The sequence below is a fragment of the Ailuropoda melanoleuca genome, chromosome 11 (assembly GCF_002007445.2).
Source record: "Ailuropoda melanoleuca isolate Jingjing chromosome 11, ASM200744v2, whole genome shotgun sequence".
Taxonomy (NCBI): domain Eukaryota; kingdom Metazoa; phylum Chordata; class Mammalia; order Carnivora; family Ursidae; genus Ailuropoda; species Ailuropoda melanoleuca.
Genome location: NC_048228.1, coordinates 110,346,802 through 110,408,479, shown reverse-complemented (window position 1 = coordinate 110,408,479; position 61,678 = coordinate 110,346,802). Strand labels below are relative to the sequence as shown.

The following is a 61,678-nucleotide window of genomic DNA, read 5'->3' as shown; positions in this document are numbered from 1 at the left end:
TCGGCAGGCTCCGGGCGCGGGCCGGACCCACGGGGCCGGGACCCCGGGACAGGTCACGGGAAAGGGCCGGACGCCGGGACGGGTCATCGGGGAGGGACCAGGGAGGACTGGACCCCGGGACGGGCCAGCGGGGAAGGCCAGACCTTGAAACGGTTCACGGAGGAGGGCTAGACCCCAGACCCACCAGACAGGGACCAGGAAGCGCCGGACCCGGGGATAGGTCACCCAGGAGAGTCCAACCCTGGATGGGTCATCCAGGAGGGTCCGCCCCAGCACGGGTCACCAAGGAGGATTGGGACCCTGAGACCGGACAGGAGCCAGAGAGGGCTGGACTCTGAGACAGGTCACGGAGGAGGGCCAGACCCCGACCTGGCAGGACCCAGGGAGGGCTGGAACACTGGGCTGGGTCATTAAGGAGGGCCAGCACACCAAGACTGGCCCCATAGGGGACTGGGATCCTGGAACAGTCCTGGGAGCACTTCTGAGACCCTGAGACAGCCCCTTCTGAGTGGGAGGCCAAGACCTTGGGACCGTGCCATGAGGAGGGTTCATCCCATGCGACAGGCTCCAGGGATGACCAGGGCCCCAGGTAGGTCATTTGGAAGCATCTGGATGCTGGGGCAGGACCATGAAGAAGCTAGGCTCTCAGGAAGGAGAGCTGGAACTTGGAGACAAGTCCCTCAGAAGGCCAGAACTCCTGAACAAGTGGATGGAATCACCCAGACCACAAGTGTGTACTATAAGGAATGCTGGAACCCCAAGCCAGCCCTCCAGGGGTTTGGACCCCTCAGGCAGGATCCAGAGGTGCCCTTAATGTGTCCAGTTTACTCATCTGGATCCACCTGCTGTGAAGGCTTGGGCGCATCAGGGACCCTGGTCACCTGAGCCCCACAGTGCAAATCCCGCTGAGGCCCTGAGCACCCTGATGTTATGAGCACCTGGGCCAGCCCTACAGACCTTCTGACCTTCAGCAGATGCTGCCTGGCTGGGCCCCAGGGGCACATGCGAGGCAGGCTTGGGACCCATCCTCATGCCTCTAGGTAGATTCAAGTGGAGCTCCTAGTCCACACTGGCTCCATGCCTCAAGTCAGCGCTGTGTTCACTCCCCAGACCCAGAAAGCTATCCCCTACCCTTCTCTTCCAGCCCCCACTCCAGGGCTACTGTCTTTTGCCTTGGCTTGTGGTTAGTGTTCATCACCTTCAACCACTCGTGCTCTCCTCTCCCTCCATTGGTGGAGGTCATGTGGTTGTGCGGGTGTACCCTCCAGCCTGAGACTGGAGGTGTTTTCAGTGTCCAGGACGTTCCAGGAGGGGTGGGGTCCAATCAGGAGTGTCGGAAGCCTAGGGAAGTGTTTTGGGGGTGCTGGCCCAGTGCAGGAAAGTTGGAGCAATGGGGTTTTTTGCTTCTCTGAAACCTTCGAATCAGACTTTCATCTACAACTGGCCCGTATTCTCCTTTAATTTGAAAGTGCTGATGAAAAAGGAAGGTGTGGTATGTGCTGCTCTTTGACTGGGGGATGGCTCCAGAGTGTGTCCAGTAAGATAATGCTGGAAGAGTTTGAGAGAATGAAAAGCCCAGGAGGGCAAGGGCCTTGTCCAGCTCAGCTCCCAGAACTGGCTGCCTGGCGTGGGGTCAGCAGGCAGCACACAACTATTAAATGAAGCGAGTACGTGAATGAGTGAGTGAAAGGCAGGAGTACTCTCAGAAAAATCAACGTGTGTTAGGCTTGCACACTTACCTAGAGATTGGGCGGTAGGGTGAGATACAAATCTAAAACTCTGAGCTATGTGGACTCCCGAGAAAGACACTTGAACTGGTCAGTTCAGTATTTCACTTTGTGCCACAGCTTCACTGCTTGGTTACTTAGGAGAAAACCCTTTAGATTTTCAGATCGACATTTCATAGGACCGAATCTTAACCAAATGGAGTCCCCAGATCGTCCAGCTTAGGAACTTTTATTTGCGAAATGTAACCACACCTGGGACCTACTTACTAAACACTTACTTCTGCTTTTTTTTTTTTTTTTTTTGTACTTTTGCACCTTTCTTAAAACTTAGTTTGTTTTGTGAAGTTTTGGAAGACTTGCCAAATGGGGCATTCAGGTTTGGTTGGGCTCTTTATTTTACTATTTTTGGATTTTTAAAGGTCTGATAGTGCTGCATGGTTGCATTATTTATATATTGCTGTCCAACAAATTACCCCAAAACTTGGTGCCTTAAAACATCAGTTATTATTTTGCAGTTTCTGTGGGTCAGGAATCCAGGCACAGCTTGGCTGAGTCGTCTGGCTCAGAGTCTCACAAGGCTGCCTCAGTGGTGGCTGGAGCTGTGGTCTCAGCTGGAGGTTTGACTGTGTGTTCGACTGTGTGTCCAGGCCAGCTCACTCAGCCACTGGGGCTCTTCACAGGGCAAGTCAGAGGGAGCCAGTGATGGAACAGGAGAGCACGCAAGAAGGCCACAGTCTTCATGACCTGATCTTGGCAGGGACATCCCATCCCTTTTGCCATATTCTCTTTGTTAGAACCTAGTCACTGGGCCCAGCCCTCACTTGAGAGGAGGGGTGTGTGTACTGGGAGTGGGGGTGATGGTCATTGTGCCCATCTAAACGCCTGTCGTTTATCAGGTTTCAGCTAATGTAGGGCCTATACCTGAGAAATACCCTGTAAGTAAATTAGCAGAATTGTATATACAACAGTTTGTTAAATATAAGGTTGCAACAACTCAGCTGTCTCTTTAATTGTATAGGTTCCTCTGATGTCACCATAATGACTGAAACCACTGGAAGTTACACATGAGGGAAGATATTATAAATAGGGAAGATCCTTGGGAATTACACCTGTAGCGAACCATAAGCAACTCCCCCCCCCAACCCTGCAAATTAAACTGAACGCTGTAGAATTCTTTGATAGATTCAAGTTCAATGGTTTCAGTGTTTACAGGGCATCATTTTATTCCTGCCCAAGATTTTGCTCCAGGAATTATAAACCGACCTTCGTAAGAAGTTTTCCAGAAGTAAGATCCTGAGACATTTTGGATATTTGACCCTTGTAAGGAAGTCATGCTCCAGGAACCAGAATGTAAGAGCCTCAGTGCTTAGGGCCTGTGGCTCCCTGGAGTGCCTGGACTCCAGTGCCATGCCTCTCTCTGGTACTCCGGGCTGGAGCTGGGGCTGTAGCATGGGGCTGTCAAGCGCACCCATCCAGGGGAGCTTGTCCCAGGAGCCCTCTATGGAAGGAAGTGTCCCCTCTCTGGACCTGCCAGGGTTCCACCCGGCTAGTGTGAGGCAGGGACCTTTGCCATTGATTAGAATTACTTATTTGAGTTGTTAGATTTGAATTATAAAGCAAGGTTTATTTTGGTTTGTACTGTTACCCTTTATTAAATGCCAGGCTTTGTTATTTCATTTGAAGCTCTTTGTTTAGTGGTCAGATTCGAATTTGAAATTGAAAATGTAATTTTACTATTGAAATATATTGAAGTTTGGGGACAGTTCTACCCTTCTGATATTTGGCGTTAATAGTGCAGAAATGCTGCCCAATTCATTGTGCTTCAAAAAATGGAACTATACTGTTGTACGAGTTGATGATTTTATCGTTAAATTTTAAGGAGTAAGACCTCTAAAGATAATAAGACTATCTTTTCTGACCTGCCATGTTCCTTCCTACAGAACTGAGTTCTCTGAAGGTCAGATGACAATAATGAAACACTTAACACATGATGAGAGAGTTAAGATGTGAGCCTTGCTTAGATGCATTTTCAGAATTGTCTGGAATTAAGCCAAACTCATCAATAAGAAATAAAACTCGCTAGAAAATATAGTCCTTAAAAACTGATTGTTGGGTTGATTGCTTTTTTGAAGAGAACTTCTGATATTTAGGTGAATTTGGAGAGTGGAAGTTAACTGGATTATTTTCCAAATGAATCAATATTCGCTGGACTTGGCTACATGAACAGCAAATTCCAGATGTTTAGCAAGAAATATGCAAACAGTAGAAAGCTGTCTGTATTCTTTGCAGCCCCTGCAAACTGTGGGTTTTATGGAGGCAGAAAGTGTGGTGCTCAGCAGGGCCTGGCCCGTGTCAGATGCTTCACAAAGAACTAAAGCTGATCTTCATTCACACCTTGTGTGGCCCTGTCCTGGAGGTACTGTGTGTATCAACTTGTCTGGTTCTTAACGCCACCCCAGATCTGCTCTCTGATCGCCCACGTGTGCCTGGGAGGAAATTGACGCAGGCCACAGCTGGAACGTGAAGAGCAGAAAAGGGTCAGCCTTTCCCGTTTTTATTTCAGAAAAAAACACAATGGAGAAAAACTGAAAGAATTCTACACCCCCCCATCCTGATCTAGCGATTATTTATGCTTTGCCATATTTGCTTCATCTCTTTTTTCTAAATGCGTACTTATTGGCATTGAATCATCTGAAAGTAGCTACAGACGACCTACCACGTTCCTTAAGTAATTCAGGGCACACAGGTGACAGGACTAGGATGGTCTCCACACAGCCACAGTGCCATTATCGCACCTGAGAAGGGGCACTGGGTTCACATACTAGTTAATAGTTAACTGTTCATTTTCAAACCTCCCCCACTTGTCTCAAGAATGTCTTTTTTTTTTTTTTTAAAGATTTTATTTATTTATTTGACAGAGACAGCCAATGAGAGAGGGAACACAAGCATGGGGAGTGGGAGAGGAAGAAGCAGGCTCCCAGCAGAGCAGGGAGCCCGATGCGCTGCTCGATCTCAAGAATGTCTTTTATGGCATTTTTCCCTTAACCAGATCCAGGCAGATTCCTGGCATGGCATAGGGGTCATGCGTCTCCTGAACCAGACACACCTGGGTTCCCAGAGTTGCACAGGGGGTCATGTCCTTTCTGAACCAGACACAGGTGCGTTCCCAGAGTAGCACTGGGGGGTCATGGCCCCTTAGCGCCTTTTCAGGTTCCCCCTTGCCCTCCACAGGGTTAACTTTTTTAAGCTCATATCACACCTGGATTTTTCTGATTCTTCACTTACGGTGTCGTCCACCTTTGTCTGTTGTCCCCGTGTACTCTATAAACTGAAGGAATGAGGGCGAGCCGGAGTCAGGCTTGAGATTTGGGAGATCCCTCCACAGGAGCCAGTGAGTGCTTCATATCGCGCCTTCGGGGACGCACGGTCAAGTTGCTGTGTTACTCGGGTCAGTCCTGCTGACTGTACTTCCGGTAGTGCAGTTCCCAGTGTCCTGCTAAGGGGCAGGTCAGTCCAGCCCTCCCTGTTCCGTTGCTGATGGGGAGGCATCCTCGGGCCATTTCATCCTTCCTCACAGGCACATGGGTGAGCCCTACTCATCAGTTTTCGAGGCTTTTAGCAGACTTTATAGAAGGTTCAGTAGGTGGAAAGGGTTTGAAATTGTTAATGGAAATAGGACTTTTGCTGACAAATAACATTTCTTTTCATAAAGTAAGTGCCTTTCTTACTGTAGAGACAGGAATGGCTAGAGGCAGTTGGTTTTCCCCAGCCTTTCATTAAAGGCAGCCTGGTGAAGAAGACAGACATCAGAGATCACAAGAGGGGTGTCTTAGCCACCACAACAGAATGTCGTAGATGGAGTGGTTTAAACAGGCATTTATTTCTCAGTGTCCTGGGGGCTGAAGTCCAAGATCAAGGTGCCAGTTGACGTGGCTCGTGGTGCAGACCGGCTGCCTCCTGGCTGTGGAAGCCCTCTGCTGTCTCTTCTTGCCAGGACACTAATCTCATCTGGGCCCAGCCTTATGCATCTAGCCCTGTCACCCCCAGAGGCTCCATCTTTGGAGATGGGTTAGGGCTCCAGCACAGGAATTTGAGGGAGGCGCAGTTCCATCAGGACCAAGCAAGGGTCTGTGGTTTCTGCTGCTTGTTTACTAACCTGTTCCTTGTCTCCAGAATTGGGAGAAGAGTTTCCTAATGAAAATGTTCCCGGGGCTGGTGGTCACTCCATTTTACATGCTTGGGAAACTGGCCCTTTCTTCTTCTATTAGCTCCATTTCTTTAAATACCATTACTTTAATTTTCTAATGCTGCATAACAAGTTGCCACAAAATTAGTGTCTTAAAAGGACACCGACTTATTACTCCCAGTTCCATGGGTTGGAAATCTAGCACAGCGTGGCTGCTCTTCTGCTCAGGACCTCAGAAGCTGAAATCCACGTGCTGGGCTGAGGCTCTCATCTGGGACTAGGGTCATCTTCGGAGCTCACTAGCCCATCTCTTGTGGTTGTTGCACTGGGGTCCTGCTTTCTTGCTGGCTGACTGTTGGAGGCTGCCCTCAGCTCCTAGAAGTCCCACAGTTCCTTGTCCCAGGACCATGGGTAGTTGACAGCAAGTTGCTTTCTGCCAGGCCAGTGGGACTCACCCCTCTGACCTGCTCTTCTGGCACCAGCTGGAGAAAACTCTGCTTGGAAAGACCATGCTATTTGGCTTGCCCTATATCAGGGTCAGCTGATTTGGGACCGTAATTACATCCTCAAAAATCCCTTTGCAGCAGTACCTGGGCTAATAAGGTGGGAGATATGTGTATGCCAGGGCGCAGAATCTCATGGCCATCTCAGGATTCTGCCTGCCACAGTCCTGGCACCCCAAAATTCATATCCTCCCAAATGCCAAATACACCTGTCCCTCTTCTGAGGCTCCCCAGGGTCTCGTCCCACTGTAGCACCAGCTCAAAGTCCCAGACCTTGCCTGAACCACAGAGCTCTGGAGTCTGATCTTCCGGATCATCTGCTTAGTGTGATCCACGGGGGCTGCTCCGGGACACTTGGGAGCCAAGTGAGACAGATCGCCTTCCCAGCACCCCCCCCAGCAGGACAGGTATAGGTTTACCAGTTGAGAATGGGGAAGTGGACATAGCAGGAGTCACAGGCCCAACACAGTTCTGAAACCCAGTGGGGATCCCCAGTTGGGATTCTTGATTGGGTTTTAAGCTCAGGATGACCCCGCTGGTTCTCTGCTTCGCCCTCTGGGCTCTTGTTTCTACCCTGAGTCAGCCTTTTTCACGAAGGGGGTGCATGTCTGTACCTGAGTGGCCTCATCAGCTGGCCCCTGCAGGAAGAATCCTGGGGTCCAACAGCCCCTTTTCACAGCATGTTTTTCGTCTTCTCCAGGGGTTGGATCTGGGAGTTAAAATGGGTGTGATTATATAATGATCTGTTAATACGGTTGACTTCTAATCTCACCTTTCCTTTTTCCTGACATTGTCTGACATTACTGTCTCCTGTTCCAAATTCTCAAGGATCGTGTCTGAGCCCGTGCCCTCCTTGGCCCTCTGTCCTCGTCCCCCTGTCCCGTGCGGATGCCTCGTCCTCCAGGCCAGCCGGCCGCACAGTGGTCCTCTTGCGCTTCGGGGGTCCCTTGCCCCATCGGTGGGGTGCCTGCTGCTCTGGCCCCTCCCTCCAGGTCCAAGGTCAGACGTCCCTCCGCACCGGCTCTCCTCTGGCCACTGTCTAAAGCAGCCCCCCCACCTGTTTCCTCTGCTAAGCTGCCTTCGTCTACTTTCTTCATGGTGCTTATCCCTCTTTGCTGATGAGTTTGTCACGTCTCGTCACCAGCTGGAACGGGAGCTCCCTGAGCGCAAGGCCTGTGGTAACATGTGAGCACACTTGTTGTCTCCGTAGGCATGCCTTGGATGAGTATTTGAGCACCTTTCCTGAGACGTCTGCAAACGCCATGGCTTCCATCCATACTTGGCTAATAGTTTGACTGGATGTAGAATTCCACATTAAAGTCTCTTTTCCTCAGAACTTTGAAAGAATTGCTCCTTTTACTGGTAGGATTCACTGTTGCTGATGAAAAGTCTGGTGCTATCTGATTCCCACTCCATTGTGAACTCCTTTCCTCCGAGAACCGGTAGGACCCTTTCTTGTACCCTTGACGTCTTCAGATTCCAGGACTTGGTTAGATGGGGGCATTTTCACTCACTGTGCCAGGCACTCGGGCCTATGTGGTCTGATGGTTTTTCCAGCTGGGGAAATACTTGAATAATTTTTTCCAAATCATGAAATACTGCCTATAAATGAGCATAGAGAAAGATATAATGAACACCTGTGTACTCATTACCCAGCTTAAGAAATAAAATATTAAAGTATATTTGAAAGCTCCTTATCTCAGTTTTCTGTTTTTTCTAAAACACCTGTTGGTTGGATGTTGGATCTTTTCTATGTCCTATTTTTATCTATTCTTTGAGAAGATTTTCTCAACTTCATCATATAACTCTTTTATTGAATTTTTAATACCTCCAGTCACATGGCTGGCATTGCAGTATAGGGAGGTGGGTAGTAACAAAATAAATAGGTAAATTGTAAGTTCGAGGGTAATGTCTTGGATTCGTGGTGTGTGTGCATGTTGGTGCACACAGGACATGTAATTGTCAACAAGATGGTCCCTAAAGATGTTGCTAGGGAAATGACATTTGAGAAAAGGCTTGATGGAGGTGAGGTAGGCCCCATGTATCTACATGAGAGAGAATGTTCCAGCTACAGTAGGTGCAAGGGCCATGGGGTGGGAGTACACCTAGAATGTTCTAGAACTAGCAGGGAGTCCACTATGGCCAGAGGGGAGTGAGCAAGGTGGCTTGGGGCCTCAGTGGCCGCTGGAAGGCTTTGGCTTTCCCTGAGCCGTTGGAGAGTTTCATGCCACAGGGATTCCTCGGAGCTGTGTTGGGGGTGAGTGTAGCCTAACAGCACATCAGGTGGGGTAAGTGTGAGGGGCATAGTTGCTTCCATCTCTTGTACATGGGTGCAAGGTAAGTGAGAAGCTGCACATGGGCGGGAAATCGAGATTACACTTGGAGGTGCCGGTCTTCCAAGTGGAGCACAGGTAGCTGACGTCTGAATTTGGGGTCAGGGAGTGTTGAATGGCGTAAACGTGAAGGGGGGCGGCCAGTGGGATGTGACTGGAAGTGAGTGGGCTGGGCCGCAGGGACGGGTGCCTGGGAGCCTTTCAGTCTGGTGATGGTGGACGTCGCTGATGTGGGTGGACCTCAGTGCTGCTCAAGACATGTGCCTGGGATCCTGCCCTGGGGACTGTATCTCAGGTCAGTATGTTACACCCAGATGTACATAAACCCTTAATTTAAGAAGTAAAAATAGGGAGTAGACTCAGCAATGGACGTGCTCGTCAGTCTGCCGTATCAGTGAGTTGGTAGTCACTCATTTAACACATGTTGGGTGTCCTACTGTGTGCTCTTCAGAACCCCCAGTAATGTAGGAAGAATAGCTGTGGGTGGTGGCCTGTGGCGTCCCTGAGTGGGGAAGCAAGGACAAGGCCTGGGGAGGCAGTCCTTTGCAGCTTTCTGCAGGGCTGAGACTATGGTGATCTGGGGGTGCGGGTGGGAGAAGCAGGGGTGCAGCCAGGCCCATGGGCTGGGGGTGGAGGTGGGGTGTCATGTCCGAGTTAGGGGAAAAGTTAGAACAGGGACTTCATTGTTCTTTGAGTCACGATCCCTTTTGAGAGTCTAAATTCAAAGCGCTTTTATGTTATTTCATTATTTTTTTTTTAAAGATTTTTATTTATTTATTTGACAGAGATAGAGACAGCCAGCGAGAGAGGGAACACAAGCAGGGGGAGTGGGAGAGGAAGAAGCAGGCTCATAGCAGAGGAGCCCGATGTGGGGCTTGATCCCATAACGCCGGCATCGCGCCCTGAGCCGAAGGCAGACACTTAACCGCTGTGCCACCCAGGCGCCCCAATTATTTCATTATTTTTTTAAAAAAGCTTTCATGGCAGTGTGTAGCCACATAAAAAATACACTTAAAGTTTCCCTTTTTCTCGTAATCTTGACCGGATTTCAGTGTCCCAGCAAGGAACGTTCATCATACGGTTCTGTTCATCTTGAGATGGCGATAAATTCTTGGTGTTTGGCCCATTCTTCCAGGCCTTGCCTGAGGACCTAGTGATGCCGTCATGGAGTGCGCGAGCCCAGCTGTCTGTTGAGCCCACGTGTACCAGGCACTGTTGTGGGTGCCAGGGCCCCACTGGGGAGCAGGACCACACAGGGAACAGGTTAGTTGGGTGCCACGGGGAGACGAGTGAGGAGCCGGGGGTCTGGGAGGCAGGGTCGTGGGGTCAGATAGACCGTAGAGAAGAGGCTACAGTGGACCAGTAGGGCTCTCTCTTAAGCACCTGCTGTGTGCCGGCACAGGTCCTCCAGTTCGGGGGAGAGAGAGGCCCATCAGATCGAGCAGCAGGTGTGGGTATGTAAGAGTCCAAAATCATAACAGAGCGCTTTGGAAGGAGAGGGCATTGGGCACGGGGCAGAGTTCAGCAGTTTGCTGATTTTCGTGTGGAAATAAGAGTAGGTCTTCTTGAGTACTGAGATGAAGACAGAAATATCTCTGGTTGATTGGGCAGCCCTGGGGTGGGTGCTCTGGCGGACATGATGTCCAACAGTGAGAATGCAGCCTCAGCCCTGCAGTGGGGGTTCATGGCGCTGTTGGAGAACAGGCTGGGCACAGCACCCTGAAGATGCTGACCGTGTAGGGGACGGGACAGCGGCCGGCATTAGACCTGGGGCCACGGTAGCCTGACCAGGAGGCTCAGGGAACCAGCCTGCTGCCGTGAGGATGGAGGGCCAGGCTGGTGGGGAGTGATGCGCACAGCTCAGAGGTAGGCGAGGCCAGGGGGCGCGGAGCTGGCAGGGATGCGCCCTGACGTGGAGAGACACTGATCATGGGTAGAGCCCTGATGTGGATGGGGCTGATGGGGCTGCAGCATGGCAGGAGGGCACGGCTCATCAGGAGCCTGGATCCTTTCGGGGGTTTCATGCGGGAAGGACACGTCCGATTTGCTTTTCTACGTGTTGCTCAGACTTGTGCGCGAGATTGAATTAGTGGTGAGAGTGGGCAGAGGGAGGCCTGTCCTGCGTGCATCTGCCGTCCAGATGGAAGCCATGGTGTGTCCAGTGGGCACGGAAGGCTGGCAGAGGTCATGGCGTTCAGGGAAGAACGAGCGGGACTGGGGTGAGGGAGCAGCTGGTGCTTGGACATGGTGGGGGGAGGGGAGCAGTGGGGAGCAGGTTGGCAGTTTCTTAAAAAGTTGTCAAGCAACTACATTGGCCCCTGGTCGGCATTCACTCCAGAGCATCTGTCCCCACGAAGATGTGGCCGTGAGCTCCTACCAGCCCCATAGGAAACAGCCCAGATATCCACCTGCTGGTGAGCGGGCCAACAACACTGCAGTGGATGCTGCTCGGAAGGAGAATGGGCCGTTTGTGCCACCACGTGAGCAAGCCTCAAAACAGGATGAATGAGAGGAGCCTTGCTGTGTGATGCCGCAAACACGACTCCCAGACACGCCCCCTCAGTGCATTTACCGGCCTGATCAGGGGTCTCTGGGGGGAGGGCCGCATCTCCACTGTGGTGGTCCTTTCCCAGGCGAATGTCAAAACTTAACTGAGTTGTCTCTTTAAAATACGCGCAGTGTATGTTTTGTCAAGTGTTCTCAGTAAAGCTGTTTGATAAAGGTTATGGGATAATATCAACTTGTGCTGGTGATATAGATGAAGGGTTTCCTAGAAACATATCACTTAGCAAAACTAGTTAAAAGGTAAGTGGAAAACTGGGAAGTCCTTGTAAGATGTGGTTAACGAGAGGAGGCACAACCCCTGGGTGTGGATTTGCCTGCGGAGACAGGTGCAGGTTCTTCCTGCTGGGGGTCCCCGAGCAGGCGGGCCTAAGGAGGGTCCAGGATGGCCCTGGAACTGAGGGGAGGGCAGATGGGTCTGGCCCTGAGCAGGCTGCGTCCAGGAGGGGCCCACTGGAGGTGGGACCGCCCTCACACGCTGCGTCTCTGGGTCAGGGTGCACCGCGGCGGCTGTGACGGCTTTGCCCGGGGGGCATGAGCTCTGTGTGCTGACGTGGGAAGACACCCGGGGCAGCTGATTAGTTATAGAAGCCCCGTCATATCGCATCATATGTGGTCTGAGGGTGGCTTTCTAGTAAACATGAGGGTGTGTGCGTACATGTTCCCAGTATTTCAGGTTTACCCACAGAGGGAAATACCCATCACCCTAAGGACAGCAATTAGTCTGAGGGGACTGGGGTTGTAGGGTTTTTTTCCTTAGTGTTATTCTTTACTTTCCACATCATGTTTAATAAAGGTGCTTTTTACGTCCACACTGCAAAACAAACCCGGTGTACTTACCTGAAGGACAGTCAGGGATGATGGACGTGCAACACGGGAATGGAGGGGTGGGGAAGCATCCCCTGAACGGCGCTCGCGGGAGTCGGAGGGAGGGCGTGACCCAGACGGTGCGGTGTGCGGCGAGGGGCCGGGGTGGAGGCGCGGGCGCACGCCTGTTGGTGGTGGAGGAGGCCAGGTGGAGGGGGGCTCCACGGTGAGCGGACAGGGAGGCTGGGCCTCTTCACACAGGATGACGGCCTGGGACGGGCCTGAAGGTTGCGCTGGAGAGACACGCCACCCATGCCCTTCTGGAAGGCTCCGGCGCCTGTGCGGAGTGCGTGATAGCGCCAGGCTCCGTGAACCACGGCAGGGAGCCACGTGGGAGAGATTCGGGTTCAGACGTGGAGGGGTCGGGGTGGTGACCTGGAATCTTGGAGATAGGTTGTGTTGGTAATATCCCCGTCACCGGGATCTCGTCGAGAGCAGCCTGACGGGATTGGGGGCCAGCAGACACTGGGGAGAAGGTGTTCACCAGCATGGCGACCTGCAGCAGACCCGCGTGGGGACGCGTTCCCGGGGTTGCTGAATGTTTGAAAAGAGGCTTATTTGTATTTTCTCTTTTGTGAAGTGCCCGTGGTCCCTCTTATTGTCTGGAGCAGGGGTTGGCAAGTGTTTTTTAGCAAATAACTTAGCTTTTGGGGCCATGTGGTGTCGAAAGTCCTCCCTTCCAGAGCAGGGACTGACAGGACACAGTGGGTGTGGTGGGTCCCCCTCAAGCTTTGTTTACGGAGCAGCCCTGCGGAGCCCTGTCTGGACTGTAGTCTTAGGTGTGGGGGTTCTCGGCCACTCTGGCTGTTCCCACTCGTGTTTTTTGATTACCTGATATACTTTTTTTTTTTTTAAATTATTTATTTATTTGACAGAGAGACAGCCAGCGAGAGAGGGAACACAAGCAGGGGGAGTGGAGAGGAAGAAGCAGGCTCCTGGCGGAGAAGCCTGATGTGGGGCTCGATCCCAGAACGCCGGGATCACGCCCTGAGCCGAAGGCAGACGCTTATAATACTGCACCACCCAGGCACCCCGATATACTTTTTTTTAACGAAGTTGATTTTATTAGTCATTCCCTTTGTGGTTAGTGCTTTTTGATTCTGTTTTTTAGTCTTTTCCTCACCTGAGGGCGGGAGGATGCTCTCCCTAGTATCTTCCAAAGGATTAAAATTGTGCTTTCACATTTGGTCTTCATCCACCTGGAACTGATTATTTGGGGATGAGGGTGGGGGAGACGCCTAGTATAAAGTAGGAGTTTGTTTTTGTTTTGTTTTTCCAATTTCACCACCAGGATGATGTTTGTTGTGGTTTTTTAAAATTTTAAAATGCGCTCTTAATGGAGGTACAGTTTACACCGCAGCTTTCTGGTGTGATTGGTGCTTTGGGCGCATCTGTGACCACACCCCAGTCCTGACCCAGAACCCTGCCATCTCCTCAGACTTCCAGCTGCCAGTCCCTGCCCCTGGCCGGCCCACAGACACCCAGATCTGCCTTTTCTAGAACCGTGTTTCCGGTGGGACATGCACTGCAAGATCCTTGTGTCTGGCTTCTTTCCTGCAGTACAGAGTTCTGTCTTTTGTTCATTTCGGCTGCTGAGCAGTACCCGCCATGTGGATGGACCACTTTCTGTTCCCCACCACCCGTCGATGAGCACTGTGGCTCTTTCCATTGTGGGACTACTATGAAGAAGGCTGCCTTGAACGTTCAGGCGTAAACCTTTGAATGGATATTTGTGTTTGTGTCTCTTTTGTTTATTTATTTTTAGGGTGGGGGAAGGGCAGAGGCAGAGGGAGAGAGAGAATCCTGATGTGGGGCTCGATCTCACAACCCTGAGATCACGACCTGAGCCAATATCAAGAGTCAGACGCATAATTGACGGAGCCACCCAGGCACTTCATGTCTCTTTAAACAGAGAACTTTTATTACCTTCTAAATTTGCTAAGAGTTTTTTTAAAATCATGAATGGATAATGAATTTAATCAAATGATTTCTGTGCATCTTTGGAAAGATCTTACCATTTTTCTCCTTTTGTCTTTTGTCGGATTACTTTTTCCCCTCATAGCAAGGCCCCTGTATTATAGGGATAGACCTGGTTTGTCAAGCGTACCCCTCCTGCTCAGACACTCCTAGGTCAGTGACTCCGTGTGCTGACATTTTTGGCACTGATGGCCACCAGTGAGTTCAGTCTGTGATTTTCCTCCAGTTCTGGTCTGATGTGTGTGTGTGTTACCTTCATAAAACGAGTCGGAAAATACCATCTTTTTGCTTCTCTGAGTGGATTTGTTTGAGTAGGTTTGTATGGCTCCTTGCACACTTGGTAGAACTGCCCTTGAGATGGTAAGGCCTGGGGTTTCCTGACACCGAAGTCCAGGTCCTTAATAGTTACAGAACTTCTGCGTTTTCTTTTTCTACTTGCCTCAATTCTGGGGAGTTATTTTTCTGGGAGTTTATCAATTTCACATAAATTTTCAATTTTATCAGCATAAAGTTGTTCATAATTCATACTAATAGCATAATTCTATTATTGCTTGAATGTAACTTTCTCAGTGAGAGACTCACTGACACCCCGTCCCCCACCAGTGCCCTGACTCTCCTTCCCTGTTCTTATTGGTAGCATTTATCACCTTTTAACATACTAAGTAATTTACCCATGTACTGCATTTGTTACTTATTGTCTGTCTTCCTCCAGTGGGATGTGGGCTCTAGGGAGCTGTTGTCTTTTTCGTTCACTGAGGTCTAAGACCTTATGTCAAGAGTCGGTAACCGTGTTTCTAGCCACAATACAACGTCAATAAAATCAAACACACTGAAAGGTTCCTCACTCACACAAGCACATTTCAGTGGCTCAGCAGCCACCCTGTTGGGCAGAGGGCTTTCATACGAGTACCATCATCCCAGAGCGTCTGGTCAGCCCCGGTCTAGAGCCAGGCCCCGTGTTTCCTCGTCTCTGTTCTCTTGTCAGTGCCTTAGACACACCTGTTAATCTTCCTAGCCAGCCAGCTAACTCTCTTCCTCCTTCCCTACCTCCCTCTCTTCCTTTTTCTGCAAGAATTGAGCTTCAAAGATAAATGAATACAAAACGCAGTGTGGGAAGCTTGAAGAGTGAAAATAACATAAACTGGATATAATGTGAATGGCATTTAAGTATGTATTAGGCCCACCGTTCCAAGGTTGTATTTAACCACGACCGTTAAACCGCCAGAGCCCTGGTGCTTTCTCAAGTGTGTCCCTACTTCAGAAGGGAGCAGGCACAGCACCTCCAGCCCTGTCTGTCCACCTTCCTGCCTGCAGGGTGGGGAGACCTCAGGGCTTCACACAAAGGAGGGAGAGCATGGGCAGGCAGGAGGGAAAGTTCCACGGAGGTTCTGGAGGCGTCTCAGACTGAGCCCCCACATGGCACCGTGGCCACCAGCCTGACCACCCCGGGGCCTGCAGGCTGGAATGCAGACCCCCTGCAGCTTTGAGAGCGACCTGTTGGCTCCCTGTCACCCAGAGTGGGAGCCCGGGTCTTCCCAGAGGCCTCACGCGTGCCCTCTCCCCTCACCTGTGCTCACCCAGCTCCAGGCAGTGAGGCCCCTAACACGGCTCTCCCTGGGCCCCGATCTCAGCCCTGTGCTGGTTGGTGTCTGTGCCTGTCTCCCCCCGGAACTCCGTGACCCCTACTTTGGCCCAGAACCCAGCTTGGAGCCTGCACGCTCACCTTAGGGGATGTGAGGAGGGTGTGAGGGTGCAGAACACACAGAAATCACAGAAGTTAAATAGCACTGCGCTATTCCCTGTCCCTCCCAGAGGCCCGAGCCTCCCGTCGGGTCACCCCTGAGATCTACCCCCTCTTCTGGAGCTGTCCCCATGGCCTCACGGCATGTGACAGAACCCCTGCCTGCCTACACACCGCCCATATGCCCTCCCAGCCCAACATCCCCTGGGCTTTGGTGACACCAGTCTGCCACTGAGATCTGCCCATGTCTCTGTGGGCGGTTCTGGTTTCACTGTCATTAATTCTCGTTTTCCTCGGTGGTTTTAAGCAAGTAAATGGGCAAAGCCAAGGCTGCTGGTCTGGCAGGGGACGTGGACAGCGTGTGTGGTTGATGCCCCTATGTTGTGTGTCTCTACAGGCTTCAAAATGTAGCAGAGGGTTCCAGGCTGCCATGTACAGGTAAATGTGGTTTGAACTTTGATTTTTCTCTTCTTTCAATGCATGTGAATTGCTTCAATTTACCTTGGGTTATGCTGTGCGAGTGTACTTGAGCCATAGAAAAAGTCAGTTGCTTATAACTGCTTTAAAATGTAGTTTCTGATAGCTCCAGGGGAGATTAGGGTACAACCACTTACATATATCCAAGTTTTCTCTTAATTAACACTTCTGGTTGACTCAGTTCTGTTGTTTACGACGTGGGACTCACCTAAGAATTCTAGAAAGAACTTCATTACAGGACCGTGTGCATCCTACATGAGCTGACATGAAGTAACAGAGCTGTTTCTGTGCCAGAAAATGGACAGAGGGCAAGGGACAGAAGGGAGGCGCAGACGTGAAGACCGACAGGGCAGAGTGAAGCTGCTGGCAAGGACTCACAGCATCAGAACAGCAGCCTGAGTGCCCCATGCAAAGGCAGGAGGAGGGGACCGAAGACATCTAGAAGAGGTGAGGCAGTCTCCTCCGGCCTCCAGGCCGGCCTTTCAGCAGCCTGCGTGGGGAGGGATCAACAGCTGTGAAAAGCCCGCTGTCCACGTTCACGCTGACCTTTCCTGACATCCATGGGGTCTGCCTGCCTCCCTCCTGCGAGAGGCTCTAAGACACACCGGGCAAGGTGTCTTGGGGTCTGCTGACAGGTGTGGTGTGCACAGGTTACAGGGCTGAAGGCCTTGTACCATTTTCCTCCTCTGGCTCGTGCCCCCCGGTGTCCAGTGTCTAGAGCTGCACAGGGGCCAAGCGGGGAAGCCCAGGGGCGGGACTTCTGCATGGTGGTGACAGTGGACATTTCCCTTCTGAGTGCAGCTCCTCATGGGCCTGGGGAGAGGAGGGAGGCGGGCCTTGGGGCCCAGCTTGGGCAGAGCCGGCAGTCTGGGCCAGGGGACTCTCAGGGCCACTCTTGTCTCCTAATGTGGGTGGTCAGCGAGTAGAGGGTCCCTTTTCCAAGCTGTTAGGGCCATCCCCTCAGCCGGGCGCTGTGCTCAGGCAGCCTGCCCCCACCATCTTCCCTTGTCTCTTGCGACCTCCCTCCTTTGGGGTTTCCTGTAGGTGAGACTCGTGTGTGCTCTTTTAGCAGGAGTCTCGAGAGGGGTGCCACGTCCTTCGTGGCATGACTCCAGGAGGCACAGCTGTCTGTCACCCATCTGGTGCCCACCTAGTGTCACCTGGTCACTCAGTAAGTGATGGCTGCATAGTGTTTCTACCTTGAGGCCCCGCTCTCACTCTGTGCCTGAGAAGTGTTTGGTGGGAGGGGTCTCTGAGACTTTTTGAATCTTCTCTTCCTCAACAAAGCCTCCACTGGTGATTCCTGAGGAAACTGTCGCTGCGGTTTCTGTGGTGGCTGGTGACTCCTACTTCCGCAAGATCGGCTCACCCTCTTCTGGAAGGAAGCACGTCCCTTGCTTATTCGTCTGTCTCAGTGTGGACGTGTGAACTTCTGTGTTATTCTGTTGATTATAATCTGATTCATTCTGTTCACCTGATGATAGTCACGCTTTATCTTGAAGCTCCAGTTGTCCCCAGTGTGGCCAGTGGAGCCCTTGGAGCTGGGCCCAGGTCTTCTCTGCCTTGCGTGAGCCGTGTGCTTGTGCACCCGTGAACTTCATGGAGGACAGTGGTGTGTCCGCCCTGGGACCTAGGCCGCCGAGGAGCGCTTTCTCCCAGGCCCTCCCGGTGGACAGAGCTGGGAAGTAGGTGTGGGAGCCCACACTCACATGTAGACACAGGTCTTCATCTATTTACCCACCTGCTCACTAAGCACGAACTCACACTGACCCTGGCCCCACAAAGGGGCCAAAGGCCCCGTCTGTGCCAGCATGACCCGGGACTTGGTTTTGGCTTTACGAATTTCTGTGTCATCCTTGAGCTGCGGCCATGCTAATCTTCTCTGTATCGTTCTGAGTTTAGTACACTGCGGCCAAAGCAAGCCCTGTTTTGTCTTTAGTTTGGCAGCTGGGTTACTTGGTGGTTGGGAAGATACTTTGTTGCTGCGCATCTATACTACTGCGTGATAGGGATATTTGCACGTCCTCGTGTCCTTAGTGGCCGCCATATAAACAGCTGCGGAATAGAAGAGGTGAGAACAGTACTCAGCTGGGGCCAGCGTGGGGCCTTATGTGAGATTTCCATGTCGGTAGGCCCCTGTTTTCTGCTCTGGTTTCCCTTCCCTCCTTTTATTTCCTGCTCCATGAGGTGGTGCTGGGTTCCCCGAAGGCCAGCCACCTGGCTGGGTTCCGTGCACACACTTGCTGAGAACAGAGTGCAAACCCACACTGGCTCGGAACAGGACCGTCCTCACCAGATGCGGCTGGTTGGCCCATAGGAACCCCTGTGAGAATGTTCCACCAAGCTTCATTTCATCTGTCCTAGATTTTTAGTAATGTCAACGAACCCCGACCCACAGACACACCTGGCCGCAAGGGAGGTGGGAAGGGCCCTCTCCAGTGGGGACCGCGTGTCTGCTGCAGCCTGATGTTGAAGGGAGGAGAGATGTGGGTGAACAGCCAGAAGCATCTGCTTTCATCTCACATTCCACACAAGTCCTAGAGCAGGACCGCAATGTAGAGACATGCTCCGTTCTGTAAGTGGTGCTAGTCTGGCAGTCCTCCCGATGGCATTCACTCACTCTGATAGTTTGTTGATTCTGACAATTCGCCTCCAGGTTGCGGCTCCCTCCAGGCCCTTCGCCTCCTCATCCAGCCACAAAGCCCTGGCCAGGCCCTCGGGCCGCACTGTACCGTGGCAAACACAGCCAGCACTTGGCCTCGGACCTCACACAGATGGAAGTGGGTCTCAAGTCCTCCAAGTGGTTTGCTTTCTTTTCCCTTTTTCTGAAACAGCATTGAGCAGTGAGTGTCCTCGCCCGGCGGCCTGGGATCTATATGCACTGTGCAGCCAGCCGCCCTCAGTGATGCCCTTGACACTGACGTGTCTGTTTCTGTCTTTGTGCAGAATTCTGTTAGTGATGCTTACTTTGAGAACGTTCATTCTGTAAGCATTCATTGGAGCAGCGTTTTGTATTGGTTTTGGTTTCCTACTGCTGCTATAACAAAGGACCAGCAGCACAAATGTGTCATCTGACAGTTCCAAGGGTCAGAGGTCAAGGTGCCCACAGGGCTCTCTCCTTGTGGCTCCGGGGGAGAATTGGTCTTTGTCTTTTCCAGCTTCTGGGGCACCCGCACCTTGGCTCGTGGCCCACCTTCAAGCCAACAGCCTAATATCTCCCGGTCTCTCTGACTCTGACCCTCCCACCTCCCCTTTGAAGGACCCCGTGATGACATGGGGTCTGTGGGGTCATCTGGGACCGTCTCCCGTGTGAGGTGACATACAGGTTTTGGGGTAGGGCTTGGCCATCCCCAAGAGCTGCTGTAACTCCTGGCACATCCCCACCCCCAAGACAGAGACAGCATGTCAGCACTTCAGCGCACAGATGTTTGGACTTTGATGATGCCACGGTGTGTGCAACCCGGATGTCCTGTGGAATAGTGATGGGGATCGGCAGGTAGCTTTGGGAACCCCCAGTTCTGGGACTGGGCTGTGCTGGGCCAAGAGGCTACTGAGGCCCAGGAAGGGTGAGGTCCTGGGGGCTGGTTGGATTTCCCTTGGACAGGGCAGAGAGTAGGGGAGAAGGGTCTGGAGCCCCTGCTGGCTAAATGAAATTGCTTTCTTAGCCAGTCTTCAGTGGCAGTTTTCTGTGATTTGCCATTTTAAACAATTGCAGTAAACATCTTTTGAACTTGTCCCATTATTGAGATAAATTTTTAGAAATGGAACAAGCCCTGTTCTATTTGGGTACATCTGGATGGCAGCCCCTTTGACTGTCCACTTCCCCGGGACTTGTCAGGACTGCACGTCGACTGTCCTGAGCGTTCTGATATTGGAATGCCATGTGGTGTGACCTGTGTGTGTGGACGTATCCAAGGGCTGAGCACCTTTGCATGTGCTTACCGGCCGTGTCTCTGCGTCCACACGGAGGCCTCATCCAGGGGCTTTGCCTCTCGTTCAGGGTGGGCCAGCATCACCCTCACCAGTGTCCCTCAGGGTCATTCATCCCCAAGCTTTCCAGAGGAGCCAGTAGCTCCAGCACTGACCCCCGCAGCCCCCCATCCCAGATCCGGCGCAGCCTGCCTGCTCCCCAGCCTCTCTTCCTGCAGCTGCATGAACTTCCTTACTTGCCCACCCACCTCACCAGCTGGCCTCAGTGCAGTCCTGAGCAGGAGAGGGTTGGGGGATCCCAGACGGGGTAGTGTCGTGGGTGGTTAAGGGGAAGCGGTAACTGCCCATCGGGTGTTTGGCGGGACGGCCCTGGTCCTCTGTGAGAAGACCTACAGTACTCTGTCGTACAGACGGAAATCAGGCCACAGTATCTTTGCAGCTTGGACCTGGCCCTGGGAGACGGCAGCCTCCATCACACCGAGCCCTTCCGGGGGGAGGTGCTGTAACTTGGTTTACGTTGAGCCCGAACCTTTGGTGGGACACATGGGAGTATTTCAGGGGTGTCCAACTCTTGGTTTCGGCCCAGGTTGTGATCTCAGTGTCGTGAGACTGAGCCCTGCATCAGGCTTTGCACTCCACGGGGAGTGGGCTGAAGATTTTCTCTCTCCCTCTGCCGCTCTCCCTGCTCATGCTCTCTCCCTCTCTCTCTCTAAAAATAAATAAGTCTTAAAAAAAAAAAAAAAAGAAAAAAACATGGGAGTATTTCAGATATTAGTTAATAAGTGGTTTTCTCTTGCAGAAGCCAAAGATGTTGACCAGAAAGATTAAACTCTGGGACATAAACGCCCACATCACCTGCCGCCTGTGCAGCGGATATCTCATCGATGCAACCACCGTGACCGAGTGTCTGCACACGTGTATGTGGGGAGTATTCTAGAACGTGGTCTTTGACAGCCGTGGGATGGATGTGACCGAGTGTCTGCGTATGTGTGTGGTGGAATGTCCCAGAATAGGGCCTTTGACGGCTTCTAGCCTTGCGGTTCCTTGATACTTGGGCCTTCTTTTCTCTTCTCTTTTCTTTCTTCCTTTCTTCCTTCCTTCCTTTCTTCTTTCTTTCTTTCTTTCTTTCTTTCTTTCTTTCTTTCTTTCTTTCTTTCTCTCTTTCTCTCTTTCTCTCTTCCAAAAGCTTTTAGCTCAAACACAAAGCAAGACACAGAAGCAGGAATAAAGAAGATTTTAAATCAGAAAAATTATTTCAAATTAAAAATATTATGGGTAATTTTGATAGAGATATCATTTAAGAAAGCTAAATATAGGAAACATTTATTTATTTCTATGTAACGGCAAAACCAGCATAACTGTGTTATGACAGAATATTCATTTCTAGTGGACAGAAATGCTTACTTTGAGAATTTCCAGATGAATTCCTTAAACTTTTTAAGCAGGGAGATGTGTTTCGGCTCTTTAAGGCTAATGAGCCTGTGTTTTGGTGTTTAGAAGACTCTTAGCTTGTGCTGAACTTGGGTGTTTTAAGCCCCGTCTTGGGTGAACAGAAGGTGAGGCTCACCTGAAGCTCGTCGTGGTGACGGTGGCCGAGGGTGCCAGGCAGGGGCCCTCTGTGGAGACAGGGTCTTTGCAGTAAAACCAGTGCCTGGAACGAAGATGACTTCTGATCCCGTATTTTCCACTTTAGAAATAAAATGTTTGCCAATTTTGATAGAACTTTTATTTTAAAGGTAATTATAGCTTTAAATGGTTGTTCTCATTGAACTTTCTCGAATTTTGTTGTACACAGAAAATCCTGTGATTTTTTTTTTTTTTTTTTGACAAACATGAGTATTGTAACTGTTAGCCCTGTGGTGAGAATATTCGGATGAGGCCCTGCAGCGCATTCTTGCGCATTTCCCAGCTCTCGACCTCTGGGCACCTCCCCCTCACTTAGGTTCCTCGTCCCTCTTATCCCTACACCTCAGACGTGTTGAGTGAGGTGGCTGATTGAGCACTTGGGGCTTCTCCGTTGTTGGTGAGACCTGAGAGGCAGGTGTCCCCTCGAAGCAGCCGCGTGCCGGTCTGTCTGCACGGTGGCCGGAGCGTGTGCCCTGCCCGAGGAGGCGTCGGCATCTGCATCCTGGTTTCACTGTCTGACGTGCCTGTGCTTTTGCAAACAGTCTGTCGGAGTTGCCTGGTCAAGTACTTGGAAGAGAACAACACCTGCCCCACGTGTCGGATCGTGATCCACCAGAGTCACCCGCTGCAGTACATCGGGTAAGCGCCCCCAGGCCCCCCACTCACAGCTTCTGGCATCGTTCTGTGTCGGGGACTCACCCTGCGCCGGGCGCCCGTGACCACACATGGCGGCAAGCCTCCGGCTCCGCACGCCTGGCCTCCCTGCCGGCCAGGTCAGACCGCTGAGCGCTGGGGCCGTTCCCACCAGTTTCCAGGAGTATTCACTCAAATCGAAGAATTTGGGGAACCTCAGGACCCACGTGGATTTCACTGGTTTTACACTAAGCTGGCTGAATCTGAAGCAGGTGGCAGCCCTTGGTCCACCTTCTATTTGGAATGAGTGGTCCTAGGCCCTTGTGTGTGGCCTGCATCTCACTCCTTGCGGCTGGCGGCCCTCCTGGCCACGGCCACCTCCTTGGATTTTGGGGAGATTGGACCATTTGTGAAGGAGGCGTCAGGGGGTCGGCTTATGGATTTTATGCAGAGTTTTAAGTGGCTTCCAGATTTGGGGAGCTGCTCTAAAGCGCCCCCACACCACATGGGAGCAGCAGAGGTAGGTCTGTAGGTCTGTTCTGAACCACTCCCAAGGATTGTGAAGTATCTAGTGTCCACAGAAGACTTTAAAAACATGAACAGCTGGTGTCGGCACAGCGAGAAACCACTGTCAGATCAAGAGGTAGAAATCGTCAGGCCCAGAAGCCCCCGCGCAATAGCCCACCGTCCCCAGGCAACAGAGCTTAGTCCCCTTTGTCCAGCTCACTACAAGGGGGACTGGCGGTGTGTTTGCGTGCTTTGCCCTTGACCCGAACTGTTCTCCAGACTCGTCTCTGTTAGTGTGGAGCCCTGTGGCCGGGGGACATCGGGGTGTCCGTGGCGGGCACTCAGTGCTGTTCTGGGCATTGCCATGCACTTGTCTCCTCTCTTCCATCCCTCAGAGCAGGGTGTTGGGGCGTAGTGCTCTTGTGCCTTCCCGTGGTCTCCTGGACTGTTGTGCAGTGCACGACCTTACCAGTGTGTCTTGTGGGCACCCATGGACTGTATTCTTGCCACGTGGTGGCTCTGTATGGTATCTCTTGCCCTGATTATCAGTGAGCACCAGCCTCTTCCCAAATGTTACCTGGCCATTCGGGCTTCTGGGAGGTGTCTGGTCACATCCCATGTCATTTTTCTGTTGGGTTCTTTGTTTTTGTTCTGCTTAAAAGAAATGCTAGATGTACTCTGGGCACTAACTGTTGGCAGTGTGTATGCACATGTCTCCTGTTGGGTGTAGTTTTGTAGAGCACGGGGGGGCTTTCCTTATGTGGACGGTAGAAGGCAGGAGGTGGTAGGGGCTTCATGCTGGTGGGAAACTGTGGAGACTCTGGCCCTCCCTCTCAGAGCGCCAGGGCCGCTCTCCTGTGCTCTGGGTTAGGCAGGGCTTCCTGGAGAGCTGAAACCCTTTAGCAATCTGGGATGCTGGTGTTCCAAGCATAGCCTAACCTGCTAACACACAGAAGGGGGCCAGTGGAGCAAAGCTAGCCAGGTGCGTTGGCTAGGCCCTGTCTCTTCCCTGTGCAGTGACCGTGTGGTGACCAGGGCCGGGGAGGTCGAGTTGCAGAGCTGGGGGGAGATGCTCAGCCCCGAGGTCTGCTGTGGGCTCTGGGCTCCAGAGTGGCTCTTCCCTGCTAACCCTGTGCCTTACTCCTTGCCCTCTGTGCTCCGCCTGGAACTGCAGTGTTTTCCCCATCCTGATGCCGGCTCTGTAGTTGGCTCAGAGCCTTGTTCCTGACACAGCTTCCCCTCCACACTTGGCCCAGCCTTCTGCTCTGATTCTGCTCTACCCTACTGTGGGGTTGCCCCAAAGGAAGGGCCTTTAGCCTTGAGCTGGGGCAGGGTGGGGAGAAGACACTTAGGGTGGGACCCGGTGGCACCATCCAGGGCCCTGGGCAGTGGCTCGGGCCTTAGGAGGTAGGAGGATGCCGCGAGGCGCTGGCCGCAGGCAGGTGCTAAGCCTGAGCTCCTAGGGTCTGGTGGATCTGTGAGGCAGCTCTGCCCTTCCAGGCTTCATCTTCCAGCCAAGGACTTTGGCCGTGTGGGCCGTGTGAAGAGAAGAGCTAAGAGAGGGTGTGTAGCCCATAGCATGTGTAAACATGAACGCTTCAAGGAAGTGGCCTGTGTTTCAAGGGGCTGCCACACCAAGAGCCTGGATGTGGCCGACACCGGGAAAAGTGCCCTGTGCTGTTCTGTCCTGCTGCCTGGCACCCTCCCTGAGGAGAGCCCCCCAAGCCCTCCTCTCAGCCCTGTGGGTCCTCGGCCAGGCAGGCAGGGCCTAGCACGGTCATTTGGAGGACCCAGGGTCGAGCTCTGGGGCAGCATTCGGTCCTGCGTACTTCTCTTGTGGATGGGGTGAGCTTTCCGTGAAGCTGGTGGGGGTAGAGTCAGAGATACCAAGGAAGTCATGTGCTGCAGGCCAGCTTACCTGTGTGCATGTGTCCATCACCCATACACACACGTAAATGTGAGTGTTGGGATGAGAAATGTATTTCGTAGTGTGGATCATGGTCAGAACGTTTGAGAAACCCTGCTTCAGTCTGCCACACCACAGGTTGAGCTGTCAGCCCAATGTCTATTAGAACTTCAGAGTTCTTGGAAATGGTGAGTGACGGTCTCTGCAGGACCTGGTCCCCCACGCTTGTGGCAGAACTGCGAGCCTGGTGAGTGGCTGCTGTGTGCCCAGTCCTGGACTGCCTCTCACGCCTAAATGTCTGCGTGTTTTGTGGAGCATAACTGTTGTCAGTTAGTTACAAGTTACCTATCTGGGTTCTTAAGGGTTTCATTTTAATGGATGATGTTTGGAGATTAACACTGATTTAAAAACAGTTACTTAAATGTATTAATAATTTATGTTTGTTTTAAAAATAGCAAACTGGAGTGAGAATTTTATTTCAAATACTGTGCTTATGTAACCTTTTCAGAAAACCTTCGTAGGTAGATCAGAAAGACCGAAGGGCCTGATCTTAGGGCCTTTCCTCTACATTTTTCGGAAGGTTAACGCAAAGCTTCCTGTCTAGTGGAGACCCCGGGACGCACCAGTGGAAGAGGAGGGGGTGGCAGAGTGCGGCTGGACAGGCCGCTCCAGGCCACGGCTCTGTGTCGGCACCGCGTTCAGCAGGCGGAGGGCACTCATCACCTAGAGGGTCTTTGTGTTACTGCTACTTGAGATGTTCTTAAGTTTCTAGAGCCTGAGTTAAATGACGCATTAATTCAGGTCATATATGACTTTTGCTAGCCCATTTTTTAAAGTGTAAACCAGAAGCAAAATTCAATGACGATTTCGAATTTGTGATTGTGGAGTTTGATATTATTAATGGAAAACGTGCCCGGGTTTTTGGCTAACCTTACCTGTTGTGTTCTTTTTGCCAGTCATGACAGAACCATGCAGGACATTGTTTACAAACTGGTTCCAGGCCTTCAGGAAGGTGAGTGTCAGAATGTCGCTCTGAGACCACGGAGTCTGCAGCACGGCTCTGGGGGGCTTTCCTTGCGGGGGTCCTGGCCCAGGAGGGAGGCCTCCTCTGTGGCAACAGCAGCACCTGTCTTGTCCCTGCGCTGAACTCACGAGTACCGAGGTGCTGGCTGCTTCCACCATATCTGCCTCGCTGCTCCTGTGTTCCGAAGGCACGTGCCCAGCGCACAGCCTTGCTGGGGTGGCGTCCCTGATCACACCTGCGCATGTGCACGACCAGTAGCCAGGGTGTTGGTAAAGTTTAACTGTATTTAAAGTCAAATCTCATGAGAATTGAAAAAACATTATGTAGTACAAATATCCTGAAAGTGGAAATGGCCATTCTTTTTAAAACTTTTCTGCAGTTCTGAACACAGAGGCTGTGGCTGCCCCTCTTTGGGGAGAAGGGGAGGGACATTGGTCTCAGGATCCCACTCAGGGTCCGAGGGTGGGCTGGCAGGGCGGTGCCTGCTGAGAAAACTCAGATAAAATATGTTAGGAATTCCTTTGGGCTGTGTTTTCTCACTGTCATGTTTCAGAAGAGGGTTATGATTTGACATACAGCTTACTCTGTTAGAGGATATTCATCTGGCTTTTCCTACGTAACTTAACGATGATGTTAGTCTTTTCTTTACCATTCACAAGTTCATTTATGTAAGAATTTAAGTTTTCTGAGTAAAATATAAATGGGGACAATCATCTTTCAATACCCAAAAGTTTTTCAATCCTAAGGCAAAGAATACCTCAAAATAAAATACCAGCACCTTAAAAAATTATTATAGAGTATTTTAAACACAGAAGCAGGCAGAACCACATACAGAATCACATGCCTTTATTACCCAGAGTCCACAGTTTCCAGGTCAGGTGAAATCGCTCATCTTCCTATCCCAGAAGATAAGGTTCTTCGACACACATAACCACCACACCTTTAAAAATCTAAGAAAATAATAGTAATCCCTCGGTATCAAATACCCAGTCAGTGCCAACATTTCTAACTGCCTCAAGAGCACCACGTTTTTCTAGTTTGCTTTAGTTTATTTCAGTCAGGATCCAGGTCAGGTCGGCCCCTGGGCTGACTGCTGTGCCCCCTCCCGGCCTCTCCTGTATCCAAGTCCGGACTTGCTGAGGGCGCCCCAGTCCCGTGAACTGCTGGCATGTGCAGGCCTGACTGGATTCTGGCTCGTGTTTTCGGCAAGCCCACCTCTGGTGGTTATTCCGTCTGAGCAGGTGCCGTCAGCCTGTCTATCGTGTTGCCCCAGCCACCCGGCACCAGCACAGCGGCAGTCTGTCGTTCCTTAGAAGCCCTAGAATCTGCCCCTTCGGTGCCCGGCCCGGCCCATGTACCGGGTAGGCCGCGTCCACAGAGCCGTGCCTCACTGCTCGGTTCCTGAGGCCCACGTTGCATCGATAGGCAGAACTGTGCTTGTCTCTCCTTTGCACACGGTGTGCCGAGTTGGCTTTCTGAGCCCTCCAGCCACAGTTGGGTGGATGGAAGTGCGTGTGCGTGTTCACAGCGCGTAGGGGTCCTTGTCCTCTCTGCAGCTCACTCGCTCCCGTTGGTGGCCCCCGACACCACCCTGGGAGTCTGGGATGGCCCTGCTTCCCGGGCAGGTGGGTTCTGGGCTCCTCTTGCTGACTTCCTACCCCAAGCAGCACCGGCCCCCTCCCCCACAGAGTCCAGGTGCTGTCCGTGGGTGAGATGCCCCCTGACACGGCTGTAATGGAAGTTGTGTTTGTGAAGAACATGGTGCAGGTACGATGGCCCCGCTGACTGAGCAAGTTGTACTGTGGCAGGCGTGCCCCCATTTTTCCCTTAGGCCAGGGTCTCTCTCCTCGCAGACCTGGCCCTCAGCTTCTCTGTTTCTCAGACTCTTGGCCACGTGCTGCTCTTCACAAGGACATCACAGCTTTGAAGCCCTTCACAGCACAACTGCTTCCTTGGTACAGGCTGTCTGCAGTTCCTTTGTGGTTTTGGTCGCGCCCACAGTTGCAGACCTGATTTTGCAGGTGGAGGCCATTCTGGCAGGCCGGCTTCACCTGACGTGGGGCAGCATGCCGGCCGCACCTGCTACCATCCGGGCCCTCTGAGCCGCGCCCCCTCAGGCTCCACTCCCTGCTGCTGTCCTCACGCCAGCCATTTCTCTGTTCCCTGTAGAAGAGGCCTTCTTGGTGGAGAATTAGTTTTTCAGTGGTCTTTTGTTTCCTTTTTTAATAATTTTTAAAAATCTGCCTTTATAGAGGCTACATTTTATAAAATTTATCATCAAATAGTCTATGTTTTATGTTGTACCACCCCTCCCTGCTTTACATGGCTCACAGCTTGCTTCTTCCGCCAGCGTGGTGGAGAGGTGCTCACCAGGACGTCGGGCTCTGCCCGTCTTGACGACGGCTGCATGGGATTCGTTCTGCTCCTGGACTCCTCCTGACGGGTACATAGGATGTTCCCGTCTTTGGCTTTAACAGAGGGTGGGGGGTACGCCGAACACCCTTTTGCACACTTTCGTGGGTGTGGGTGAGTATATTTGGCTTTATTCTGGAAGTAGAGTCACGAGGCCAAGGGTTCTGCATTTGTTTCTTTCTCTTGCGCCTTCGCCCTGGCTGGATTAGGAGTCGGCAGACTACAAGCCGGATCTGCCCTTTCGCCAATCTTTACATGACTCATGAGCCAAGAATGTTTTTTACACTTTTAAATGGTTAGGAAAAAGTCAAAAGAATCACATTTGTGATGTGAAAGTTACATTAATTGAAATTCCATCACCCATAAGTAGTGTTATTGGAACAGAGCACGCTTCCTCTTTCCTGTGTCATTTGTCTTCACGTCACAGCACCGAGCAGGTATTGGCGGCAGACTGGATGGGGCCCTCTCGCCATTCCGCACACAACAGATCTCAGAAACTCAGTTGCCCTTTTAAGCCACAGTGAAAGGTAGATGGCTTTGTTACGGAGCCGTCGTTCTGAGCCGATGGCGCTGTGACGTGCCGCCATGCTGGGATGAAGGCGCGGAACGTGTGCTGTCATCACCAGACTGAACGCACAAGACTCCCAGTGCACAAGAAAGCAACATTTGGGCAGAACTGAAAATCTAAAGTGGAATATCTCATCACAGCATAATTTCTTCAGAGAAATCAGAAATGAAGATAAGGCTGCAAAGTAAGTTTCTGATTGGCTCGTGTGTTAGCCAAAGAGGAAAGCCATTCACTGGTGGTAAGTTAACTAGATCCTGTTTGTAGCAGCACAGGCAACGCACCCTGAGAGAACGAGCTTGTTTCCGGGAGGGAGCTTCCGGAAGCAACGTCAGTAGTCACTGAGGAAGCAAGGCAGGCGGTGTTGAGTGCTTTTCCTTGGCCTTGATGTCTCCAGTCTGCTCAGCTGTTCGTTCAGTGAGCTTGGAGTGACTAAAGCAGTCATCCCTCCGAGCAGTCTGCGTGGAGCACCTGCAGCCGGGAGTATTTCCACGGGGACTGAGGAACCTGTGATCCGGTCCAGCCTGGAGTGGAAGCAGCTACGCTGTGGTGGTAGGAACGTGTGTGGGTCAGGAAGATGCTCTGTGGACGAACAGACCACGCCTGTGAGAATGGAAGGTGTCTGGAGGACGTCATGTTCATTCAGCCGCACACTGTTGAAATGAATCTTCCCTGTGTCATTGAACAGTGGAGTCCGCAGTAGACGTCATCACTCTTTCAGATGTCACTGTCCCGGGGCAGAGGAGCTCCTGTCCCAAGTGGAGGCTGAACACCCTGACTTTCCCTCCCACACAGCCCTTTCATGGCTTAGTAGCGGTGAGGTGTGTGTGCGTGTGGTGTTTGGAGCTAAGGGCAGAGGAGATGTTCAGAATGGAAAGAAGCACCTTTAACATTGAATGACTTCAGAAACTACCTTTTGCCAAGGACTTGATAATGTTTCGTCATGGAGTCAGGCTGACGTCATAAGGCGAGGCCGTCGGACTTCGATTCAGCCCCCGCAGCAGTGACCCCTGCAGGTGCCACAAGCAGTGTCGCACTGCTCGACAGACCTGGTGCCGTCACAAGGGAAAGGAGGAGGGCTATCTCTGAGTCCGTGCAGATTTGCAGCAGGCTTGTTTTCTGAGCTCTAGCTGCAGGCCCAGGACCTCGACACAAGTGCAAGGGCAGTTCCCACCTTTCAGAGCTCACTGACTGTGCTGCTGTGGGGAACGACTGGCCCTCAGTGTAACGGCGTCACCAGGGCCAGCGACAGGAGGAGAGGCTCACGGAGTTCTGTGAACACCTCCTCACCGACGCATGAGCCACACAAAGTCATGTGCTTGTGGACTGATGTCAGCATTTCCGTGTGAGAAGACATTTTCAGAAATGAAAATATGTAAAATCTCGTTCAAGATGGGATCACTTTTGATGATAAGGAACACTAACTTTTAACCCCAATTAAATATCATCCCCCCAAAAGGAGTCCATTTTTCTTGTTAGTAGCCTGTAGTACAAAAAATTGTACTCAATTATAATTACCATATTTTAAAATTTCATGACTTCTGGTTTCTGGTTCCTCATGTAAGGAGCTTGGAAGTCGCCACTCTGTCCTAACGAATAAGAAGCTGAGCAGACTGAGAAATCAGCCACTTTTCTTAGATTGTAAGAGGGGTGGATACAGGGCAAACCGCTGCCCCAAGATTGGACAGACTGGATATGGGGTTCCCCGGCCTTCCAGGGCAGAGGCTCCGAGCAGAAGCCTCTGTGTGAATGGGCACAGGGCCGAAAACCTGTACTGTGGTTGTGGAATTGCTGGAGGCTCCATGTGGACAAGTCAGAGAGAAAAACCTGCAGGGAGATCCAGTACTGTGAGTTTCACCCCCAGGAGCTCAGCCACTGTCTCTCAGTGCTTCCAGCAGGGGAAGAAGAGGGGCCATTCTGAAATACTTCTAACAAGGCTGCCCCTCAGGGACTAGCTGAGCAAGGGAAGCCGGTCAGCTTCAGCCACCCCTTCCCACCGAAAGGGGGAGAACACAGCTGGGAAGCACTGGTCAAGTTCAGTGTGGAGGCCCCGGCTCCTTGAGACCAAGACCTAATCAGAGGAGCACAGAGCCCTTCCCCTTCCCCAGCCCTCACCACATCACTGAAGACCTGTTCCAGTAACTCCTCTTTCCCGGGACATCACAGCTGGCTCACAAGAAAACACAGAAACAGAGTTTCAAGAGACAGAACAAACATCAGAACCAGACGTGGCAGGCATGTTGGAATCATCAGACTGGAATTTAAAACAACTGTGGTCATTATGCTGAGGGCTCTACTGGATAAAGTGGACAGCTTGCTGGGACAGGTGGGCAGTGTAAGCAGAGGGATGGAAACCCTTAGAAAGAAGCAAAAAGAAATGCCGGAGATAAAACCACAGTAGCAGAAATGAAGAAAGCCTCGGGTAGAATAGTAACAGGACTTGTGTGGGGAAGAACCTTGAGGTTGGGGATCTATCAAGAGAAACTCCAAGTCTGAAAATAAAAGAGGGTATACATGAAACAAAATCAGTCTCCAAGGATGTGGGACAGCCGCAAAGGTGTACTGTACACGTCACGGGAACATGAGACGCGGAGGAGACAGAGAAGGAACAGCATAAATACATGAGCCGATAATGAGTGAGAATTTCCTCAAACTAACGTCAGACACCAAAGCCCAGATCCAGGATGCTCAGAGACCACCAGGCAGGATCAGTGCCAGGAACACGAGACCTGTGCATATCATTTTCAAGCTACAGAGTAATCAAAACTAAATGAGCCAGAGGGAGAAAACACCTTATTACAGAGGAGCGAAGGTAGGAATTCACCTGGCTTCTCCTCGAAAACCACACGAGCAAGGAGACTGGAGAGTGCAGTGTATAGTGTTGAGAGAAGAAACCACCGACCTGGAGTTTTGTGTCCTGCAGACAGGAGGAGAAATAGAGACCTTCTCAGTGAGACAGAGGGCGAGGGAACTCGTCAGTAGACTTGTTTTGCAAGACCATACAAGAAGGTCTTCAGGGAGAAGGAGGTGCTGTAGGTTGGAAACTTGGACCCACGTGAAGGAAGGAAGGAAGAGCACCAGAGAAGGAATAGTGAAGGTAAAGTGAAAACTTTTGTCTTTCTTCGTCTGACAGATGACAGTTTGTTCAAAATAATGAAAGCAAGAATGTACTCTTGAAAACATGCTAACATACGTATCGTATGTATATTTCAATAAAACATTTGCCTTCTCCCCTATTCCAAACCTACCTACGTCATAGCTCAGCTTCGCCACTTAGCTCACGCATCCCCAGTGTCTGCTCCATGTCTGCTGCGTTCGTTGACCGGACGCTTGCCAGCCCAGAGGCTGGCGCTCTGAATGGGGTGTTGGTCTAAGTGGTGCACGTGCCTGATGGGGGAGGGGCGGGGGAGCCGTCTTTCACCCCTGAGTGTGGAGTGGGCCGTGGGACCCGCACATGCCCACGTCACTGAGGAGGAGCTGAGAGCACAGGGAAGGACACTGGCTGGTGCCCAGGGTAGCATCACGTTAATCACTCCCCTGGACTCTCCTACCACCCTAATCACACCAGGATTATAACTTGTAATTTCTATAAAAATGAGATCATGCTACACAGTCTGTCTTTTTCATGACGACATATTGTGGTGCTTGCTCCACATCAAAAGGACAACCTTGGGGCACCTGGGTCGCTCATTCGGTCGAGTGTCGGACTCTTGATTTTGGCTCAGGTCGTGATCTCAGGGTTGTGGGATCGAGCCCTGAGTCAGACTCAACACTCAGTGGGGAGTCTGCTAGAGATTCTTTCCCTTTCCCTCGCTCTCTGCCCCTCCCCCGACTTACGCGTGCACTCGCTCTCTCACTCTCTCTCTAAAATAAATAAATCTTTAAAAAAAATATGTGACCTGTATTTTTTTTAAAGTAGGCTCCACACCCAGCATGGAGCCCAGTGTGGGGTTTTGAACTCACGACCCTGAGATCAAGACCTGAGCTGAGATCAAGAGTCAGACGCTCAACCGACAGAGCTGCCCAGGCGCCCTGATCTGTATCATTTTTAGTGGCTGCATGTATTGCACTGAACAAACGGCCTTATCCCAGGGTAGCAAATAAATCAGATTCATGTCACACGTTGACTCTGCCAGTAGTGGGTGGGACATTGGATGCAGCATTGAGAAGGGTTCTGAGGTGTCTTGGCCTCGCCCTTCTGGCAGGCCCAGCCCCCGTATCTGTTGTTTCTGGCCCCTCAGTACCATGAATAAGGCTTCCGTGACTGTGTGCATTCCTCTCTCCTTATGCACTTAGTGTGGTTATTGCTTTAGGATAGATTAGCAGCAGAAATTTGGGTCCAGTGGTTAAGTTTTTAAATAGTTTTAAATAGCAAGTTACCTTGCTGAAAATTTACCCCGAGTAACATTTGTATTCTGGTATATTCCTGACATGGAGTATTGTTATTTTCAATCTTTTCATTCTTATAGGTGAAAAATTTTTAATGAGAATTAAAACAAGGTATTTGAATCTGCCTCATGTCCACATTAGGTGAGAATTCTCTCTCGCACTGACCAGCGGGACTGCACTGTCCTTCTTGGAGAAGTGGTGGGAATGGCCTCACACCATCAAGCCGTGCATTTCACACCTTTGCTCCTGAGCTGGCTTGTATATGATTGTTTAATCTCTTTCCAAGCTAATCCCAAATTTTCCACACCAGTCTTCTGCGCTGGCGCTTTGCTGTATTCGGTTCCAGCACCCACCCCGCTCCAGGCCAGCACTGCCGTCCCTTCAGTTCTGAGGGGCGCCCACTTTCTGCCTGAGCCCGCTGCCTCTGCACCCACGTGCTCCTGCGGGATTGGGCCTGCGCGGCGTCGGTGTGGGTCCGGGATGTGACCGAGCCGTACTCCGGGCTCCACGGAGCACGTGGTGTATAGGGGAGGACAAAGGTGCAGGTAGACAGTGCGACAGAGTGTCACGGGGTTAAGTGTGCGTAAGTATTTTTCACGGAGTGGTTTGTAGGGATGAGTTTGAGCAACGTGGGTGTAAACGCACTTTGCTGCCGTGTGCTGCGAGCAGCGACCGGCTGCTTCGTTGTCGGATATACACTTCAGAGTCTTCTTTGCTCAGAGTCGGTCAGTAGCTGCCTTGTGTCGCCATCGGCCTTTCAGCCTGCTTCTCCTGCCCTCTCACGGCCCGGCCCCACTCTGCGTGGGGAGCCCCCTCGGGAGCAGCCAGCAGCGACTGGCCTGCCGACCGCAGGGAGCAGGGGCGCTGACCGACATTGCTTCTGAGGAGAAGACCAGAGGGCAGTGTGCTGGCGTGGCCTCTGTTCCTAGGGAACCTTCCTGGGCTAGAGGGGTGGCTCTGCTGCCTCCCCAGGATTTGGCGAGTTGTGATGGCTTGCCACAGACACCGGGGGGCACTCTTTACCCACCGCCGGGCCCCCCCGGGGTGGCCGCCTGTAGCTGTGACGGGACAGTGCGCATCAGCCACACTCTGGTCTCTAAGCCGTGACCGACCATAGGCAGGCAGTGCGGGAAAGCCGGAGTCCATCAGTGGGTCATGTTTGCTGTGCCACTGGGGAGTCCCGGAACGTTGACCAGATGCCACACGCTGAGGATGGCAGTCTTGGGTTGGGGGGAGGTGGGGGGCCTGCAGCTTGCGGCCGGGGGTCTGCGCGTCTGCACGTGCCGGTGCTGCTGGTTTCAGCCTTGTGCCCGGCGCTTGCGCGGGCCGGGGCAGCAGCTGCTCTGAGGTTCTGAGGGTGGCAATGCAGAGTTACCGTCTCGTCTTCTCACAAGGGGCAGCCGTCGAAGCCCCCGACCCAGGGGCGCTGTTTTCTCCACGTGGTATTTGTGAACAGAATTTTAATGTGACTCGCTGCCTTCTTAAGATTAAGAGTATATATTCATTTTTAATAGCGGAAATGAGAAAACAGAGGGAATTCTACCACAAGTTAGGCATGGAAGTGCCTGGAGATATCAAGGGGGAGACCTGTTCTGCAAAACAGCACCTAGATCCCCATCGGAACGGTGAGTGGGCTCCGGCGTGCCTGTGGCCAAGGCAGGGCTATGTTGTGAGCTCCGTACTCAGGACGCCCTGTGCCCCTCCAGCAGTTTCTAGTACAGCCTGGGAACGGACGTTCTCCATCGCTTCTGGTGCCGATGGGAACATGGGGCAGAGCTGAGAAATGGGCCAGAGACAGAGGGGGCCCCGAAAGTACCTGGAGGTGGGGTGCATGCAGATGGGCCTCCTGAGACTTCCCTTCAGTTTTGTCTGTCCTGCTTCAGTGCAAAATTAGTGGTATTTTAAAGTTTGTACATACTATAACAAATTATTCAAACATTTGATGCCATGGTGTTTTTCTAGTGACCACAGGGGTTCCTGAGAAGTTTCTAGACTGCCCTGCATATTTCTAACAATGTTAAAAGAAAGGAGAGGTCCTACCTGGCCCCTAGGAAAGGCAGGGTCTGTGTGCTACACCCCCGTGGAGGCAGAGGGAGGCAGTTGGGGGCTGTTGGGGAAGCCAGGGATTTTGTCCCAACCATTTACTTATGACGGGGTCTTCATTTTAAAAGTAGTGTTGGAATGATTAAGATTATAGGAGCCCTGCATTACCTAGTTGGTAGTTGGTATATTAAGCATTGAATAGTTTTGGGTGCGGGGGGCTTCTCTGCCCCTTTCGCCGTCCCCTTCGGCCTTGTCTGCTGTGCCCTTGTACACACGCTTGCAGACCCATGTACAGCTCACATCAGCTTCCTGGGGCCCCCGCACTTTAAGGAACACAGTGTTTTAGCAGGTGCTCTGTAAACCAGCTCTCCCCGATTTCATACCCTTTCGAAGGTACAACTGTCTTACTTGAATGAGTCTTTATATATGGGTTTCATAATACAGTATCTTGTGTTCTCGCTGAAAGGTGAAACCAAAGCAGACGACAGTCCGCACAAAGAAGCAGCAGAGGAGAGGCAGGACGAGGACAACGACTACCACCGGAGCGACGAGCAGGTAGGTGTGCTCGCGCTGCAGGGAGCCTCGCCGTCCCGCCGGGTGTCCTCCGCCTGAAACGGGAAGGCCAGGCAGCCAGGACGGTAGACACGCTGAAATGTAGTTTTTCCTTCTTTATCTTTTCTTTCTAATTGCCAGAGTAGTACATGCTCGCTACAAAACATTTTAAATATGAAAAAATGAAGTCACTCCACCCTCCGCACGCTACTCCCCAAGTGGGTAATTCAGTGCCAGGCGTTCCCGTGTCGCATCCCAGGAGGTACGGGCCAGTGGTGTGTTGGAGAGAGACAGTGCAGCGCTGAGCAGTCTGCATACGCCACTCACTGCTTTACCGCACTAGAAAGGGAGGAGTGAACCGTCCAGGGATGCTGTAAAAGCTTTTGATCCGATCCCATACCCATGTCTACCGAACTTTCTCATAGAGTACCCTAGCTTCAAAGCTCTCACGGTCATCGTAGCGAAATTAGAATCGTCATCTCATTAACATGAGAGACAAGAAAGTGCAGATTATCAGCTGTTACTCAGCGTGGTTCTGAAGAGCCCGGCACGCACCGAGGAGACAGACCGAGAAGAGACGTGTGTGTGTGTGCGTGTGCGTGCGTGTGTGCGCGTACATGCGACAGCAGAATGCCGTCCCTCTCACATCACACCGTTGTCTGACATAACCTAAGACCATCAACGGGGACACTGGTAGAACTTGTGGTTGCTCATTAGGGGATGAGGTCAAGCTGTAACCTCAGTAGGCTTGGGGGGGCCCTATTCACATAACTTATAAAGACTTAAAAGTATTCTAACAAGAAAATGTGAGGCTAAATGAAACCACCGAAACCTTATGGAAGAACATAAGAGGAGAACCTGAATAATCAGGTGTGAAGATGTCCATTCTCCCCAGTGAATCTCCGTGGTTATGATTTTAACTGTTCATTGTAGAATTTAGTCGCTGCTTCTGAAGCTCGTCTGGGAGACAAAGAGCTCAAACAGAGCCATGAAAACGAGGGCTATTGTCTGTATCTGACTGTGTATGTGCACACATACACACTCATACATTCTGATGTGTGTATATTTAATATGTGTACTGATATGTATACACACGTGTGTACACGTATTTATTAAATACATAATTGGAATAGTGTGGTTTGAGTACAAGAATAGAATAACAATCTTAATTTTCAGATGATACGGTTCTGTATTGTTAAAAAAAATTACCATGAGCATTCCAGAAATAGAGGTGTGTCTCTGTGGAAATACAGGATGTGATCAGCTGTGCCTCAGGTCAGTGGATAACAGAAGGAACAGTCGGAAACAGGCACCCCTTGCTGGACATTCCTGGATTCTGGGCCCCTCCACGGTGCCCCGTGTCAGTGTGCGAGCAGGCTGCAGGCCCGGCCTCCGGCGCACGGGCCCAGGACTGCCGAAGGTGTGCATGCAGGGGCCGCCCCCTCATACTTCATTTCTCGTTCATTGGTTTTTAAATTTCCATTGTTTAATGTCACTAATTTTTGCCTCTTTTATCCTCCCCGTGCCAAGGATTCATCTGTTTGATCAGTTGTTTTCCAGGGAGTCAGTTTTTGGTTTTCATGAATCAGGTGTTCTCTGGTCTCTTGAGTTGAAGCCTGTGTCTCTGTGCCCTTCGCCTCCTGCATGTTCTAAGGGATTTTCAGGCACGAGCTTTCCTGTGCTTTCGACCGCGCTGCGCGGGGTGTCCTCGTTCCTCCCCTTCCCTCCCCTCTCTGGATCCTCTCCCCAGAGGCGGCTCTCTCTTGTCTCCTCCAGCAGTGTAGAGATGTCGCTCGCCCTCTCTGTCTGTCTAGTAGCAGCGCTCTTAAATTGTCACACGTTTAACTGTGTATTTTGTGTCCGTTTATAGACTCAGCATCGGTAACTTCCATTACCTTGGTCTTGTCTGGCTCCCTCCGCCCGTGTGGGGGCTACCCACCCCTTCCAACAACCCCTCTAAAGCTTTGCTCCAGATCATTTTGGGTAGTTTTTAATCTGGTGTGATGCTGCTTTTATTCTAAGAATTTTTGCCTGATAATTTTACTAGAGTTTTCACACTGTGTTAATGTTTATTTTTTTTTTTTTAAAGATTTATTTATTTGAGAGAGAGCACGTGCGGGAGTGGAGGGAGGGTCAGAGGGACAGGGAGAATCTCAAGCAGACCCCCCTCTGGGTATCTTACAACCCACAAGGTCATGACCTGAGCCGAAACTAAGAGTCAGACACTCAAGTGACTGAGCCCCCAGGCGCCCCAATAAATACTTAGATTTAACAAAAGGTGGTACGGGTCTTTGTGGGCTTTTTCTCATACTGCTGGGTTTATCCCGTCTTCCTCTTTTGTGGAGTCTGTGTTTCTTCAGGGGCGGGGTGGGGGGCATCCCTCCTCATTTCTTTTCAGAGAGGGTGAGTGCGTCGCGGACTTCGAGTCCCTCCGTGTTTCCCATGCATGTCTGCATGATAATGTGGCTGGGTATCGAATTCTAAATTCGGGATAACTTTGAAGACAAACCCTTCCTTCTCCTGTCACTCAGATGACTTGACTGAATTGTGCACTTTTCACACTAAGCATCAGCAAAGGAAAAACAGCTAAGAGAAGTATGAGCCCAAGTCCGAGTCCACCTGCAGCCGGAGTCCTCGGGCCCCGACGCTGACACTCGATGCTTGCCAGGGTTTACTGCTCTCGAACCACGGCTGGGCTGCAGCTCTAGGTCTTTTGTTCAGCAGAGAATTCGAATGCCTGGCACTGTCCTGAATTTATTCGTCATAGAGCACTGGGGACGTTTCGGTCAGCTGGAAGTGTTACTCAGACACCTTGGTGGCTCAGCACCCTGCTCTCTCGCTGCTCCCACTGCCCTCTGCCCTTGTCCCTGTTCCCATCCTTGTCCTGAGCATGTTTCTCTCTGACATGTGGCATGAGAACGCCCACCCTGGACTGCCGCCAGATGGGCCTGGAGCACTGGTGAGTCACTAAAGCAAACGTAAGAAAATTAGCATATACACCTACTTTTAAGAAGAATTTGGCCCTCCTGTATGGCCCACATTCTGCTGCTTTTTTTTTTTTTTAAAGATTTTATTTATTTATTCGACAGAGAGAGAGAGACAGCCAGCGAGAGAGGGAACACAAGCAGGGGGAGTGGGAGAGGAAGAAGCAGGCTCATAGCGGAGGAGCCTGATGTGGGGCTTGATCCCATAATGCCAGGATCACGCCCTGAGCTGAAGGCAGACGCTTAACCGCTGTGCCACCCAGGCGCCCCTCTGCCTGCTTTTGAGCAAATGGCTGTTCACTGTTCTCAGAGGTGCCCTTGACCTGTGGGGGTCCCTGCACGAACAGCCGCAGGAGGGCTGTGAGAACTTTGAACTGTCGGGAAGTACATGCCGAGCCCAACACAGCTGGGCGTGGTGTCCAGGCACCAGAAAGGAGGGGCCAGGGCCAGTCTTTAGATGCCTGCCCTCCCAGGTCTGTGGGATGCAGGATGCAGCATGCGCCTGAGTTACGCTGGTGGCTGGGGGTGCAGGCTCAGCCCTGTGGGACAGTGCGGTGGGGGGTCTGGCGCCATCCCACAAACCCCAAGCACCTCCCCTGTTGGGGCCCCTCCCCCCCATCCTGGTGAGGGGGGGGCAGGGAGCCATCTGCAAGGGACGATGTGCTGGTCAGGGAGCTCCAGGTGTGTCGTGGCGGGGGGCGGAGCAGGGCCCTGCAGCAGGGTAGGTGTGGCCTGCCCATGGGGCACAAGGCTGAGGGAGGCCAGAGCTCCCCATATGGGAAGGCGACCAGGCAGCATCTATGGCTTGGGCAGTGGGGTGGCATGAGTTTGGCTTGGGACACGTGCGAAAGTGAGCCTGTGGGACACACTGGTGAACTGGGGAGGAGGACACAGGCCTTGGGGCTTTTACAGCCAGTGAACAGAGAACTGTGTGCTAGGCTGGCTTGCTGGGTTTATAGTTACATCTGTGTGGCCAGAAACCATGGGAAATGGAGGACATGTGTCTTTTCTACAGCTGACTTTTTCAGTCGCAATTCTGTTTCTGAGAATTTGGGGATGCATCACGAAACCATGCTGTGTGCTGTGCGCACAGGCTATGGGGTGCAGGACCACACTTGTCATTGCTTACTGGCCTATCTGTCCAGAGTCCTAGTCACTCTGGTGCTCAGACACTTGAGGTGCTGACCAGCATGGCTGTCCAGGTCTCCTGTGCACGTCCCTGACAGGACTTGCTATTCCAAGACGTGATGCCCGGTTGTCGTCCTCATTCCCGTCTTCGTGTGCGTACCAGTGGTGTAGGCGTCTTTTCAAATGTTTCCTGGTTCTCTTGGTGCTTCCATTTTTTATCAGATTACTTATTCTGTCATGGACTTTGTGTACTGGGTAATCCGACATTTCCCTCAGGTGTTGTGTGGGGCCTGATTGTCCTGGGTCACCGTGCGCGGCCTCGAGACTCTGGCGTGGACTCATCGTTATTCAGAACTTTGCAATCTCAAAGTAATGAAATTCATCAGTGTTTCCTTTCGTATCTCAGGAAATTTCCCCACCCCAAGGTCATAAATATGTTCTCCTACATTTTCTTGTAAAGTATTTTAAAGTTTTACTTTTATAGTGAGATTATAAGCCAGCAGCAGGTGATCTGTGCGCAGCTGGAGGGGAGGTCAAGTGTTTTTTCCTCCCGGGTTGGCCAGTTGGCTTCTCAGCATTGGCTAATAGGCCCTCCCCACCTGGTTCATAAGAGCTTTACCCCGTGCTGGTTTCCATCCGTGCTTGAGTCGGTTCTGTTCTGTTCTACTGCTGCTGTCTCCCCTGGTGCTAAAACAACAGGGAATTTACTGAGTGGCAATGATGTAATCATTTTACCTGTTAAGTTGTGGTTTCTGATGGGCATATGCCCCCTTATTTTTCTTCTTCAAAGTTATCTTGACTAATGATGCCCCTTTGCTCTGCCAAATAAAAATTAGAAACCGACCTGCCACACTCCCTGAGCAACCTTGATGGCCTAGACGTCCCACCCCAGCTCACCTCTGCCTCCCCGACGAGGGTGCCCTCTGCTCCTCAGTTCCTGCTTTGTTTACAGATGGTTCATTTCATCTCGTTCTTGAGCGGTAACATCCCTGCTGCTTTTCTGCCGCGCTTTCCAGCGGCCACGTCTGCAGATCGCCTGCAGCCCCTTCCTGCTGCCTTCCCCGTGCCTTTATTTCTTTTGTTTTGGATTCTTTTGCTTCCTAAATTAGAGTTTATGTCTTCCATCATTTTGATCCTTTGTCGTTATTTCTTAAATTCTGCCTTTCCCTTGTTCTCCCTTCTTCCTTCAGAACTTGTTACGTGTGTGTTAGACCCTCAGTCTGCTGCCCCCTTACCTTTTCCTTGTTTTGTTACTTTAATTGCTATCTTGGTCTCTGCTTCTTTTAGGTAATTTCCCGAAGTTGGTCTTTCACGAAACGGGTCTGTGTTCTGCTCAGACGGACCTGCGGTTCGGCCGCCCACTGGGTTTTTACAAGTTGTGTTTGGTTATCTTTTACACCTGCCTGGTTTTTATTCATAGTGCATTATGTTTTAAACTCCTTCTTTTTATCTCTAGTCATTTTAGACCTACATATTTCAGTTAACTCCTCTATTCTTTTTTTTTTTTTTTGAGGGAGAGAGAACGTGCAGGCGGTGGGGGGGCGGAGGGAGAGGGAGAATCTCAAGCAGGCTCCACAGCCAACGTAGACCCCCACAGGGCTCAGTCTCACGACCCTGAGATCATGCCCTGAGCTGAAATCAAGAGTCGGCTGCTCAACCAACTAAGCCACCCAGGCACCCCTCCTTTGTTAATTCTTTTATCAGGATGTTGGGGGGTCTGGTTGTGCCATTTTTTGTGGCTGCTGCTGGAGAATTCTTCGTTTGTGAGTGCTGTGTTGACTGGGGCCTTCTCGGCAATCCTGCATGGCCTGGAGATCCTTCGTTTTGCATCTGCCAGGCACTCCCTGGTCCCAGAATCCCTTTTGCTTAGTTACGTTCTGGTTCCTTGTCACACACCATGCACTGTGACCCCACTGAGTTGTTGATTGTCCAAGAGGTAACTATGAACTTTCAAACTTTGTGCCTTTGCTTATGGTTTTTTCCTGAGCCCAGAGTCCATCCTTCTCTAGTGACTTTGCCGTCCTGTTTCAAGGCCAGGTATCCCACTGCTTCCTTTATAAAGGCTTCCTCGGTGCATTCATGCAGAGTCAGGGGTGCCCACCACTGCTGGCTGCGTGTCCTTCCTCATCATGCCAGCAGAGCGTTTGGCACAGCCGGTGGGATGGGGCTTGGGGAGAAGCTCGGACGGAGCTGTGGTCTGTCCGTTTACCTCCGAGACCAGTGCCGTGTGTACAACGAATAAATAATTCTCAGACTTACTTTGAAGTACTATGTTGGTAAGACAGAATTAACAGTGTTCGATTATATTTCACAAAATGGTGAACGGATTCTAAGGTAGTGTGTATAAAACGATTAAAGTAAAACCCTTGTGCACAGTGCTGCGGTCAAACAGATCTCTGATCTGTCACGCCGAGCGCAGAGGCCTACCGCACGGCGGGCCCCTCCCGGCGAGGCCTGCCAGCCGTGTCTGTCTCTCGCAGGTGAGCATCTGTCTGGAGTGTAACAGCAGCAAACTGCGCGGCTTGAAGCGGAAATGGATCCGCTGCTCGGCCCAAGCGACAGTCCTGCACCTGAAGAAGTTCATCGCCAAAAAACTTAACCTTTCGTCTTTCAACGAGGTAATAGTTGTACCGCAAATAGAAACTATAACAAATCATTTCTCGTTTGTGAAAGTGATACTTCCAAAATTCTTTAGGGTTTTTTTTGTTTTTACATTTTCTTTGGAGATTTTAAATCAGGGGGGAAAAAGATCTCTGTTTTGCGTGCTCCCAGATAGTGTGATGGGACGTGGTGGTGAAGAGAGTGGCGGGAAGGCCAGATGTGAGCGTGGGGAGCCCCTTAACGGGAGAGAAAGCTGGCGGGGGTGGCAGGGAGACGGCGACATGTATAAAAGGCTTCCTTTTTAAATTTCACAATGGATGGACGATTGGCTGGGTTGGGGGTGAAACTGGTGGCAGGTAGATAGGTAAGATACTTTCAGGTGTTTTGTGGTAAACGATGGGAATTCAATAAAAGCCAGCTGCCATGGTACGCACAGGGCTGGTGGACGGAAGCCCGGGTGAGTATCGTGGCTCAGACGTCACCGGGGAGCCCTCCTGGGGTGGCAGCACTTATGCTAAGTTGTTGGGGTGCGGTGAGTATATTTTGCATGTGGGACAGATGTGGATTTTGAGGAACCAGAAGGCAGACCATAGTGGGTTAAATGGTGACCCCCACCAAAAGATGTGTCCATTTCCTAACCCCCAGAACATGTGAATATGACTTCATTAGAAAAAAAGGTCTTTGTCAATGTGTCAAGAATCTTGAGATGAAGAGATCACCCTGGCTCATCCAGCTGGGCCCTAAACTCAGTGACAGAGTCCTTGGGACAGGAGGGCAGACACAAATTGCCTCAGTAGGTTTTAAAAGATAGGTATCTTACAAAGTGTGTTCTCCAGCTACAGCAGCATGAAGCTAGAAATCAATAACAGAAGGAAGACTGGAAAGTTCACAAATTTCTGGAAATTAAACAGCACACTTTTTTTTTTTTTAAAAGATTTTATTTATTTATTTGACAGAGATAGAGACAGCCAGAGAGAGAGGGAACACAAGCAGGGGGAGTGGGAGAGGAAGAAGCAGGCTCACAGCAGAGGAGCCCGATGTGGGGCTCGATCCCATAACGCCGGGATCATGCCCTGAGCCGAAGGCAGACGCTTAACCGCTGTGCCACCCAGGCGCCCCTAAACAGCACACTTTTTGAAAAAGGTTTTGTTTATTTATTTGAGAGAGAGCACGAGCAGGGGGAGCAGCAGAGGCAGAGGGAGAAGCAAACTCCCCGCTGAGCAGGGAGCCCAAAGCAGGACTCGATCCCAGGGCCCCAAGATAAGACCTGAACTGAAGGCAGATGCTTAACCGACTGAGCCACCCAGGAGCCCCTAAACAACACACTCAAACAACTAATGGATCTAAGAGAACTTGGAAAATACTAAATAAAAATGAAAACACAACCTACCGAAACCTGTGGGATACAGCAAAAACAGTGCAAAGGGGGAAATTTATGCTGTAAATACTTACATTAAAAACAAGAAAGATCTCATCAACACCCTAAATTTGCAACTTGAAAAACTAGAAAAAGAACAAATGAAACGCAAAGCTAGCAGAAAGAAGTAAATAATAAAGATTAAAGCAGAGATAAATGGAATAGAAAATAGAAAGACAATAGAGAAATTCAGCAGTTATTTGAAAAGGTCAATAAAATTGACGGGGGCACCCGGGTTCCCCAGTTGGTTAAGGCTCTGACTCTTTTTTTTTTTTTTTTTTTTTTTTAAAGATTTTATTTATTTATTTGACAGAGATAGAGACAGCCAGCGAGAGAGGGAACACAAGCAGGGGGAGTGGGAGAGGAAGAAGCAGGCTCATAGCAGAGGAGCCTGATGTGGGGCTCGATCCCACAACGCCGGGATCACGCCCTGAGCCGAAGGCAGACGCTTAACCGCTGTGCCACCCAGGTGCCCCAGGCTCTGACTCTTGATTTCGGCTTAGGGTGTGATCTCAGGGTCATGGAACCGAGCCACAGGTCAGGCTCTGCGCTCAGCATGGAGTCTGCTAGTCCCTCGCCCCTGCCCCTGCATGTTCTTAATCTCTCTCTCTCAAATAAATAAAATCGTTAAAAACCATATTTTTAAAATACCATAAAAATGACAAATTTTAGACTAATGGATTAAGAAAAAAAAAACATTACTAAAATCTAAAATGAAAGCAGAGGCATTGTTACTGATTCTACAGAAATTAAAAGGATTGTCATACTGAGAACAGTTGTACACCACAAATAGGATAACTTAGATAAGTGGAAAAATTCCTGCAAACAGAACCTACCAAGACCACATCACGGAGACACACAAAGTCTGAATAGACCTACGACTGGTAAGGACACTGAAGGAGTAATCAAAAATCTCCCAACAGAGCAAAGCCCAGGACCTGATGGCTTCACAGGTGAATTCTCCCAAACATTTAAAGAAGAATTAACACCAATCCTTCCCAGACTTTTCCCAAAAATTGAAGGGGAGAGAACCTTCCCAGCTCATTCTGTGAGGCCAGCCTTACCCTGATACCAAAGCCAGACAGAGATACTGTAAGAGAAGAAGACCGTAGACCAGCATCCATGGTGAACACGGATGCAAAAATCCTCAACGCAATACTAGCAAACAGAATTCAGCAGCACATTAAGACTATATACACCAACCAAGTGGGATTTATACCTGGAACGCAAGTATGGGTCAGTACCCGAAAACTGATCAGTGTAATATGCCGCACCAGCAGAACGGAGGGGGAAACCACATGATCATTTCAGCTGATGTAGGTCTGCAAAGCATTTGACAAAATTCAATAGCCTTTCATGATTTAAAAAAAAAAAAAAACTCAACAAACTAGGAATAGAATACACTTGAAAATAAAATAAAAGCCATATATGAAAACCCACTACGAGCATCAGACTCATTGGTGAAAGACTTAAAGCGTTTCCTCTAAGATCAGGAACAAGGTAGGAATGCTGCTTTCACCACTTCTATCCAACATGGTACTGGATATTCTAGCCAGAGCAATTGGGGGAGAAAAATAAACAAAACATCCAAATTATAAAGGAAGAATTGAAATTATCTGTTTGCAGATGATACAGTCTTACATGTAGAGAATCCCAGAGATCGTGCGCACACACACTCACACACACACACACACACACACACACACGTTAGTATAAATGAATTCAGCAAGGTAGCAGGAACAAAATTAACACAAAAATCAGCTGCGTTTCTGTACATTAGCAATGAATAACCTGAAAAGGAAATTACAAAAAAAAAAGTTCAATTTACAATTGCATCAAAAAGAATAAAGTACTTAGGAATTAACTTAATCAAGGAAGTGAAAGACTTGTACAATGAAAACTACAAAAATTGCTGAAAGGAATTAAAGAAGGCATAAATAAATGGGAACACATCCCAAGTTGATGAAGACTTAATGTTGTTAAAATGTTAATAGTACCTAAGCAGTCTATAGTCGAAGCAATCCCTGTCAAAATCCCAATGATGTTTTTTGCAGAAGTGTAAAAACCCATCCTAAATTTTATGAAATCTCAGGGGACCCTGAATGGCCAAAACAGCCTTGGAAAAGATTGTAACTGGAGGACCCACACTTTCTGATTTCAAAACTTTTACTATAAAGCCACACTAATAAAAAAGTGTAATATTGGCATAAAGACAGACATCTAGATCAATGGAGTTAAATAGACAACCCAGAAATGAACTCTCATGTATGTGCTCAAGTGATGTTCAACAAAGGTGCCAAGACCACTTAATGGGGAAAGGGTAGTCTTTTCAACTAGCGATGCTGGGAAACTGCACGTCGCCATGCAAAAGAATGACATTGGACCCTTGCCTCACACCATATGCAAAAATTAACTTCAAGTAGATCAAGGACCTAAATGTCAGACCTAAAACAATAAAGCTCTTAGAAGAAAACTTAAGACAAAAGCTTCATGACGCTGGGTTTGGCAGTGATTTCTTGGAGAGGGCAGCAAAGGCACAGTCAACAAAATTTTTAAAATTCGACAAATTGGACTTTCTGAAAATGAAAAAATTTTGTACAGAATGTGAGAAATTATTTGCAAGCCATACATCTGATAAGGGACTACTATCCAAAAGATATAGAGAACTCCTAAAACAGAGTATAAAAGAAACCAAACAGCCTGATTTAAAAATGGGCAAAGGGCTTAGATATTTCTCCAAAGAAGATGCATACAGCCAATAGCCATGAAAGGATGCTCGGTGTCACTGTTGTTGGGGAAATGCAAATCAAAACCACCGTGAGAACCACTTCATACCTATTAGGATGGCTACTATAAAAAATGAGTAAATAACAAAAGATGGTGAGGATGTGGGGAAACTGGAACACTGCGCCATCAGGGGGAGGGCAATGGTGTGTAAAATGGTGCGGCCGCTACGGAAAACAACGTGGAGAGTCCTCAAAAAATTAGACATAGGATCACTATATGATCCAGCAATTCCACGTCTGGGTAGGTTCCCCGACGAACGGAGAGCAGGGTCTGGAGGAGACGCCGGCACCCCCATGTTCACGGCAGCGTTACGCACGGCCGCTAAGACAGGGAAGCACCCGCGTGTCCGTGGATGGGTGGACAGACGGACAGATAGAAGGATGGATGGATGGATGGATGGAGGGTCAGACGGATAAACAAAACAGACACAATCCACACGATGGAATGTTATTCAGCCTTAAACAGGAAGGACACTCTGACACCTGCCACCACCCGGATGAACCCTGAGGACCTTGTGCTCAGTGACATGAGCCAGCCACAAAGGGACAACACTGTATGAGCCCACCTCCGTGAGTCCCTAGAGGGGTCAGATCATAGAGACAGAAAGTGGGTGGTGGGTGTCGGGGGCTGGGGTAGAGATGGGGAGCTAGTGTTTCTTGGGAGCAGCTTGGGAAGATGAGAAAGTTCTGGAGGTGGATGGGGGGCTGTTCACAACACTGTGAATGTGCCTGATGCCACGGAACTGCCCACTTAAAAATGGTTACGATGGCATATTTTATGTGCATTTTATCACGTTTAAAAAAAAACAATAAAAAGGAATAAACCGTTGATACACAGAAAGAGAGGCAGAAGGAGGTCTGAGGCACAGAGCTAGCAGAAAGCTGTGAAGACAGAGCAGAGGCTGGAGGGGTGTGGCCTCCTGGCTTTCAGGCAGGACGTGCGAGGTTGAGTCTGCCGTTTTCGGCCCTCCGGCGGTAGGGTTTCAGGGCAGCGGCGGAGCCCGACCTGGAGAGCGCCGAAATGATTTGCCGGTGTGTTTGGTGGAGCTGTAGGGAAGCAGGGTTAGGGCAGTGGAAGGTGAACTAAGGTGAGTGTCGGGGCCCCAAGTCAAGGTTGGGGTCCTTGGTGTGTAGTGCCATTTGGAGCTCAGGGTCATGGTGAGGTCACCCAGAGGGTCGACGTGAGTAAGGGTCCTGCCTGGGGGAGATGGGGTTTGGCTTCAGGGCAGTCTTCTCAGAGCCAGCCCCAGGCAGCCCGTGTGTGCCCCCTGTCCAGCCCCTCCCCGAGGATGCAGGGGCCCTTTGCCCTGAGGGAGTTTAAAAGACCATCTGAGTCAACATCATTTGTCATCAGGGAAACAAAACGAGATACCACTCCACACCTGTCAGAACCACCAAAATCCAGAACTCTGACTACACGTTGGCGAGGGTGTGGAGCAACAGGGACTCCTGTCCAGGGCTGGTGGAAGGCCATTTGCCAGTTTCTTACAAAACTAAAGATGCTCTCGCCATGCGGTCCAGCAGCCATGTTCCGCGGTGCTCACCCCAATTACCCGAAACCTCGCGTCCACACCAAAACCTGCCCACGGATGCTGATAGCAGCTTTATTCATAATCGCCGAAACCTGAAAACACCCAAGACGTCCTTCAGTGTGTGCGTGGAGAGATGACCTGTCTTCCACCCGGACGACAGACGATCACTCGTGCTCACGGGAAAGGACGCCCAAGCCATGAGGAGACATGGAGGAGCCTTAAATGACGTGACGAAGGGAAAGACGCAATAGGGTTCCCGTGGTGGGACGTTCCGGAAAAGGCAGAACTGCCAGACAGTAATAAGATCAGCGGTTGTCAGGGGTTGGGGGGAGGGGGGATGAACAGGTGGAGCACGGGGATTCGGGGACTGGCGGTGGGCACCTGTCCTGATGCCTTCGTCCAAACCCACAGAATGTGTGCCACCAGGTGTGGCCCCGACGTCGTCTGTGGACTCTGGGTGATGATGGCGTGTCAGTGGAGGCTCATCCTCCGTAACAGACGTCCCACTCCGGTGTGGATGTGGCTGGTGGGCGGACGGGGGCGCCTGGGAGATCTCTCTCTGAACCTCCCTCTCAGTGCTGCTCTCACCCCCAAACTGCTCTAAAAATAGTCTTTTTAAAAAAGAAAGGAAAAAGACCATCTGAAGAGCCCATTTCCTTTTTCCACTGAGGTAAGAGGGACAGACTTGGCCAAGAGTGGACTGAGGTGGGGAGACAGACGAGCACAGTGTGGTGACCTCAGCCGAGGGCCCTGGGGGAGGGGAGACATGGTGGGTGTGGACCCCTCAGGCCCCAGGTGCTCCTGGCCCTCAGGTGAGTTGGGGCGGGGCCTTCCGAGCACTGCCCACCTGTGCCACCTGGAAACAGGACACGTCACCCTCGGGCGACTGACATTGTGTGGTCCGACTGGCATAGCTGGTGCAGCCCGGAGGCCAGGTGTGCCGAGCGCCATGCCCTTGGGGCCCTGACTGAAGCCTTCTTCTCCCGCCAGCTGGACATTTTATGCAACGAGGAAATCCTGGGCAAGGACCACACGCTCAAATTTGTGGTTGTCACAAGGTGGAGATTCAAGGTAAGACCTTGTAAAGGTTGGATTGTTTGATTGTCAGTCTGCTACAAATGGCAACTTCTTTTCTGTGCATATTTTCAACTAAGAGCTTAGAAATAACTGTCACAGGGTTGTTCTGAAAGGCAGTCATTCTGAAATCATCAGTGCCCCAGCCACACGGGGTCCTTGGGCAAGCACCATCTCTCCTGCCCAGGGCCACCCCACCCCACCGCGGTGGGCTGCTGTATTCAGAGGGTGCCCCCGCCCCAATGCAGGAAGCAGATGGCAGGACCCCGACTCGAGGGGCAGCCCGGAGAAGGGGGTGATAGCTGCCGGGAGCGGGCGGGGCAGCGAGTGTGCACAGGCCCCGGGGAGGGGGCCCCATCAGCGCGCTGGCGGCTGTGACGGCGCCGTCTCTGACTTTGTCTTGCAGAAGGCGCCCCTCCTGCTGCACTACAGACCCAAGATGGACCTGCTCTGAGCTTGGCCGTGCCGGGCCCCGCCGACCGCACTGTCGCCCGCGGATGCGTGGGGACCAGATTTCTGAATAGAGAGTATTTATAACTTTTGTATGGGAGAATTCACACTCAACAAGACACTACCAGCACCACGGTTACAAGACGACGAAACACTTCACAGTCTCAGCGGCCGAACGGGCGCCTCTCACAGACGAGATGGTAAACATAGTGGCCACACGACCTGTGCTTGCTTTCCAGGCCTTGAAATCTGGTCATTTCCGTTCTGTTTATGAATTAGGGTTCACGGTAAGCCTCAAAAATACTTGTACGTTTACCGAACCCTTCCTAAGTTATTGAAAAAAATCTCTCTTCGTGGTGAATGACAATATTTATGTTGCCTTTAGCTTCCTGAAGACTTAGAAGGTATAGATAAAGGGTTAATTTAAGAGCATTCCATTGATACTATGAGTTAGCCACGGTATTTAATTTTCCACTTTGCGAACCACGAAAAGCCGACAGCTCCCCTGCCTCGGGGGCGCTCTGGGCTCCGAGGATGCACTGGGGCCACGCGGCCCGGAGGCGGGGGAGGGCTCCACCCGCGCTGCGGCCCGTCCCGGGCTCGGGGCGCTGCACGGGGTAGAGCGGAGCTGGCTGGGCCGGCTTAGTGCTGGCCTGCAGAGCCGTCCTTGTTCGTCAGCGTCACTGGTAGCGGACAGGGCTCTGATGGTTCAGGGCCGCCGCTTACTTCCCTCCTTCATTCTTTCCCGTGTTCATCGTGCTGAAGAGAGAGGCGGGGGCGTGGTGTGGGGGTTTTCCGTGGGTCGGAGGAGGAGGGGTGCCCAGGCGGGCAGACACCCCTCGCCCTCCTGGACGGCTTACGCCTGAGGCTGTTGTCGGGGAGACGCGCCCTCCAGCCAGCTTGTGCTTCCGAGGAGCCTGCTGGTGGTTCTTTCGGTTCCTTGATGGCCTGAAATGCCAGTCACAGGCAGCACACACTTTGTTAACCCTTTCTCCTCCCAAATGTTAATATTTTTGTGGAATTAGTGAATAAGCTGTGCCAGCACACAGGCATTTGTCCCTTTAAAACAGTAACTTGGAATGTGTAAAGGCAGGAGGAGAAAGCAGCCGTTTTCCGGGGCCATGGAAGTGTTGTCCTGGGGTTCTGTGTCCGTCCTTGTCCTCTCCATCCGCACCGTCCGTGTGTCTGTGAGCTCTGGGTTCTCCCGGTCCTCCCCAGTCACCCCCCGGGCGGCCGCCAGCGCCGGTGTCCACGACCGCCCACCTCCTTTGTTCATGGAGTACGTCACCGCCCTGACTAGAGTTTCCTCTCACGTTTGCTCTGAAAGTTAGCGTTGGGTTTCTTCTGCTCCCTCTTCCGTACATGAGACCTAATCTTGGTGACGAGAAAACCATTCAGGTTAATTCAATCCAAGGGATCCTAACGTAAGGCCTTTTAGAAACATAAAGACAGGTTCTGTTCGCGTCTCATTAAAGCCCATTAACTCCCAGTGATGCGTGACGCGCTCGGTCCGTCCCAGGCGTGCGTTAGAGTCGCTCCACGAGGGTTAGCGAGGAGGTGTGTATGAGTCAATATTACCTGTCTACCTCAGCATACACATTGCTCCTGAAGCGCCGCGCAGCCACGCGTGGCCACAGTGCGCTTTCAGGTGGAGCGCTCCGACTGGCTCTTTCCCTGGGTGGAGGGGAGGGCTCAACCGTGGAAGCATCCAGATTCCAACCAAATCAACTCACGGTTCAGATTCGACTGAGTATCGCTGTAATGATCTCATAGTACATGTCTGTAACTTTGTAGCTATCTTTGAAATCACTTGAATTTGCTATGGTGCTAAGTGGACGTGTTCCGATGCACAAGGAGGTGGAGACCGAGCCAGCGCCAACACCGCCGGCTGGCTGCTGACCCTCCTGTGACCCCTTTTGTAATCGTGTTAACCTGACAAAACCTCAGCAGCAGACGTACCTATTTTTCTAAGATTCCTCATGCAGACTGTCTTCACTGCACGACGGCCCCGGGGACCCCTGCCCCTCGGCCGACAGGAGCCCAGAGCCTGTGTCCCAGGGCAGCTTCCGTGGTCCCTGCCCCACTGGCACGCTTTCATTTCACCTCAAAAGGCTGAGTTTCATTTTTTCCAGCATGAAAGCCAGGATCAGTTTCTTTTTTTAACAGACGGAGTTCCTGTGAAGTGGTTTTCACGACTGTTTACGCTGGTAACGCAAGTGCTGTTCAGTTACCTTCCTGCATCACCGTCACCGGCAGTGGGACCCGCCTCCCAGCACGTGGTCTCGCTACATGCAGTTTTCATGAAGATAGAAAATTCAGATAGAATATATAATATTGAATTTAAGATTTGGGGGGTTAAAAAAAAGAAAACTTAACTTTATAAAATTATTTATTCTATTTTAAGCCTTCTATCATATTTTCCCATCCAGTTGTTTGGTTTCCGTGGTTCAGCTTTATTTACAGGCATATAAAATGAAATTGTGACATGTTTTGCAAGCTTCTTCTTTCTACTTTGAGTAGCTTTTCCTTTGTACGTTTTTGTTGTATAGAGATGATGAAGAGCGTTGTTGGTGCTTTTGTGCAATAGGGTCCAAGACGCATATATTAGACACCTGTTCAAATTGTAATGTCGCATCTCTTCTGCTAAATCGAAAGGGAATGTCGGTGGAATTTCAAAACATGTACATTCGGCTGTTTGGTTTTCCTTTTCACTGTCGTTACAAGAATGCTGTTTGGGGATGGTTTGTGTGTGTGCCCTGTACGTGACCGGGCAGGCTGCCAGGAAGTGGTGTGTGGCCACCCTGGGTCTCCTGCTTTCAGACCCCGCGTGCTCGCAGCCTGGATGCCCACACTCCAGACGGAGCTCCTGTCCCTCTAGGGCGTGTGGCCTCTGCTGCCTCCTTGTGGTGAAGTCTTTAGAAAGTCATTTCCTTTTTCCTCAAAGCGCACAGGAGGGCATTTTACAGCAACTTAAAATGTGTCATTGGATTGATTGTTCTAGGAACAAGCCAGCTAATTTCTACTTTATACGTGAATATTAGATACGCTCTCGAGACATTGAAAGTAAGCAGCGCAGATAGCTAAGTCAGAAAAAATCCGGTTTCTCTGTTTCCTCAGGAAATCATTTACACCACCACATCACGTGTGACCTTAGCGTGACAAGCCAATGTGTGTCTCTGCCCTGGTATTTGAACAAACTCGTGAGGTGGGATGAATAGATTAGAAAACCATTGTTCAACCTAGCCGTGATCTTTACAAAGATCCCGTCCCTGCCAGGCAGGGACAGGTGTGGCGCGGCCAGCCGCCAGCCCACCAAGGAGGCTCTGCCCTCACCCCCCGCCCCCCGCTCTCCGCCAGCATCGCGTATGGTTCACCATGTCCGTGAGCGCATCTGAAGGATGGACTGAAGTTTGAGTGTCCCCTAAAATGTGTGTAGCATTAGTGTAAATGTCTATTCCGACAACTTAATTGGGCCTAAGAAAACCATTTTTCCCCAAATGATGTGGGTCCAGGGTGTGAGCCGCCGTTAGCCTGATTGCCACACGTGTCGCGGTTTATTGAGATGACAATGCAGATACATATTTTTGACTGTTTAATTTGAAAGTTTACATTTTTTATGCTTTGTGTTGGTGTGTAATTTTTGTACTATTGGTGGCTAGTTTTTGTCTAAAATCTTTTTTGGAATACTGCTTAAATGTTTTGATTTTATGATAGTGAAGCTTGTACTCAGTGTTTTGCCAATTAATATTATATGCTTGTAATAAAAGCAAAAGAAAAACTTACCTAAAATTCTTTCAGGTTGGAAATTTATAATCTAAAATACTTGGTTTTTTGGAGTTTTGGGGTTTTTTATAGATAATGTGAAATATCTCTGAGAGCCTAAGATAGGTGATCTGTCACGCAGTACAGTGTAATGAACAGTGCCAGCCCCCGCGCGCCGTTCTCTGCCTCACCCTGTCCTGAGCCCACAGAGTAACTGCCTCCGTACTCCGCTTTACGCGGCCCTTGTAGCTGCACACTTGAGTGCGGCTGGTCCGGTGTTGGGCGCCGGACGGTTGGCGGGGATGTGAGTGGCATCGTCTGTTTGCTGGGAGTGAGGACTCACTTTGGTTTGCGGCTCCATGTGCCAGTGAAAACACTGTTAAAAAGAGAACCTGCTAGTCCCTGTGGTGGGTGGACTGACGGTATCTTACTCCCAGTCAGGGTGTTAGTCGGGGTTCTCCAGAGGAGCAGAGCCGGCGAGGGGTACGCGCTCACGGCTCTCTGCGTGCACTGTCACGAGCGCTGAGGCGGCACACGGTCGTGTTCTCCCAAAGCGTCAGCTTTCCTCAGCTGTAAGCAAGGCTTAGGTTCCAAACTCAGTGACATTTCACTGCACATACACCTCTCACAAGCCAGAGCACGTTAAAAAATCACAGCAGACAAGATGCACCAAGGGAACAAGATGTTAACAACCAAATGCAAAGTCGGCCTGTGAGCGAGCAGTTGAGAGGAGAGCTTGGTCCCGTCCGGGTCCGCTGTCTGCATGAAGTGCTTGTTATGTCCGGGCCGTGGCGGGGGAGGGGCTCTGCCCTGTTCAGAGATCAGTTGGACAGAGATTGGGGTGGCAGTTGCCTCTGATACAGTCAGACATGCAAGGGTCATCCTCTGCAGAGTCGACACTTGCTGCAAAACTCTTCCCTTTTTAAAGGAGTTTAATCGGTCTGGGCCTTTGCCGGCCTCTTCTGGTTCTCCTGGTTACCGTTGCTGGTGTCGTCAGCCTGTGCTGGTCTTGGCGATCCCCGGTCTTGGCTGGTCAGGTCACTGCCTGACAGGAGTGACTCCATCTGCTGTGTGCATACATGTAAAGGGAGTTTGCTCACAGGACTATGGAGGCCGTCCGTCAGCTGTAGACTGGGGAGGGCATGTGCAGTGCCGTGGAGGGCAGGAGAGGACCATGTCCCAGCTCAGGTGTCAGGCAGGAGGTGCTCCCTCTTCCTCCACCGTTCTGTTCTACTCAGGCCCTCCAGGGCTTGAGTGACACCCACTGACATTGGGAGGCTCAGCCCACCAGACCAGATGCTCCTCTCATCCAGAAACACCCTCCCAGGCACACCCAGAGTGATTTCGGTCTGGGCACCTCAGGGCCCAGTCAAGCAGACACACGAAATTACCCATGAGAGACCACTGGGGGGGAGGCACTGTGCCCAAAACTTTATTTTTTAAAGCTTACGTAATTGACAGAATCTTGAAAATCTGAGAAAACTGGAGCTGAAAAGACAGAATCTGATAACCAAAATTGTATTCTCTCATGGGTTTCAGATCAGTAAACTTGAAAGAAAAGTTTACTGTTAAGAAACAGATTGTGCAGGGGCGCCTGGGTGGCTCAGTCGGTTAGGCGTCTGCCTTCGGCTCAGGTCATGATTCCAGGGTCCTGGGATCGAGCCCCGCGTCAGGCTCTGTGCTCAGTGGGGAGCCTGCTTCTCCCTCTCCTCCCCACTCATGCTCTCTCTTGCTCTCTCTCTCAAATAAATAAGTAAAATCTTAATTAAAAAAAAAAAGAAAGAAACGGACTTTGCCTATTTTATTTGCTTTCTTTCGGTAAGATGAAGTTTACTTCATCTCACAAATGTCAAGTCAGCAGACGTTCCCCTGGATACTGGAGTCGGCGGCAGGGAGCCGCAGGCGGGGGTGTCTTCGGGGTTAGGCCCCTCTTGCTGGTCTGAGTCTGCGCTGGGGCGAGGTGAGGCTGGTGGGCACCGGGGGCCTGCGATGCTCCTTGCTCCACCAGAGACCAGGGAACGCCCCAGAGAAGGCGGCTGGACCCCTCCCTGCAGGCCTGGAAGGCCTGTGTGTGCTCGTGTGCTCCTCTCACCTGAGGTCCTGCTGGTGGTTGCACTCCAGTGCGAATCCGTGTGCATGCAAACGTGTGAGTCCCATTGTAACTGGAAGAATTATTACAGGTGTGGTTGTGCATCCCCTAAAATGTAGCACGTGTTTGCCAGAGAAGCCGTGTCAGCTCTGCCCTGGCCCGCACAGAAAGGCCTCAGTACCTCAGGAGCACGAGGCACAGCGTTGCTGGAGGCCGAGCTTAAATGTCTCCCTTGGACTATCGTTTCTTAAGGATAAAACCTGCAGTGGGTACAGCGAGACCCCCACCAGGGCAGCTGTGGCCAGACCCGTGGGCTGTTGGGGGGCTGCCTGCTTCCCTGTCCTGACTGCACCCTTTCACTGGGACAATGAAAGTATCTCCATCTCCTAGTTACTCCGAAATACACCTGTGCTTACCCAGTAAATCACCTGTAGGACATACCACTCCCTCCATCAAAGACCAAAGGTGGGGTGAGTTCAAGCCCCACGTTGGGCCTGAAGCCTACTTTCAAGAGAAAGACCATTGGTTCCATGTTGTACCTTCTCATATTGACACGGCAGTGAGATGCCTTCCCAGGTCCTGAAGGGGCGGGGGCAGGTCCGTCTCAACCGCGTGTGGGCTCCACAGTAGGACTCTTGTCAGCTTCATTTTTATTAAGCTGGATTTTATGTTGGTATGAAAAATAAATAATTTAACTTACATTTATTCCTACTGTGTTTTAAGTGCACCGGGGTACTATGAAAACAAATGTGCTGCTTTCAGAATATTTTTTAAAAGATTTTATTTATTCATTTGAAAGAGAGCATGAGCAGGGGGAATGGCAGAGGGAGAAGCAGACCCCCCACTGAGCAGGGAGCCTGATGTGGGGCTGGATCCCAGGACCCTGAGATCACGACCTGAGCCGAAGGCAGACGCTCAACCGACTGAGCCACCCAGGCGCCCTAAGAACGTTTTTAGTCAAGGGGTGCCTGGGTGGCTCAGTCAGTTAAGTGTCCGACTCTTGGTTTTGGGTTAGGTCATGGTCCCAGGGTCGCAGGCTCAAGCCTGCATCAGACTCCCTGCTCACCACAAGGTCTGCTTCTCCCTCTGCTCCTCCCCTCGTGCTCGCTCTCTCTTGCTCTCTCTCTCTCTCTCAAATAAATAAATAAAATCTTAAAAAATATATATATACTCCTGGTGGTGGGAAATCACTGCTTTAAGATCTTGGGGAGCACAAAACAGACAAATTCTAGCTAAGAGTTCTAGGAGGTATTCTGGTGTTTGTACTGTTTATCGTTCTGTTGTTTGTGGGACACCAGGGCTCAGGAAGGTGGTCCCAGGACCTCAGAGCTGCGAAGGGTTGGGGGCAGTGGTCCCAGAAGCCCAGGGCTCAGGAGAGATGGAGGGAGACAGAGGTCTGCACCATTAATCGTGCACGGTGCCATGCCTGTGTAGGTGTTGCACCGGGACGTTGCTGAGTCACCTTCTTCCCTTCCCCTGTCTGCCACACTGCACCCCAGAGCAGCTGGAGGGGCCACTGGAGATGACCGGGCCTACCTCCGGGAGCGTGGCTGGGGTGGGCAGACGTGCTCCCTGATGGAGGCGTGTCTGGTCGCAGATCCCCCTGCCTCTGGCCAGAGCACTGTCCCTCAGCGCCCCCAGGAGCACCTGCAAGGGTTCTAGCTACCAGGACCGGCTTGGGCACACTCGTGGCTCGCGCAGGTCACGTAAGGCCACCCTGGGGCACACCAGAGTTGCAGGGCGCTCGTTTTGTTTGCTACAGAAAGTTTCTCATGGGTACGTTGTGGGTTGGCTTTCAACGCCCACAATACGGCGTGTTGTGTGTCTTCCCAGGGGCGTCCACGTTACTTGTCTGGTTGGCTGTTTCCTGTCTCCACTCAGGAAGAGGGGGCCTGGCCCGTGTGCTAACTGGTGGTGAGAGGACGTGCTGCTTTGTGCGGAGTCGGTTCTGAGGCTCCCCGCAGCGGGGTCCCAGCAGACCACGAGCCTGTGGCCGACGTCTCTTCCACGCACACTGCTCCTTTGTGGTTCGCGCTCCCTGTGGAAGATGACAGCAAGCGTGCTCTCTCCTTGAGAGAGAGAGAGGGAGCTTGAGTGGGGGGTGGGGGCCGAGGGAGAGACAGTCTCCAGCAGACTCTCCACTGAATGCGGAGCCCGACGCGGGGCTCGATGCCACAGCCCGGAGATCACGACCTGAGCCGAAAGGGAGAGTCGCGTGGTTCCCGGGCTGCGCCACCCCGGCCCCCGAGGGGGGTGTTCCTGAAGTCTGCTTTTAAGCATGGTGCTTGCGGGCGTTTCACAAGTGCCTCCTACTACATGGAGAAATTGCGTTGCGTGACAGCTCACTTAGTATTTTAATCAGGAGTATGTGTTAATCATTTTGTTTTTTAAAGTAGCCTATTTCTGTTGGTTTTGGAGTTCTTGCACATACATGGGTTTGTGCAACCACTAGTCAGGACACGGGGCAGCGCGTCAGCCGGAGACCCCTTGCTCCCGCCAGCCCTTTCTTGCTGCACACCCTCCCCGCCTGTGGCTCCTGGCAACCACTGACCTCAGCACCACAGCTGCCGTCTCAAGAGTGTGGTCAGCACGGACCTCTGAGCACCCCCGCCACTGCACATGTCCGTGCCCCCCTTTCCTGCCGCGTGGGCAGGCCACGCAAAGCTTCTGTGTTTCAGTTCGGCGGTTGTGCCTGGAGCAGCTGTGAACGCTCCTGCACAGGTCTGCATGTGGACCCAAGGGTTTGTGTCTCTGCACGTGGGATTGCTGGTCGTATGCGGGGAGTACGTTTAACTCTGTGAGAAGCTGTCCTTGTTGGCCTTTCCGACGGCAGGACAGGAGGGTCCCGCTCTCACTCGTGTGCGTCTCCCTGCGGCTGCTGACGTGGGGCCTCTTGTGCTCGTCGGCCGTGATTTCGTCGTGATGCATCTTTTGCCCACTTTTTAATTGAGGGGTTTTATTTTCTCATTGTTGAGTTTTGACAGTTCTTTATATGTCCTGGCTACAAGTCCTCGGTTGGATATGTGGTTTGTAAGTATCTCTCCCAACCTCTGGCTTGCGTTTTCATTCTCTCAGCAGTGTGTCAGCAGGGCAAATGTTTTGAATTTTGATGAGGCCCAATTTATCAATACTTTTCTTTCATGGATTATTTCATGGATTGTGCTTTTGGTGTCATTTCTAAAACTCTGCTAGGTGCCAGGTCATGAATATATTTTTCTGTTTTCTTGCAAGTATTTTATACTTTTATGCTTATTTTACATGATCCAATTTGAGTTAGTTGTAAGGCATAAGGTGTACGTCACAGTTCAATTTTTTGCATATGGATGTCTAATCGTTCCATTACCATTTGTTGAAAAGACTGTCCTTTCTCCCCTGGATTGCTTTGCAAGCTGTCAAAGATCAGTAGACCATATGTATTTGCATCTATTCTGACCTTTCACCTGTGTGTCTTGTCCCCTTGCCAACAACACACTGTCTAGATTGTTGTTGCTTTAGGGAAAGCATTAAAATTGGGTAGATGATTCGTCCACCTTTGTTCTTCTTTATAAAAATTTACTGGAGCTATCCTAGCTCCATTACCATTTCATATACATTTTAGAATCATCTCATCTGTATCTATGAAAATGTCCTACTAGGATTTTTGGAATTATGCTAATTCTATAGATCATTTTGGGGGAAACTGATACACCATGTTGAGACTTCCCATTCACGAGTATGTTATATCATGCTATTTATGTAGGTCTTTTTAAATTTTTTATCAGCGTTTTATGGTTTTCAGCACACGGATCCTATGCATGTTTCGTTAGATTTATACCTAAGTCTTGTGGTCTGCCTTTTTATCAATCACTCTTTCTTCCTTCCTTCCTTCCTTCCTTCCTTCCTTCCTTCCTTCCTTCCCTCCCTCCCTCCTTCCTTTTTCCTAACATTTTTTATTTTAATTCAAATAAGTATATATAATGTATTATTGGTTTCAGAGGTAGAGGTCAGTGATTCATCAGTCTTACGTAACACCCAGTGCTCATTACGTCATGTGCCCTCCTTAATGCCCATCCCCCAGTTACCTGACCCCCCACCCCCCTCCCCTCCAGCAGCCCTCAGTTTGTTTCCTGTGATTAAGAGTCTTTTGATTGGTCTCCCTCTCTGGTTTCCTCTTGTTTCATTTTTTCCTCTCTTCCCCTATGACCCTCTGTTTTGTTTCTGAAATTCCATGTATGAGTGAGATCATATGATAACTGTCTTTCTGTGGTTAACTTATTTCCCTTAGCATAATACCCTCTAGTTCCATCCACGTCATTGCAAATGGCAAGATTTCATTTTTTATGGCTGCATAATATTCCACTGTATATATACACCACATCTTCTTTATCCATTCATCTGTCGTTGGACGTCTGGGCTCTTTCCACAGTTTGGCTATTGTGGACATCACTGCTATGAACACTCGGGCCAGGTGCCCTTTTGGATCATTACATTTGTAAGTTTGGGGTAAATACCCAGTAATACAATTGCTGGGTCGTAGGGTAGCTCTATTTTTAACTTTTTGAGGAACCTCCACACTGTTTTCCAGAGTGGCTGCACCAGCTTGCATTCCCACCAGCAGTGCACGAGGATTTCCCTTTCTCAGAATCCTCGCCAACATCTGTCATTTCCCGACTTGCTAATTTTAGCCATTCTGACTGGTGTGAGGCGGTATCTCATTGTAGTTTTGATCTGAATTTCCCTGATGCCAAGTGAGGTTGAGCGTTCTTTCATGTGTCTGTTGGCCATTTGAATGTCTTCTTTGAAGAAATATCTATTCTTGTTTTCTGCCCATTTCTTGATTGGATTATTTGGTCTTTGGGTGTTAAGTTTGATAAGTTCTTTATAGATCTTGGATATCAACCCTTTATCTGTCATGGCCTTTGCAGATATCTTCTCCCATTCTGTTGGTTGTGTTTTGGTTTTGTTGACTGCTTCCTTTTCTGAGCTAAAGCTTTTTATCTTGATGAAGTCGCAGTAGTTCATTTTTGCCTTTGTTTCCCTTGCCTTTGGAGACCTGTTTAGCAAGAATTTGCTGCGGTCAAAAAGGTTGCTGCCCACAGGCAGCATTTTGATGGCTTCCTGTCTCACATTGAGGTCTTTCATCCATTTTGAGTCTATTTTTATGTATGGGGTAAGGTAATGGTCCATTTCATTCTTCTGCATGTGGCTGTCCAATTTTCCCAGCACCATTTGTTGAAGAGACCGTCTTTTTTCCATTGGATATTCTTTCCTGCTTTGTCAAAGATTAGTTGACCATAGAGTTGAGGGTCCATTTCTGGGTTCTCTGTTCTGTTCCGTTGATCTGTGTGTCTGTTTTTGTGCCAGTACCATGCTGTCATTGTGATCACAGCTTTGTAGTACAGCTTGAAATCCGGCATTGTGATGCCCCCAGCTTTGGTTTTCTTTTTCAACATTCCTTTGGCTATTCAGTCTTTTCTGGTTCCATACAAATTTTAGGATTATTTGTTCCAGTACTTTGAAAAATGTTTGATAGTTTTTTAAAAAAAGATTTTATCTATTTATTTGACAGAGAGAGAGACAGCCAGCGAGAGAGGAAACAGAAGCAGGGGGAGTGGGAGAGGAAGAAGCAGGCTCATAGCAGAGGAGCCTGATGTGGGACTTGATNGGAAACAGAAGCAGGGGGAGTGGGAGAGGAAGAAGCAGGCTCATAGCAGAGGAGCCTGATGTGGGACTTGATCCCAGGACTCTGGGATCACGCCCTGAGCCGAAGGCAGACGCTTAACGACTGAGCCACCCAGGTGCCTCGTCGATGGTATTTTGATCGGGATTGCATTGAATGTGTAGATTGCTCTAGGTACCATGGACATTTTAACAATATTTGTTCTTCCAATCCATGAACGTGGAATATTTTTCCAT

The 61,678-nt window shown here is 50.8% G+C and overlaps 1 protein-coding gene and 1 pseudogene across 7 annotated transcripts; one reads left to right on the top strand and one right to left on the bottom strand.

Annotated features, from left to right (window-relative positions):
- Positions 1 to 9,642: 9,642 nt before the first annotated feature.
- On the top strand, positions 9,643 to 53,714 carry PCGF3 (polycomb group ring finger 3). 7 transcript variants are annotated; one of them, XM_011231283.3, is made up of 12 exons: positions 9,643 to 10,012; positions 16,294 to 16,334; positions 16,668 to 16,820; positions 17,443 to 17,544; positions 21,103 to 21,220; positions 22,472 to 22,568; positions 25,932 to 25,987; positions 34,880 to 34,990; positions 35,875 to 35,963; positions 42,553 to 42,690; positions 49,399 to 49,479; positions 49,889 to 53,714. In XM_011231283.3, the coding sequence occupies exons 4-12, from the start codon at positions 17,479 to 17,481 to the stop codon at positions 49,934 to 49,936; spliced, it is 804 nt and encodes a 267-aa protein (XP_011229585.1). In that variant the 5' UTR covers positions 9,643 to 10,012; positions 16,294 to 16,334; positions 16,668 to 16,820; positions 17,443 to 17,478; the 3' UTR covers positions 49,937 to 53,714. The 7 variants fall into 7 exon arrangements, with proteins under 7 accessions (XP_011229585.1, XP_019660611.1, XP_011229586.1 ...); XM_019805052.2 differs by having other exon boundaries at positions 9,885 to 10,012; positions 17,446 to 17,544; XM_011231284.3 differs by having other exon boundaries at positions 9,885 to 10,012; positions 16,612 to 16,820.
- On the bottom strand, positions 18,193 to 18,293 carry LOC117804493 (annotated as a pseudogene).
- Positions 53,715 to 61,678: the final 7,964 nt, after the last annotated feature.

What these genes read in the sequence shown, in the direction of transcription:
- PCGF3 (XM_011231283.3), top strand. Translation starts at nt 17,479, where the DNA reads ATGACTCCAGGAGGCACAGCTGTCTGTCACCCATCTGGTGCCCACCTA. An exon ending in CCTAGATCCCCATCGGAACG is followed by an intron (nt 34,991 to 35,874) that starts GTGAGTGGGCTC and finishes TCTCGCTGAAAG; the next exon opens with GTGAAACCAAAGCAGACGAC. An exon ending in ACCACCGGAGCGACGAGCAG is followed by an intron (nt 35,964 to 42,552) that starts GTAGGTGTGCTC and finishes TGTCTCTCGCAG; the next exon opens with GTGAGCATCTGTCTGGAGTG.